At 35.4% G+C, this 67,127-nt stretch overlaps 5 protein-coding genes, 1 long non-coding RNA gene, 1 other non-coding gene and 1 pseudogene across 11 annotated transcripts; 6 read left to right on the top strand and 2 right to left on the bottom strand.

Moving 5' to 3' along the window:
• Nucleotides 1-9,577: 9,577 nt before the first annotated feature.
• Nucleotides 9,578-15,871, top strand: LOC145620644 (uncharacterized). Of its 4 annotated transcripts, none has more exons than XM_081675345.1 (7): nucleotides 9,578-9,611; nucleotides 12,197-12,302; nucleotides 13,986-14,080; nucleotides 14,161-14,256; nucleotides 15,082-15,152; nucleotides 15,242-15,304; nucleotides 15,396-15,871. In XM_081675345.1, exons 3-7 carry the CDS (start codon nucleotides 14,017-14,019, stop codon nucleotides 15,675-15,677), a joined length of 576 nt encoding a protein of 191 aa, XP_081531471.1. In that variant the 5' UTR covers nucleotides 9,578-9,611; nucleotides 12,197-12,302; nucleotides 13,986-14,016; the 3' UTR covers nucleotides 15,678-15,871. The 4 variants fall into 4 exon arrangements, with proteins under 4 accessions (XP_081531471.1, XP_081531472.1, XP_081531470.1 ...); XM_081675346.1 differs by lacking the exon at nucleotides 9,578-9,611 and adding an exon at nucleotides 13,479-13,590 and having other exon boundaries at nucleotides 12,096-12,302; XM_081675344.1 differs by lacking the exon at nucleotides 9,578-9,611 and having other exon boundaries at nucleotides 12,097-12,302.
• A 798-nt stretch (nucleotides 15,872-16,669) lies between these two features.
• On the top strand, nucleotides 16,670-19,768 carry LOC145621120 (uncharacterized). The gene is made up of 3 exons (XM_081675850.1): nucleotides 16,670-16,844; nucleotides 17,225-17,390; nucleotides 19,192-19,768. The coding sequence occupies exons 1-3, from the start codon at nucleotides 16,766-16,768 to the stop codon at nucleotides 19,448-19,450; spliced, it is 504 nt and encodes a 167-aa protein (XP_081531976.1). The 5' UTR covers nucleotides 16,670-16,765; the 3' UTR covers nucleotides 19,451-19,768.
• Nucleotides 19,769-20,742: 974 nt separating this feature from the next.
• LOC145620358 (quinolinate phosphoribosyltransferase [decarboxylating] 1a-like) lies at nucleotides 20,743-26,375 on the top strand. Of its 2 annotated transcripts, none has more exons than XM_081675022.1 (10): nucleotides 20,743-20,892; nucleotides 21,043-21,186; nucleotides 22,085-22,218; nucleotides 22,305-22,368; nucleotides 22,453-22,535; nucleotides 23,744-23,827; nucleotides 23,908-24,060; nucleotides 24,231-24,407; nucleotides 25,081-25,148; nucleotides 25,786-26,375. In XM_081675022.1, exons 2-10 carry the CDS (start codon nucleotides 21,099-21,101, stop codon nucleotides 25,880-25,882), a joined length of 948 nt encoding a protein of 315 aa, XP_081531148.1. In that variant the 5' UTR covers nucleotides 20,743-20,892; nucleotides 21,043-21,098; the 3' UTR covers nucleotides 25,883-26,375. The 2 variants fall into 2 exon arrangements, with proteins under 2 accessions (XP_081531148.1, XP_081531149.1); XM_081675023.1 differs by having other exon boundaries at nucleotides 20,779-20,892; nucleotides 21,052-21,186.
• A 7,382-nt stretch (nucleotides 26,376-33,757) lies between these two features.
• LOC145621119 (uncharacterized) lies at nucleotides 33,758-35,082 on the bottom strand. Its single transcript, XR_014108356.1, has 2 exons — nucleotides 34,698-35,082; nucleotides 33,758-34,114 (listed from the first exon to the last, which is right to left on the bottom strand). It is a non-coding gene; the product is annotated as an uncharacterized LOC145621119 (long non-coding RNA).
• A 3,770-nt stretch (nucleotides 35,083-38,852) lies between these two features.
• LOC145620987 (transcription factor TCP7 pseudogene) lies at nucleotides 38,853-40,858 on the top strand (annotated as a pseudogene).
• A 4,575-nt stretch (nucleotides 40,859-45,433) lies between these two features.
• Nucleotides 45,434-45,505, bottom strand: TRNAT-UGU (transfer RNA threonine (anticodon UGU)). Its single transcript has one exon. It is a non-coding gene; the product is annotated as a tRNA-Thr (tRNA).
• Nucleotides 45,506-45,607: 102 nt separating this feature from the next.
• LOC145620765 (prefoldin subunit 5-like) lies at nucleotides 45,608-49,398 on the top strand. Its single transcript, XM_081675471.1, has 4 exons — nucleotides 45,608-45,861; nucleotides 45,959-46,062; nucleotides 46,661-46,738; nucleotides 49,113-49,398. Exons 1-4 carry the CDS (start codon nucleotides 45,654-45,656, stop codon nucleotides 49,194-49,196), a joined length of 474 nt encoding a protein of 157 aa, XP_081531597.1. The 5' UTR covers nucleotides 45,608-45,653; the 3' UTR covers nucleotides 49,197-49,398.
• An 11,120-nt stretch (nucleotides 49,399-60,518) lies between these two features.
• On the top strand, nucleotides 60,519-64,818 carry LOC145618945 (FBD-associated F-box protein At5g22730-like). Its single transcript, XM_081673554.1, has 3 exons — nucleotides 60,519-61,400; nucleotides 61,518-61,658; nucleotides 64,163-64,818. The coding sequence occupies exons 1-3, from the start codon at nucleotides 60,519-60,521 to the stop codon at nucleotides 64,427-64,429; spliced, it is 1,290 nt and encodes a 429-aa protein (XP_081529680.1). The 3' UTR covers nucleotides 64,430-64,818.
• The last annotated feature ends 2,309 nt before the right edge of the window (nucleotides 64,819-67,127 follow it).

The raw sequence follows: 67,127 nt of genomic DNA, 5'->3' as shown, positions 1-67,127 counted from the left end.
AAATGCGTAGTATTTTAGTTTACGCAATACTATATACGCGGCTAAATGTGTGAAAAAAAAAAAAAAATTATGTATTGAAATAAGTAGAGTTGCAATTGAAACGTAACTAACAAAGTAGGAAAGTAGGATGGCTATAATGACAAACATAACTACTTCGTATTATTTAGAAACGGATGGAGTAGTAATAATTATATTGGGCATGTGATATTGTGATGTATTAAAATACATGACATATCTAGCCCCTGAAATATATGTCATTCTTGATTCTTCTGGAGTGGGTTCAACCCACCTATTTAGGAACTCCGAGTGCGTTCGTGAACATAATTTAATTTTATATCTTAATATAAATCAAATAATACAGTTTGTTTGAAAGTGCTCATGTTTTCCCTATATCTTGAAGGAAAAGAAAGGAAAGAAAGGAAAAGATGGGAGAGTGGAAGGAGGAACATGGAGCTCATTAACTTCACTTCGATTTTCTCCAATTTTACAGAGATGGTGTAGTTTATTAATAAGGGAAGAGAAATAAATACCTCTCCTAATATAATAAACCTTTTTTAATCCAGATAAAAGGACTTGTTTCTATTTATTTTACTAATCTACCTTTTTCTAGCCAATTAGCCAAATCATCACTTCTTTTAGATCATTAACAAAGTGTTAATCTTAAAGAGAATACATGAAAATGGAATTGATCAATCCAAACTAAGTGAAGGAGAATTCAATTCACTTACAAATTAAAGGAGATTTTATAGCAAAATTAATTGGATTATCAGAGTAACTTTTCAGATTTACCTTACAAGATGACAATTCACAAATTGTATACAACGAACGTGGCTTCAACACTCCTCTCACTTGTTGAGTATCATAAGAAATTCAAAGGTTGATCCCTAAGTATTGCCATTAAATTAACAATATTACGTGGTGTTTAACTTCATAATAATTTACTTAAACATGCCAACCATGTTAATTTTGAAAAAATAATATAATAACAAAGATTGACGTTCTTCTTCCACCGGCCAAAAGCTTAATTATAGTCACTAGCTACAAAACTCCACTCATCAGTGGCGTATCCAGGAATTCCGAACTGTGGGTTCGAAATCTTAAAAAAAAAAAACGATGATCATATTTTGATTAAAAATTCAATACATAAATCAAATTTTTATCACAAATGGATGGATTACACAATAAAAAAAAAATAATAAAAAAAAAAACCTACAAAAGCATTCTACGAGTTTTCCTACTTTGAAAGCGTGCTAATACATCATCATCACTAACTCTTGCAAATAAATCTCTCTCAAGATAAGTAACTAAACTATCATTCAATAGTTGATCACCCGTACTATTCCGCAACTTATTTTTTACATAATACACAATTAATTATCAATTAAAATCACAAGTCCCCAATAAACACAAATTTGACAATATAAACTTCTTCTAATTATCAAATTTCAATTAACAGAACAAGTAAAAATTTTATTTCAAAAAAAAAAAAAAAAAACAAGTAAAAATTTATAATTCTAATTTCTAAGTTTCTACAATTCAATTTCTCAACAATTCAAGAATTCAACAATATATCAAAACTATAAACCAATTTAAAAAATAAAACAAGCAAACCAAGATTAAGAATTAATAGGAGTAGAGGAATAAGAGATTAAGAGGACTCACAATTGTAGAAGAACTTTGAACTCTGAATTCAGAACAGTCGCCCACTCACCCCTCGTCCGACGAGTTGACCGAAACCCAATTGCTGGATTACAACATGAAATTCATAAGCCTTGGTTTCCTCATATAATTGGAAACTTCATAATTATACTTTCAAAGGATAAATTAGACCCAGCACAATTGATTCAATCCATCTAAAACCCAATACATCAAACACGCAATTATATAGCATACTGAGATTACCTAGAAATGATCTTACCCAATCATATCAAACTCATTGTGCAACTATGCCTGGTAATAAAGCTGACTTATTTTCGGATACTCAACATGAGTTCACCCGAAACCCAATTACTCGAAAACAACAAGAAATTTATAGTTAAATAACCCCAAATTAGAGGATAATCATTAATCTTAATCACTAATAAATTTACATTACAATTTACAATTGGGTATCGCAAAGCTATGTTATAATCAAGCCAAATAGATAATGCAGTATACTGTATACACTTAAACCCTAAGATCATTCACCACAACTTTAAATAACTCAAAATTCCCCAAATAAACTGAATTAATAACTCAAAATTCCCAAAATAAACTGAATTAAATCACTCAGAATTAATCATAAAATCATCAAAATTAAAAATTTCGAAAAGGGTTGTTCTAAATTCTTAAGCCAATGCAAGAAATAACAACCAGAATAGTCAAGAAAAGAGGAGAAGAGTTGGTGGTACCTAGTCGGCAATTGGTGATGGAAGGTGAGGCGAGGTGTGCGACGGTGCGACGGTGGAGAATTGAGTGTGCCAAAGAGAGAGCGAAGAAGAAGAATTGCGACGCTTTTGGGTATTTATAATTGTTAGTATAAAAAAATAAATAAAAAAATAAAAAAAAACAAGTAAAAATTTATAATTCTAATTTCTAAGTTAGGGCAGTAGGTGTCGAACCTAAGACCTAAGACATTTAAAAAGCGCGCTGCTCTATTTCACAAAGCCTTACCAATGCACCAAACTTACCCACATGATTATTATTCTCACAGAAATTTCTTTTAAGCCTTTTTCTTTTTTTTTTTTTAAAAAAATAAAAATTAAAAATTATAATTTTTTTCCAAAAAATCTGTGGGTTCAATGAACCCCCTTGAACCCCCCCTAGATCCGCCCCTGCCACTCATTCTTTACTCCAATAAAAATTTAACTATTACTACTAATTATTATTATTAAGTACGAAGTATTTATTTAATGATAAAAAGTATCAGAAAATAAAATGTGAAATAATCGATCGTAATGGGAGTAATTATATAAAAAGGCTAATTGGTTGAGTAGTCATGCGTTAGGTCGTACGGAAATGGACCCTTTATGAGTTGGTGTTATCATAATTCATAATAAAAATAAAAATAATAATGGGGAATCTATCTTGCAACTTGATGGGTTTTGGTTGGGCTACAACCTCCCATGTATTCAAGACAACAGTTTTAAATCTGACCATATAAATATAAAATACATTTATTAAACCATGATTTTATGTTATTGTTGGCCAACAATCTGTGCGACATTTTAGTACCTGCCATCTATATTTTACACAAATTCAAGAGATTAATGAAAATTTTAATTAAATCTTAGTAGACCATACTTTTTTTTTTTTTTTGAAAATTATAGACCATACTATTTAATTATCGTACACTTTGGACCTCAATAAAATAAATTAAGATCATCGTACAATTTCTCTCATTGTTTTTATGGAGTATATTATAAGACTTAATTTCAAATTTCAATTCCTCAAGAAATGTAAGGCTATACATATAAAACAAACTTTTATAATTTTATTTATCTCTGTTTGCGTTAGGTACAAGTGTTAGTACATTGTCGTGTACCGAAGGCTATATATGTACTTGTATATGATATTAATAGTCTTTTATGTTTACCTTATTTTCGCTTATTTAAATAAGTTTAGGTAAATTCTAATAAGATAAATAAATTCAATAAAAATAAGCTATGGTGAGGGTAGCTAAGTTCAATTTACATTTAAGATAAGTTTGAAAAAAGATAATATGAGGAGATCAAATAAGTAAAAATCAGTATTACACACCCTAATACTCCATATAAACTATATATGAGTTTATGACTAACATTGATCCATCCTTAGTATATATCTATTAAAGCCTTGACTTTAAGCTAGTTCAGCTAGCAAGAATAGAAAGACTAATCCTAGAAGAATTATATTATGGAAAATGCTGTTTATAGTCCTAAGGGATATGTATAGAAGCTAAAATAGGAAGTATTAACAAAAGGCAAAAGCTAATGAGCGCCCCCGGGGCGTTAGATAAGATAATTAAAAGTGAAAATATTAGAGTAAAACTAACATTAATTACACCGAACGACGCGTGATTTTTTCATGCATTCCTAACTTAATACTCTTTCAACCAATAAAATTATTCTAGTTAACGCCCCGGGGCGCTCGTTAGCATTCCTAAACTAATACTATAAAAGAATGATATTTAATACTTATTTGGAGCCCTAAGGGCTACATTTATCATTATCCTTATATTGTTACCGTCTATCAGAAAATCTAGTTATTACAAAGTTTCACAAATGTGCGAGTGAAAATAGACATCTCCATTCTAAGAACGCCTTATGTTACTATGCAACTGACTTCCCTCACTTATGTAGGGTATTTGATAGTTGAGAACTTTCGATCCATTTTAATTAATGACTAACCATTACAATACATATACAATTAGAGAGTGAGGGATAGCTCAAGTGGTTAGAGCTTCCCTCCCGGTTCCAGAAGATCATGGGATCGATTCTCACCCCCGCCCTTGTGGCTCTCTAAACACCAAAAAAACAATACATATACAATTATACATCTTAAGAAATTGTTGTAGACTATAGAGCCGAGAAAATCTTCAATAATTCTTACTCTGAGCTGAGTTCCTTCTTACAATGTCAAAGTTGATAGATCTTCATCGAGTTAGCCCTCTTTAAATGTCCATCATGACGGTCTAATCTATCGTTAGTAAAACATATATATGAAATTACTGTTCTTATTTAAATAATTTTGCTAATTTTAATTTAAATGGATAAAAATCAGGTGAACGTAACACATCCTAATGTCAAATAAACCTTGAAACTAGAAGGATTATTTTCTTAAATTAACAAGCTAAGGAAAAGTTGAAGAAAGGGACTTCTGCTATATATATGTATAAATTGAATGACATAAATACATAAATGTACATATATAATTATTGTTGAAAGAAAAAATTAAAAAAGAAAAGTGGTCCTTTTATGATTTAGTGTTTATAAAAGAGGACACTCGTCTAATTGAATGTGGATGGTTAAAAATGAGAAATTGTACGACACAATTCTTAGACATACAAACATTATTCAAGTTAATACTAGGTGCATGTATACAACAACAAACTAACCGCAAACTCAGATATTTTTTTTACTATAAATACCTCTTAACCTAAGCCTTACTTCTCTCAATCAATTTGCCTCACTATTACTAACCCTATCTCTCTCTCTTTCTCTTTCTCTTTCTCTCTCCTACTTTTTATTTGTTTTTTCAACCCTCTCTTTTCTCATTTCCTTCCTACTAGGGTTTTTATTTGTGATGAACCAACACCTAAAATTGTTATTGTTGTGCGGCGAGGATTCTTTCCGATTACTAGACCATCTAATTAATTAAAACTCGTATGTTCGATCCATATTCCTCTTCCCGGCCCCCTCTAATCCTCTATCCTAGTTAAATAAATGGACCGACCCGTCCTGTTACAATCGTGGTTTGCTGATGCAGCCTCATCAAGATTCACGATCAGCTAGCAAGTGAGCAGTCGAATTGATCCGATATTGGCGATTCGTGCTTTCGGATACGCGAATCTTGATGATGCTGCATTGGCAATACACGATTAATTATGCAACTGCTAGCTGGCTAAGAGGTTGGAGGTGAGTAATATATTTCTTTGATATTTTCTCAAATAATTGTTTTATTTTATTTTTGGAGGGAACTGTATGTTTATGGTTTTATGCAGGTGAAAAACAAAGATAATATTAACAGAAGATTGATCAGAAAAATGAAGAAATAATATTGGATTAATTTACTGTCAGATCATATATTTCTGACTCTGACTGGGCTTAAGCCACCAACTTTTCCAACTATCTGGTGAGAGAATTTAATTAAGGAATCTACAAATTTCGTTCTCTCACACTTTACTTAGCTTTTTTGGTATGTTTTTATTGGCTGCTTTAGTTACTCCCCTGTCGATAAATGTTTGGTTCATGTAACCGACCTTATCTTTTATCGGAATGCTTGGTGATAGATCTATTTATTGTTAGCTTTTGGACGAGTCTTAACTATGTGTTTTTCACTACCTTAGTTAATTTTGCGCAACAGTTTTTTTAGAGATAGATGTCATAGATCTATCATTTGTCACTTAATCTTTCTTCTCACAAATTTTGTCACATGACATAATATTTGAGAAAACGGCCTTGGTTGGCCGTGTTATGTTGTTGGATTAGACATGTCAATGTTGGTACACGGTCTTGGTTGGCCGTGTTCCGTGGTTGGGCTGAGGTTTTTCATGGACTGCCACTGATAGGCGGCCTACAAGCCAGGACTATCAGATTATAAAGTATAAGTGTTAGGTAAACACTACTTAAGAGGGGTCAGTCTCCGGTAACAAAGGTAACGGCGCGTGGGTCATGCCATGCCATGGTCCTAAGCTAAAAATGCGGCATACTGTCACAACACGTGGGCCGGCTTAGCACGTGGACCGGCTTAGCACGGCCACTGCCAAGGGCAGATAAATTGTTAGTAAAGGAACAAGTAATAAGGTTTAATATGATCATAATAAAAAGACAATGGAGCATTAGTTTACAGTTTACAAGGGTGTTTAATTTACATAGACCAATAGTATATACTGACTGGTTTTGAACACGGATCTCATGATCATTCATCTTATAATAATATACTTAACCTAATAAAATAAAAAAAAATTATTGTTGTAGTACAATTAAAGATAAGTTTATTTATAGATAGAATTTGCCAATGAAATAATACTATTACAAGTTGTTTCATAATGTTGTTCTTTCTGCCAAGTGGGGATCATCACTTAGTAATTGCCAAAAATAAAAATCCTAGGTAGATTTACTCACAACCTTTTCTTTAATTTTTACACAATATTAATAATAATGTCTAGTCATTTTTAGTTGAAATTTTCTAGTTGTCCCCACCAAGAACAAGCTTAAAATGGTGTGGGATAGCTTAAGAAAGAGATGGCCAAAGAGGTTCACACAATTAACTAGCTACCTATATTGGTCCCTCGAATAGTACATACTACTCGTACGTGTTGCCATATCGATCTAAAAACTTGCAAATAAAATTAATTTGGCGTGTGTGTTCCTGTCTATGAAAGTGTGCATATCTACACGTTATATATGTATCATCCGTCTCTAATTGTTGTTTCTACTTTAATGATGATTGTCTCACATAAAAAGTTAAAAAGAACTACATGTAGTGGCAAAATGGTACGCACGTACATAATGTCAACTTGTGCAGATATAGATCATCTCTCGCATAGTCTAGATGACTCGACCTCATCTTCTTAAATTTTGAGTTGAAATGGTATACCAAATTGCAAATAGAGTGGACCATAATGTGCAGGACAATTGGCCAACGTGCTGTGTCTTTTTGCCCTTCTTGGTGCCATACTCCCATATGTCTAGTATGGTGATACTTCACTGCGGCTTGCCTTAGCTTGTGGGTCATTCCTTATGCTATTTGTCCGCCGTATCATGTAAACACATGTGACAAGTTTTTCCGAACATCATAAATTAGTAAGTGTATAAGACTAAAGACCTCAAACCTTCCAAAAGGTATTATTAATTATATAAGTTATAGTTTATAAGTTTTTGTGAATATTTTAAATTATTTATAGTTACACTGACCTTCCATTCCATCCTACATGAAAGCCTAAAGACCTCTTCACATATCAGTGTTATATGAATGGAGTTTATAAGATAAACTGGCTTTCAGATTCATCATAGGTGAAGAGTTGCTGAGATTGAGTGGTCCGAGGAACGTCATTTACGTTCATCATATCTTGTTAACAACACTAGACAATGCATTTTGTTTGAGATTATATAAATTAAAGATTATTAAGGGTTATATATATATATATGATTATTTGTTACTCCCTCCGTCCCTAAATTACATTCCTCTTTCTTTCTATTATGTGAGGAATAAATGCTAGAAAGAGGAATGTAATTTAGGGACGGAGGGAGTAATACGTTAATACTTAGATACTAGCACTAGCATACAGTACATATTTAAGGCAAAAGTTTGAATAAATATATTTGTTGAATGCAACAAGCTTATAAAACACCCCAAGTCACAAGATTTAATAATCTTTGATATGGTTTGATTAGATGTTCGTTAGAGGTACTAATCATGTTGTTTACAATACATTATTTGTTGTATACAAGACTTAAGATTTTGACTGTTAGTTCCTCATGATGAAGTAAACAAAAACTAATATATAGTAGTACAAATATGGCAAATCATCCGATCCGTCACTAGGTATGATCGCGAATGCTAATATAGTAGGGTTTATTCGGTTCAAGCTAAGCTAGGGACATACATCAAATGGATCAGAATTCTTACCACCTTAATCGATCACCTATGTGCGCAGCTATGCTTTATTACACAATCAGCTCAAGTATATCTAATTTGGATCAACTAAATGTTAATTAACTTGTTAAGTTTGTACAAATAAAGTAATATATGATATTTCTATTTGTTCTCTTACTTACTAATTTCTGGATCAATCACTAGGTATTACTATTTCAGGTGATTTTATCAACTTAATAGTTTTGTTTTGTTTTTTTCCTATATTATTAAAGAAGAATACCATGAATTTGATCCATTCGATAGTCAATATATAGTTATTGAACATATTTGAATTATTACATTTGAGACATTAATACAAACCTTCTAGAAAATATCAACAACCGCAAAAGATCAAATAGGGAGGAACACAATACTACTACAAAAATGATACACCACACATCCACACAAATCACTTTAGAAATCAATAAAGGCCTTTAAAGAGTTGTCAAATATTCTTATCAAACACGTGTAAACATTACAATATGATATTTTAAGTAATAAGGAGTCGCACTGTTTAGTAAATGTTGTACTAAGTAACACATTATTTCCAAGTCATTGAGTCACTACAAGAAAACAGCTTAATACCGACGGACTGCTTCCGACGGACCCATTATTCCGTCGGAAAAAACGAAATTTCCGACGGATTTTTTTCCCGTCGGATATTTCCGACGAATTAAATAATTCTGTCGGAAATCCGTCGGAAATTTCCGACGGAAAATAAATCCGTCGGAATATATGACTTTTCCGACGGAAATTCCGTCGGAAAGTACAATTTCCGACGGATTTTTAATCCGTCGGAACTTTCCGACGGAATTTTCCGTCGGAACAAATTAAAAAAAAAGAATTTTTTTTTTAAAACCCTAATAACACCTTCCTCTCCTTCCGCCTCCACTCCTTCTTTTTTCACCCTTCTTCTTCCTCTCTCCTCTTCTCCTCTCCTTCCTCTCTCCTCTTCTCTTTCCTCTTCGTTCTCCCCCTCTTCGCTGTTCGTCTTCTCCTTCCCCCTTCTCTCTCCTGTTCGTCTTCTCCTTCCCCCTTCTCTCTCCTCTTCTTTCCCCTCTTTACCTCCCACGCACAACACCAACAACAACACCACGAACAACATCAACAACGAACAACACCAACATCAACCACGAACAACCATCAACACCAACAAATTTCGCCCTTTCTCTCTCCTCACGAAGAAAATAAAGGTTTTTAGGCCAAATTCGACCACAAAAACTCTAGATCTAGAGTTTTTGTGGTCGAATTTGGCCTTCTAAACCCAATTTCGAGGTTTATTATGTCGAATTAAGGTATGCTTTGAGTTTTTGTGTTGATTTTGTTGTGTAAATTTTCGTTTTTTGGGTGCTTTTCGTTTTTTGTGGGTTAATTTTCGTTTTTTGTGGGTTAATTTACGATTTTGTTGTGTTGATGGTGTCGGTGGTTGTGTATGGTGGTGGGATAAGGTCGGTGGTGGTATGTGGTTGGGTCTGGGATAGGATCGGTGGTGTCGGTGGTCGGATGTGGTGGGTTTTATGGGTTAAATGGGTTAAGGTGGTGGTAGATCTGGTTAATTGGGTTAGGGTCGTGGTGGTGGGTGGTGGTGTGGGGTGGGGTGGGGTGGGTTTTTTTTTTATTTTTTTGGCAGAAGTTTCCGACGGAAAATCCGTCGGAATTTTCCGACGGATTTGTTTTCCGTCGGAAATTTACGACGGACGTTTCCGGCCCCAATTTGTCTTCCGATGCATGATTTCCGTCGGAAATTTCGTCGGAAAATGCCATTTTTCCTACAAAGGGTTTTCCGACGACATATTCCGACGGAATTCCGTCGGAAACCCTATTTCCGACGGAAAATAGGGTGTTTCCAAGGAATATTTTCCGTCGGAAAACGGCACTTTTCTAGTAGTGAGTGATCATGCACGCATATCATAGACAACAAATCAATGATAATTAAGGTGAATAAAAGCGACCCACTTATATATCTAAGGTCACCCTTTCGTTCTTTGTCGACAATTTCAAACATCATCCAAAAAAAAAAAAAAAAAAGAAAAGAAAAGTGAGAGAATGCAAAGTTTTGAGATATTGCAGTAACAATGTGGATTTGACCGAGTCTAAGAAATGGGGAGATGAATTAAAAAAAAAAATACTACCTCCTTTTCAGTTGATAGTTAGAGGAGGAATTAATTACGTAATAGTTTTGTGAGCACATGTTCTAGTTGACAGAAATAACATGCTAGAATACAATTATGTAGAGGTAGAATCCTAGAATATGATACATTATTTGAGCATACCAGTATACCACTAATAGTGTACAACGTAGAAAGTGATAAATTTAAACAAAATATCAGTGAAATTTAGACAAATAAAACCATACAATTTTGAGGGAGTAAAAAACTACTCAGTGTACAATTTCTTTTTCTACCTAATGTGGTTAGGTAAAGCGAAAACTCACTTATAAGTAAAAAGCAAGTAAATTTCTAATAATAATGTTACGAGTAAGGGCCTGTTCATATTTACTGAACTAAGCTGAACTGAACTGAACTAAACTGATTGGAGCTGAACTGAACTGAACTGAATTGAGCTGAAATGAATATTTTATGTGAGAGAGAAATTAAGAGCTGAACTGAACTGAACTGAACTGAACTGAAATTAACTGAACTGAAATTAAGTAAATATCAACAGGCCCTAAATGTCAATTACCAAGTACTTAAGTCGGTAATTTATTGCAATAATGCATATTTCTACATCTTAGGCTCCTGATGTAATTTAACATCCTCTTATATTCTCACACACTCTTCACCATGTATTCATGATGGTAAGGGCTAAAGAGGGTTTAAAATAATTGGTAGCGCAACACTTTAAACTTTTGAAACTTTTGAAACGATGGCAAAGTTGCACTTAATACTCTAGAAGAGTTTCTTTTCTACATCACTCCATACGAAATTAAACTTAATTCATTGAATGAAGGAGATACCATTTACAAGAGAAATTTGGATCCAACATACATATGGAATACAATCAAATCAGCTTTTTTCTCAATCCACTTTCATATGGTTGTTTCAAAAATTCATTATAATGGAGGGTTTGTCAACATATTGCATATTTGCATGTGATTGTGTAGTAGATTTTGATGAAAAATTAACATGTGTTTTGACACCATATGAATTCTCTTCAACAAAACAATTGTACAGTACTACAGTAGTATACAAAACTCTGATCTAACAACCTACAGTAATTAGTAAACACAACTCCACCTTATAGGGATGGAAATATGACAAAAAACAAACACAAGCTCATAACGTATAGATTTATTTACTACATCCTACCTAAGATAACCTACAATACTACTCTCTTCTGGAAATAATTATGAAAGGTAAGATGGTTTGTCATATAAATTAAAGATACCACTAGATAGGGCTCGGTCATACCAATTAATTGTTGGTGTAGTGGTGATTGGACTACACTTGGTGGGGAGGATCATGTGTATGATCTCCTACAATAACAATTGGGAGGGAACTGAAACCTAACCATCCATAACTGAACTCCGAATTCGAATAGCCTAAAGGGTGAAATGGGTGGAACACCAAAAAAAATAGAGCTAAATCATTGCACGACATGACCAAACATAACACGAGTTGTGTTATGGAACAAACTTAGGCCATAGTTTCTCATTGAAAAAGCACAATAGTCAAAACTTAACTTAAATACAATAAAAAATTAAAAACACATTAAAATAAGTAATTCGGCTATATTACCTTCAAAATATGTGACATATACTCATCTAATGAGTCAACAACACCGTGACACGATCCAATGCCATCTTTATACCGTCATACATTAACGGAATTGTTTCGCCCAAAAATTTAAATTCGACACTCAACACTTGACACTTCAACAGAGACTGCTGCTGTGGTGCAACTTCTTGAAGCCCTGAAGAGTTGAAGGAAAGTCGAAGAAATCGCTAAAATCGTCCGAGTTCAATCGCTAGAATTCTCAGCAAACTGGTATACGTTGTTTTATTCGCTTCTACTTTTCTTTTGTCTCCTTTGATTTATGAATTTTCAATTTCTATGAAAATTTCTAAGTTTGTAATTGATGTTTTCAATTCAATTAGTCAATTTTGTTGTTGGGTTTTGTTAGTTACAATTGAAATTCGTTTACTTGGCAGTATGAAGCACTGGATTATAAAACCCTAAATTAGTTAGTATCCTTCAAATTCTGTGGATTTTAGATACCAAATAATGACATTAGGTAAACTACACTTTAAAAATTGAATTTTTTTGCCTCAATTTAACCATGAGAAATTTTATGAGGGTGTGGAATTTTTGGAACTATGCTTAATTGATTGTGGTGGGGATATGTGACAAATTGACAATTGATGTTGGCAATAAAATGGGTGTGGAAATTATCTACTAGTAACTTTGATTGATTGCTGCCGGAATTTTAGTTTCCGATGATGATGAAATAGATTACTCGATCAAACCCGAACTTATGATTCTGATCTTGATACGAACAGACGCTGTGCTCAGCTGTCCTGCTTGTTTAACCACTCTTTGCTTGGAGTGGCAAAGGTATGCTGTTAGATTTCTGAATCATTGTTTTTGTTGCGGCGCGTTTTGGTGGGAAAACAACTTTATGATGAAGTCTTGATTGTGAGAAGTTCTGTGCAAGATTATTACAGCTTAGAATTTTGATGTGAAAAAACTTCTAGATATTTCTGTCAGTCTATTCCATTTAAATACTGGACATTCAGGAGGAAAATTACAGAGTTACTTGATAGTTGATAATGTAGCATTGAAAGTAAGATGCAGAAACCAATATGATGAAAGAAAAGTAGTATAATGATTCTCAAACTTGTAATCATTTTTTTTTTTTTTCCCTTAGCTTGTTTAAAACCTCAATGGACTTATTGTACAAATCCTTGAATGAAGGATATTTTCCATCCAAACATACATTCCAAAGCTTTTTACATGAAATAGTTTTAGGGTAACAAATTATCATCTCGTCATCTTTACTAATTTTTTTTGTATCATTATCAATCTCTCATTAATTACTGTTAGCCTTATGAAAATTCCTTCATTTCATGGTCATCTTGAAAATGTAGATTTTAGGTAACACTATACCCCTTATATTTGAAGTTTGTGAAACCAAGCTACTCTAATCAATTGAGAGTTATGCAGACTACTATGTATGATGCAAAGACATTCAAAAGCTTAATATTTGTCAAGAAGCAAGAAATCATCTAAAATTTCCACATAAGTCGGAAGGGAGAGAGAACTTGCTCCATACAAGGTATACTAGTAGAGAAATCTTCTAGTTGTTCTAGACTTCTAAAGAAGTGTGTTGCCAAATTTTGTTGTAATCAATCTTTATTTACCCTTTAAGAGCTTAAAAAGAGTATAAGTATGCGATGTATTCATCTTACATTACATTATATAAAAAAGTTAAAACATTCTGTTCCCATAGGTATTGTTGAAGAAATCCTCAATTGTATTTTGCTATTCTGTATCCTACTTACTTTTCTATGCTGAGGGAATAATCATTTCACGGGCCAAATCGACCCAATTCCATCTCAATTAAAAGCCCAATGCTTTTATAAGAAAGGTCTAACAATGTATATTTACTCTAACCATAAAATTAAACTCACTGAAAAACTGTAACCCAGCTTCTTCTTCTTTAACCTGCAGAAAAGATAACAAATTGTGGACAGAGAAAGTGATGGAGAAGACAAGCAAAGAGCTGTTGCAATTGGAGCACAAAGACCCATCTTCTTCCTTTAAAGGTCACCTTTCTCTCTCTACCTTTATTTTACTCATTTTTTTAGTATTAACTTTTTTCGTCAAATTATTGGGGGTGAAGCAGAATCAGCGTTGCTTGTTTGTGGGAAGAGCAAGAAATCGGCAGAAGAAAAGCCAACTGAAGGGAAGCCCTTCCCTGCGCCACTTCCCAAAAGCCAAGGTTTTTTTTAGTACTCAGTTAATATGTTAATTTTTGAAATTGCAGTTATATTATAAAGTTCCAGTAATTATTATATGATGATACTCATGTATGATTGAACACCTAATACATTCATATTAAGAAATTTTGTATGAAATTAAAATTTTGTAAAATTTGAACATTGGGTAATTTGGGTTATATTGAAGTTGTAAAAGGGTTATAAATTTGTGGGTTTTTTTGGATGTTGATTGTTGGGGGTGATGCAAAGTAAGGGAGAGATTCTGTGTATCATGTTTGGGAACTTTGAAGTTAGAAACTTGTGAAGAGTATAAAGTAATGTTAATTGCCAAACACATAGAATTGGTATTCACTCTTTGGATGGAGTCATGGAGAGGTGTTGTTGCTGCTGTTTTTGTTGATATCTCCCCATTTCGGTTTTATGCATGGTTATGCTGCTGAGATCAGATGCTAGAGCGTGCTGGAATTTAGCTTGTTGTGGCATTTTGCTGGTATGAGTGTGTATATGACCATAGAAAATTAGAAAGGCATGAGTTTGGAAAAGAAGTAATGTGCTGTTTGGGCTCAAATGAGACGAAAGCTTTCGTTTTTAACTTTTTACTGTATGACAGATGTATCAAAGCCAGGTAACTTGTAAACGATTTGCTTTAGCTTCGTCGTTGTGCTCTTCATTGGTTACTATGGATTAGGAATTTAGGATTGTACTTTAATGATGATATAATATTAATACTTCACAATTTTAGCTTGTCCTCCTAATAATATGAAGTTTGTAACGATTTTTTTTTTTTTTCCTTTCTATCTACTTACAGTTTCTAAACTGATTTGCAGTGCTTGGTAAGGTAAAGGATTTCCTAGGAGTAATTTCTGAAGCTAACAAAACTCTTCAGCTTAATGCAAAGGTAAAAACCAACAAACCTTAGTAAAAGGCGATTCTTGAGCTCTTCAATCTTCCCCTCCTAACTCCTAAAATGAGCACATTTATATGCAGGACAAACCTGAGGAGTTTGATATTGAAGTTTTGCATGGTAATGAATCAGAGTACATTGAAATGGTATTGCTAAATTTTCTCTCATCTAGTATTCAATATTTGGTGAGATTAATAGTAGTACGTCAGAAGCTTACTCAATAGCTTTAAAATGTAGGATTTGATGCTGGGTGTTGCTGATCTTCAAACTCCAGAGGCCATGGAAGCCGCAGAGGCTGCAATGGCTGGAAACCAACCAGTTGTTGATTTATGTACCAATGACAGTTCTTCAGAATCAGAAAGTAGCAGTGATGATGATGAGGATGATAGTGATGAAGATGAAATTTTGAAGGCTGATTCTTCTAAAGGACATTCAGATATGCAGGTAGATAGTTCTTCAAGACAACAGTCAGAAAGTCGTACAAAGAGAAAACAGCCTAAGATTGTTGTGCTCCCATAAATCCGCTATTTCCTTTCAAGATGAGTAGCAAATTGGAGATTCCGCAGGTGAAGATTGTTTCAAATTGAAAAGAAATTAGTGCAGTGTTGTAACTCTTGTAAGAGATTATTTATTTGTGAGCAATCCTGATTTATATGTAGTCTAAATGAAACAATTTCATAATCATCAATCTATAACTCAACTTGGTTACAAAATTTTGTTCGAAATAGAACTGCCAAAAGCTACAACTCTATAAGCCACAACTTAAGAGAGCTGCTGAGGAGTGAGGACATATACAACCTCTTAGACTTCTTAACTTGAAATGGTCTGGTGAAAAAGAAGCAAAAAGCCAGCCATTTACAACAAATGGAAGCAACATATTGCATATTTGCTTGTGATTGTGTATTTGTGTAGTTGATTTTGATGAAAAATCAACCTGTATTTCGACATATAAATTCTCATCAACAAAATAATGGTATGGAATAGTATACAAAACTCTGATTAGTAAACACAACTCCACCTTATAGGGATGGCTATCTGACAAAAACCAACACAAGAAAGCTAAAGGATGTCTTTTGGAGATAATTTAGAAAGGTGAGATGGTTTGTCATACAAAGATACCATTAGATAGGGCAAAGTCATTGCCCGACATGGCCAAACACGAAAAAACATAGCATGATTTGGGCCATGGATCAAACTTGGGTCACGGTGTTTTATTAGAAAAGCACGACATGACACAACACGATAAATCATATATTTTTTTTTTTTTTTTTTGAAAGCCGATAAATCATATATACACGTAACTAAAACTTGACTTAAATAATATAAATTACATTAAAATAAGTATAATTCGGCTGCCAAAATACATGAAATCTTAAATGCACATGAAATATCACATAGCTAGTGGGTTTACCCGTGCTTGGGCGAAACACGACCCGCAACCATTTTTTTTTCCCGTAATATATTCACTGAAACCATTTCTTCCTAAAAGTTGACACATCCAGTCTTACAGAGACTGCTGCTATAGCCTGTAGTGCAGCTTCTTGAAGAGTTGAAGGAAAGTCGAAGAAATCGCTAGAATCATCCGAGTTCAACCGACTGTTGCTGCCATGGCGAGCGAAGAGAGAGAAAGTAAAATGGGGGAACCCATGGAATGTGTGGCATCCCCAACCAATTCTCAGCAAACTGGTATAATTTTTTGTATTACTCGCTTCTACTTTTCTTTGTTTTCTTTGATTTATGAAATTTCAATTCTATGAATATTTGTAATTTGTAATAGAAATTTTGTTTGGATTTTGGTAGTATTAATTGTAATACGTTTACTTGATATTATTGAACCATTAGATTATAGAACCCTAACTTAGTTATTGGCCTTCAAATTCTGTGACTTTTAGATACCAAATGATGATACTTTAAAGTTGAAATTTTGGCTTAAATAACCCTTTATGTAACTGTGATTAATCTGAACTTTGCTTAATAGATTGTGGTGGGATATGTAGCAATTGATGTTGGCAATAAAATGGGTGTGGAAATTATCTAACTATGAGTAATTGTTGCTGGAATTTCAGTTTCTGATGATGATGAAATAGATTACTCCATCAAACCCGAGTTTTATGATTCTGATCTTGATGACAAGGATGAGTCATGGGTGGCTAGGAAAAGGAAAGGTCCACGAACAGACGCCGTGCTCAGCTGTCCTGCTTGTTTTACCACTCTTTGCTTGGAGTGTCAAAGGTATGCTGTTAAATCCCTGAATCATGGTTTTTTGTTCCGGCGTGTTATGCTGGGACAACAACTATATATGAAGTCTATATTGTTAGAAGTTCTGTGCAAGATTATTACAGCTTAGGATTTCGATGTGGAAAAACCTCTAGATCAATGCTGTCAGTCTATTCCAGTTACTCGATAATATAGCATTGTAAGTAAGATGCAGAGATTAATATGATGTGCCTGAAAGAAAAGAAGGATAATAATTCTTAAACTTGTAAGCATCTTTTTTTTTTCCCCCTGGCTTGCTTCATTCCTCAGTCCTCAATGGGCTTACAAAAATGCTTGCAATGAAGGATATCTTCCATCCAAAGCTTTATACATGAAATAGTTGGAGGGTCTCAAATCTATTATCTCGACATCTTTACTAGTCTTTTATGTATCAATATCAATCCCTCGTTATATTGCTGTTAGCCTTATGAAACATCCTACCATGATCATCTTGAAACTGTAGATTTTACAATTTTAGGTAACACTATACTCCGTAGTCCGTATATTAGAAGTTTGTGAAACCAAGCTACTCTAATCAATTGAGATTTATGCTGACTATTACGTATGATACATACACATAAAAAAGCTTGATGTTTGTCAAGAAGCAAGAAATCACTCGAATTTCCACATAAGTCGGAAGGGAGAGAAAGTAAGTGTGTGGTGAATTCATTTCAACTTATATTTATTAGAAAAAAAAAAAGAAACTTGTTCTCATATAAAGTATATTAATGGAGAAATCTTGTAGCTGTTCTATACTTCTAAAGAAGTGTTTTGCCATATTTTATTGTAATCAATCATTTTTTACTATTTAAGAACTAGGAAGAGTATATGTATGCAGTGTATTCATCTTATGTTACATTAAAACATTCTGTTTCCATAGGTATTGTTGAAAATATTCTCTAGTTGTTTTTTAATGCTATCTTATTTACTTTTCTATGCTGAGGGAATACATATTTGTACTGTTGTAAATTATTGTGTTCCCCAGTATTTGCGTCATCCTTTTTTAATTGATAAGTGAATTGGTCTTCATACGGCTATATAAAATCATACATGATAAAGGCATGACTAATGTCTAATGCAAATGGTTGTAAGTAATTTTCAGTCACTTCTTTGTTTACCAGACATCAAGTTAAGAACATTCCCAGGTAGACATGTCCTTCAACATGTTTTGCGTACAGTATTGCGTTTATAGGAGAAAACTCAGAGCTCCCATTGGTTATGAAAATACAAGTTATTTTGAGGATGCACTAGTGGTTGTCAGGAGTGGCATTAAGGACACAAGAATAAGATTTGGACTCGACAATATTTGCCTAGAAAATACAGTGATGGAAGGTCATGGAATACCATTGTTATTTTTAGAAATGGCATAATGTGTTTAGGCATAGACATGATTTTATCTTATTGTCTTTCATTATAATTTATTATAAGAGATAAATCATTTGTCAGGACTTCCACCTTTAGCTTAACTTTAAGCTTTATGACTGAGTAGGTTCTCTTGTATAGCAATAAGGCCAGTGGATCTTTGCATAACTCTGGCAAGAGCTAGTTGCTAACAATAATAGAGTGCAGTTTCTCATTGCAAAGAGCATTTGCATGAGTTGACAAAATTATTGATTACTATCCTTTGGTGTAATTTGATGAATACATTAATTTTGTATGCAAGTGTATTCATTGGAAACTAGGATGTCATGTTTGGTATATGATCTCTTCTTTGCATGAATTTTGCCTAGATGTTCTAGCATTTCATTGAGAAAAGTTGTTTTGGTTTTACTTGCAGGCATGATATCTACCTGACCCAGTACAGGGCTATGTTTGTAACTAACTGTGTAATTACTGCCAAAATGGTTTTTCCACTAGGAAGCAAGAAACGGAGAAAGTATAGGAAGGCTAGAGAGCCTGTGGAAGCTGAAGAAGCAAGTTCAACTAGTGTTGAAGCAGCTAGGCAAGTTTGCTGCTCAGTTTGTTCTACAGAGGTTGGAGTTATTGACAAGGATGAAGTTTATCATTTCTACGACGTTCTTCCAAGCGAGTCTTGAGTACCAAAACATCTCCTCGGTTTATTCCATGGAAAGATCCAGGTCTTAACTGCTTGTAACTCCTTGTGCTGAATCTGCTGAGTTACTTTTTCTGCCTGTTTTAGATCAAATGGCTCTCCGGTTAGATGGCTAGTTAATTTTGCAATATCAGCTTTCATCTTCCGGTTTATTTTGTACATATTCTTCTTTCTCATGTCCTAGAACAGGTGACTTGCTTCCAAAAATCCGCCTGTCCAAAAACCCATTATTACTACGACAGAATATTTTGCTGCTGAGACAGCTTCTAACCTGTTTTATATTATACATTCCTCTCAAGTAGCATGCACTCTATTTTTTGAGCATTTTCTACTGTTTTGGCATGTGGTGTTGTAGAAAAATAGATACGAGGTCAGGGGAAATATGAAAGTGAGAGGTATAACTGTATAAGCTATCAAAAATAAAAGTAATTACAATTTATGCTGCTGGTTTAAAGCAATATGCTTGATTCTTATATTCTTATCTGAATTACAGGCTTTGGTATCATAGATGAAGCAATGAGCCCAAAACCCTATTCAACAATTCAATCAATCAATCAATCAATCAAAGCCTTAATCCCAAAAGTGGACAAAGTAGACAAAGTAGTAGACAAAGTAGACAAAGTAGTATGTATATGTATTATGGACAAATAGCCTCAAGCTTCACGGTTTCTTAGTTTAGTATTGCAGGCCAAATAATTGGAAGTTAAAAGGTGAGGGTAAATTCTCAAATACCTATAGAATATAGATGGGAGGATTTGACCTTGTCAGCTCAAGGTCGCACCAAGTGAATCCCCAAGAAATATTAGCAGTAGATTAACTCATCTAAGGGATGGTCATGGTCATTGCAAAAATCTTCAGTATATCAAACTATACTTATCGAAAGATACATCTGATGCCACACGATATAGCAATCATCGAGTATCAGCTTTTCTCCATCAAAATGTATGTAGTATACAATTCAAATAGGAGATTTTTTTACTGTTTGAGAGATCCAATCAAAAAACATACTTGTATCTTTGAATTTATATGATTGGTTAATGGGTTATTTAGTTGCTTGAAGAATAGTCAAATCGTTTGGATGAGTTTAATCAAACCTAGTCAGGTTGGATTATTGTTCAGGTTTGAGACTTTGAGTCATAACCAACGTGCCCAAGCAAATAAAATTTTAGTTCGAGACATTTCGGTTAATTATAAATAGTCCGGCGGAGTCAGTTTTAACAACTCTGTACTTCATGTTAAACTTAAAACCGTTGCAGCCTGAGCCCAAGGTCAATGCTATAAGGCCCACAAATCTAGAGGTTATTCATTATTGTTCATTCCTGCGTCAGAACCTTTTGCCCCTCTTTCTCTTTCTTTCTTAGGACATTCTCATCCTCTTCACCTTGTTTTCTGCACCACTTCCACTTCCAGATTAAGACTTAAAAGGTAAACCTCTTTTAAAGTTTTATAGGCCTAAAAATGAAAACTTTATGAATTTAGCATCATTTTTTTTGGGTAATTCTATCTTGCAGACCATAATTCTTATTAAATGATCAATAAAAATTACAGCTTTACTATCTGTTCAATTTTTGGTAGTTTTTGCAGTTTCAATTTCACAAGAATTACCTAAAATTGGGGAAGTATTGAATTCTATGGAGTCAAAGGCGCCACCTTGTCACCCTACTTATGATTTGAAGGCTGTCATCAAACTTGCTCTTGCTGAAGATTCTGCTGATAAAGGTCACTTTTTTTATCGCCAATTTCCTTTTTTTTTTTTTTTAAATTTTTATTTTTTAAATTCTGCTATAATGGGTCTTCATGAATTTAGAATAACCCTTGAATTTAAGGGGTGACAGTTTATGGGTTGTATATTGAATTTTGGGAAAGGGTGTTTAAACTGAAGAAGAACAAAAATCATGAACAATGGTTTTTGGTTTTTGTGTGGCACATTGAGATTATTTAGAACATACAATTATATAAAGTTGGTATTACATACAAGAGGTTGGGTTGTTAATTGTTATTAGTCCATTTTTGTATAATGGTTGTTAATTGAGAATGGTTTGATAAGAGGGTGGTCTATGGGTGTTTTTATCAAGGGCATCTTCATCTAGGAAAGGTGCTTCTAATTTAATTGCATCGTGTATTCGTGTTGATGATGAGGTCTATAAATAAGTTTGTGTCGCCGGTCCGATTGCAAGACATGGAATTTAGCACAGGTTGGAATTGACTTGAATTAAGATGGTGCAATTGTATAGTTATGGAAATGAGATGTATATGTCTGAATTGACATTTTAATATGCTACTTTCTAGATGGTTGGTTGGTTGGTGATGCTGTCCTGAATTTTTATAATCTGAATTTTTTCTTTATCGTTCACTCTGCTGACCGTAGTCTAATTGATAGGAAGAGCTCATAGTGTACTTTAGGGCCTTGTCATTGAGTTAAATGTAAATGTCTACCTACTCCATATTACAATAAGTTAGAGGGTATCAACTGAATGAGTTTAGAATTGGTCAAGAGATCAAGTAGTACCTTTAGATGAACGATCTGTAACAAGTGGCGTCAAGCTTATGATCACTCCATTAATAGTGAATCATAGAAGTTTGAGCATTGTCGTGATCCAACAGTTGTTTTTTATAGGGGATGTGACATCTATGGCCACAATACCGGCTCAAATGGAAGTGGAAGCCCATTTTTTGGCAAAAGAGGATGGAATTATTGCAGGTATTGCCCTTGCAGAAATGATATTCCATGAGGTGGATCCTTCCCTAAAGGTTCGGTTGCATCATTACATTTTGTTGACATAGTGTTGCTTGTTCTGCTTTCTTTTGGACCTCTAAACAGTTACATTATCTATCAGGTGGAATGGTGCCAGCAGGATGGGGATCATGTTCATAAAGGACTGAAATTGGGGAAAGTGTATGGTAATGCACTGGTGACATTAGCCATATCATTGAAAGAATATCCATAATTTCTTCCCCAATAACCAAGTCTATGTTTTTGTGCAGGAAGAGCACATAGTATCGTAGTTGCTGAAAGAGTGGTTCTGAATTTTATGCAAAGGATGAGTGGGATCGCAACCCTCACCAAGGTATATGTTAATGTAGTGATATAAGGAGCACAACTGCATACTGACCTTACAGAAAGCTTATTATCACCTTGATGCTCTGCTCAGGTGCATGGACAGTTGGCTTGAATTTGACTTACAATTACCAAATATCTTAAATGATTCATTATGATTGGTTAATAGATTTTTCCGATTAGCTCCAGGCTCCAGTATATATTAGTGTGAAAATAATTATTCTGTTTGGAACATGTACAATTTACTCCCTCAGATAATTCACATGATACTGTCGTATATATTATTAAGCCTTTATACCAGTATTTTGTGATTAAATGTTGGACCGGATGTGTTAGTGTTCTCACTTGTCTAGTTGGTAGTTTTGTTGGTTGAATAGATTGTACTGATGTATTCACTTGCTGCTAGGAAACAGAGTTAAGACAGTATGACTACCAAGAAAAGGAAAATGACCTAAAAGTTGTGGGGTGAAAATCTACAAAATAAAAAGGAACTGTAATTGAGAGACGTAAATTGTTGTTTGGCTTTCTTGTGCTACAAGATTGATTGTGTTAAACGGATCGTGGTGTCTAAAGTATGCTACCCACTGTTATCACTAGGTTTGCATTATGCGCTAAAAGTTTAATGGGTTCTTTGTGGAGTTGTCAAAGACAGATTTCTCACACAATCAATTATACTATTATGACAGCAAATTAAGGGAAAGCTTGTTGATTCTTTGATTAATTGAGTCACGATTACAAGGATAGTTAATGACTTGAGGTCATAAGTCTCATGGTAGCTTGAGGCTACTACTCTCAAAGGTTCTTACTCAATTTCTGGATAACCTACTACAATGCTCACTACTCTTACTAATACTAAGCTTTCCCATGACTAAAAGGATACATGTGACTAATAGACATGAAAATAGCACAACTCAAAATAAGACATAGAAATTACTACTGCTACTTTCCCTAATAAACTCTTAATGATCTTTGTCTCTTCTTTTTTGTTGAGGTTGACTCTCTTAGATGTCCCCATCGTTGACCTCTCCTATCAAACGGCTATTTCCTTCATGCTGAACCTTGTGCACTCTTGGCTTGGGCCTTCTTGAGTAGACTTTGATGGGCTGGGCTAACCCCCCTCCAGCTGAATCCATAACAGGAGTTTGCAATAGTTCTAGGTTATTTGTTTTGTCGCAGCTCATGTATGACAAAATAGCTAAAAGTTTCATTTGTCTTCAGGCAATGGCTGATGCTGCAAGTCCTGCTGTTATTCTAGAAACTAGAAAGACAGCTCCAGGTTTACGCTTGGTGGATAAGTGGGCGGTGTGTATCTTTCTCCTGCTAATCAAATTTTGTTGATGTTGCAAGTAATGTTGTTGACCTTGGTGTTCTTCTGCTGTTAGGTTCTGATTGGTGGAGGGAAGAATCACAGGCTTGGTTTGTTTGACATGGTGTTAATAAAAGATAATCACGTATCAATAGCAGGAGGTATTTCAAAAGCCCTGAAGTCCACAGACCATTATTTACAGCAGAATAATCTCCAGATGGAAGTTGAGGTAGTAATTTGCTCTCCCTTTTTTTAGTTAGCTTAACTTTGACTATGCTTAAAAGATGTGTACTCTACATATAGTAGGTGAGTCAAGTGCTCTGGAGGAATATCGTAATTAAGGCAGTTGTGACTTGTGACCAAATTTGTAGCACTCTGATCTTGCTTTGTTTTAAACAGGTAGAGACCAGAACCCTGGAGGAAGTTAAGGAGGTGTTGGAGTTTGCATCCCAGAATAAGACTTCCTTGACGCGAATCATGTTGGATAACATGGTTATCCCACAATCTAATGGAGATGTTGATGTTTCCATGCTTAAAGAAGCTGTCAGAATGATTGATGGTAGATTTGAAACTGAGGTAGCTCCTAATCTACAGCTATGTATTGCCACTTGGGAATTGAAATGTGACTATATTTTCTCTTATGCAAGAAAAGTTAGCATTGATGTGACATTATATCTGCATTTTAACCTGTACATTTGATTAATGTATAAGTAAATATGGAAACAAGTAAAATATACAAGGATTACAAATGCTACTGCTAACAATCCTCCTCACCTCTTTTTTCATCCCAATCAAAACCTTTCACGATAAATTCTTAAAGAAATGTTAGTTAAAGGGAAGAAGGAAGCTGTATTAGCATAATCAATCTTCAGACATGCAATAATAAAATTATAAAAATACGGCCATCAGATGCCTACTAGAATGAACAAAGAAGGATGGCTTAAATGATGTGTGAATACCATATCTGATGTTGTGTATTAGCACATCTAGTTACCTTTGACGTGCAAAGTAGATTATGTGCTTTCGTCGAATGTTTCTAAAGCTATTTCAATCATGCAATTATTGATCTAAGTTCTATTGTTTCTGTATGTTGTGGACCAGAAATAAAGTGTTCATTTTTACAAAATATTGGTCGATTCTTGACATGTTGGCAGAATTTTACCAGTTTGGGACCAGATACATTATGTAACTCGTGAGGTCCTCTTTTCTTTTGTTTAGTAATATTTTTTTCTTATACATATCATAACAGGCATCTGGAAATGTTACCCTTGACACAGTACACCAAATTGGACAGACGGGTGTAACCTATATTTCTAGGTAAGAGCAAAACCTTCTGGCTTTTCATTATTGCATCATGTATCATCAGGGGTTTAGATATTTTTGTGTTTAAGACTTGTGTTCCTATAAGTTATTTCGGTGAGCATGGTATTGTAGAAAAAAGGATTCAAAAATGAGGCAACCAATCACTCTTTTGTGTAATTAAAGGATGCAGATAACCTAGCTTCTTATCTCTGGGGTCATGGAGTGTTGTGGATGCTCTTCCACCCCTGGTTTTGAACTAATGACTTATGAATTTGGTTGGGAACCAAGAGATAATATGAGTTTGATCTGATTGGCTTGCCGCACTCATTGATTCGTGCAATTGGTCATACATTAACTGACCCTATAGGTACCCGAAAGTAGATTGAAACTTAAGAGCTCCTAGGAAGTTATCTTATCAAATTATAAGTGACCTGTTATAATGGGATGTCTAAATTATGAAATGGGCTTAATATTTACAGTTGATTACTAACTTACTACCGTAGTTGTTACTTGCCACATTCATGGTTTTACCTTCTTATTTTTGTGCTGTCAGCTTTGTTCCTGTTTGCTACAACTCTATACAAGCAATCAATGTATACTCTATTCCTAAAATAACAGTTCATATTTTAAAAATATTCTCTTGATCCTGCAGTGGTGCTTTGACGCATTCAGTGAGAGCACTAGACATCTCCCTTAAGATTGACACAGAGCTTGCGCTTGAAGTTGGGAGGCGTACAAACCGTGCATGATCTGTAGCCTTGCGAATTGTATGTGGTGAAGTTTACCTCCACCCTTCTTTCTGACAACCTTTACTAAACAACTTTCAGTTCCTACTAATAAATGTCATGAACAACTTTCAGTTCCTACCAAAGAGCAAAAGTGCCCTTTGTGTACTCGATACCCTTGATTATACTGCACTATTAACGTGTAGTTCAGTCCTTGTATCCGTTTGTAATAACATTGCTGATGCTCATCATAGATGCGGTCTTCATTATGCTTACCCATTCTCCCTTTTACAGTATGACTGTTTTAACTAGACTCCACCATTTGCAGCCTCATACTAGTTCATAGTGTGTACGACTGTATGCACTTTGGCGGAGCTTGATGGTGCTTAATACTCCGTATACTGCATAAAAATGCTGTAATTTGACATTTTTGTATCTTGTTGGTTTGATTCTGTACGGAATGACTATTGAGCAGTTTTGATTTTACATAATGAATTAATATAGTGATTTTAATTCCCTTCTTTCTAGAATTTATTCTTCCATTTTCATAAGATTATTCATCAAGTTTGTGCTACTATGTTGCATCAAAAGGTGGTAACTCTACCAATAGTTGCAAAAGCTCACCATGGACTTCGAATTTTCGCAATTATGCATTAGCATTTTTCAAACTATTCTTAATGTAACATTTTGTTTCAATTTGCATGTTAAAATATTAATTTGTTAGAGACAGTGTAACAATGTGTCAACTTAATTGAGACGAACGGAATAATACATTATAAACTTTTTAATTCATTGTGAGCTTCGACAATCGACATGATTCAAAGCCATGCTAAATTACTAATAGAAATTTGTTGTAGGGTATTTTAAATAATTTCTAACAAGCATAGACCAGCATATAATTATTACACAGTATTGTTATACGGAGTATTATAATAACCAAAGCAAACTCTAATTAAAAAAAAAAAAAAAAAAAAAAAATTAATAACAAAAGCAAACTCTCAAAAATAGAAAAATAATAACACATTAACACAAGCAAACACACCCGTGTGTCAACCCTAGGATAAGTAAAAAGGGCTTTTGGGTCCTATAAAAAGGACCCATTTGTACTCTCTTATATAGTAAGATCAAGTCCAACTTTGGGTCATAGCTGGGGGCCCATATTATACAAACCAAACGACAAAAACTTAAAATTAAATTAAATTAAATAAATAAATAAATAAAATCAAAACAATTGGATAATCTTCAAAAAAAAAAAAAAAAAAAAAAAAAAAAAAAAAAAAAAAAAGTGTTTATTAATTATTCAACATGCATGACCACCCAAACAAATACAAATAATAATTAGATTGTAATCAAATTGTTTAATGTGATTGCTTGGATGTACTAATCTAAACTTTTGATTATTAAAATTAAATCAATTATAAGCCAAAGGAGTACGTCAAATCCTCTAGCATCATTTTCAATCATAGTTGTAGTTAAATTATTATGATTGCCATATCTGTAGTGGTTAGTGAAAGTAATCATATATTTATTGTTTTTTGTTTTAAAAGAAATAAAATTAGTCCTATTATAATAATCCAAGTATTTGGGGGACAAAGAATGCACCAAATATTGCGCTATTTGATATAATAATGCATATGTAACTAAGTGCGTTTATGTAACGACATTTTTCATCACTCGTTATCTATGATTCTATATTGCTATATGATGTATGTTTGATTTTTCATGTTTTTTGGGAGCAACTCTTGGATTAGATTACCTTAGAGTCTTAGACTAGAGTGCTAGACTAATTTATTGTTTGTTATTACATTTGGCTATTTGCTAATAACAATAATTTTGTAAGTGGGTTTCTTATTATGGGTGCATCATACTCACTTGATACATGATGAGTATGTCTCGCCTTATATAATACTTTATAAGGAAAACACTATATTCATGAAGTATTACCATAATTATCAAATTTAATACATGTGCGTCAAACGGTCAAAATATATATCTAGATTCAAGGTTCACCTAATGGTATTTTGTTCATTTTGGTGATTATTCTCATTTGAAAATGAGCTATACTATCTATTTCTCGCATTCACTATTTATTATATGTGTAAAAATAGTGGCGTAAGTTTGTTTGATTACACTTTTCTTAATCAAATCTTAGTTGCACCTTATTTTAAGTAGATGATGTAGTATGTGATTCAAATAATTTAAGGTTACAAATTTACAATACCCTATATGTTGAGAAAGAATAGAATGATAATCTAATGAGAGAGATTATTTTAGTTAACTGCTACAAAGTTTGTCTATCCAAAGTGGGTCTAATTTGCATAATTTGAAAAGTGATGGAATCAATTCTTATCTAGTTATTTAATATGAATTTATTTTGTCTGAAATGATGTTGTTTGTGTGTAAAATTGTTAAACAAAAATATTTGCTTGATTTTGCCTAAATCATCTTATTTGAGCTTATCTGAAATCATATTGCTTGGTTAAAATAAGTCAAAATAATATAAAAATAAGTTAATTAAACATGACCTTAATTAGTACATGTACATAAATGACTATTCTTCTTTAGTGAATGATACAAGTTAAATAATTGTAAGGTTTTGGATTTGGAAATCAATAGAGTTTTTATAATTTAAAAAACTAATTAATAGAATTTAATTAAGTCCATTTGCGAATTAACTTGTGTTCTATAGTGACGAATTTATCAAGTTCATCCTAATTTTGGCTCAAACTGAAAATATAATATACATTATAGTTTACATTTTTTTTTTTTGGGTGAGATGATACTCTAAGGGCCTGTTCATATTTACTTAATTTCAGTTCAGTTCAGCTCCAATCAGTTCAGTTCAGTTCAGCTCTTAATTTCCCTCTCACATAAAATATTCATTTCAGCTCAGTTCAGTTCAGCTTCAGTTCAGTTCAGCTCCAATCAGTTCAGTTAATATGAACAGGCCCTAAATTTAATAACATAAAAATTTACATTATAAAAAAAAAAAGTTTAAATTATAATCAAATCTGTAGCATAGAATTTTAGGGTATGTCTATCTAAATGTATTTGATAACACTAGTCCCATGCACTCCAAGCAAGCATTTTGATTTGATCATACAAGTTTTAAACTTAATATAATGTTAGTTTTTACATAGTTTCTTTATACCAACTCTCAAAACACATCATGAAATCAATACTTCAATATACTTACTATATACTAAAATAATCACCAAAATTATCCTAGAATTACACGTGTTGCGTTCACTTTAAAAAATTTTCCGTCAAAAACTTTTTTTATTTTTGTTTTTCCATAAAAAATAATAAGGTAATTGGTAAAAAAAAAATAAATAAATAAAAATATAAAAATATACAACCTATATAATAGAGAAATAACAACAACTTTAAACAAATAAAATATTAAATGTATACACAATCCTTAACCAAATACAAACTTATATTTCTTGTGACTATCCGAGCTTTGCTCGGACAAAAAACTAGTTAAACAAATACTTCATACCTAAAACAATATTTAGATAAACATACCCTAAAATTCTCTCAAAACTTAACAAACATTTTAAGTCATTTTTTTTAAATACAATTGTTTCATTAATTGTGTATTTAACAAAACACTAACCACGTATTAGGTTGGAAAAGGTGGGCCACAATGATAGATAACAAGAACACAAAGGTCAAAAGTTGTCACTAATTAAAAAAATTAATTCTTGAGATAAAGCTAATGTTGACTATTATAAGTACGTATTCAGATTACAGAGTATTGATGTCAAAAGCTGACAAATACAGTATTACAAATAACTGACCAATAAATAATGACCAGTACTAATGACAACTAATCCAATTATTATTGTTAATAAACTTTACGGAATGTATAGTACTCAACTGTATATTTCATGCTAAAAGTATAAAATACGAGTAACCAATTAATTAATCTCAAAACCAAGCAAAGTTTATGGTTTGTTTAGTTTCACCTTGATTTCAGTTTAATTCATTTCAATGCAACTTCAATTAGTTTAATTCAGTTTCTAATTTCCTTCTTTTATAAACAATTCATTTCAGCTCTATTCAGTTCAGTTCAGTTCAGCCCTAATCAGTTCAGTAAAGTTGTTTTCAGTAAATCGGAACATACCCTTAATCTAGTGCGTGGAAAAATTTGCATATCAGATCACAATCAAGAGGTTGTGGGATCAAACCCCACTATAGGCACTTTGGGGTGGGGATTTTCTTACCCCCCCCCCCCCTCCACACACACACATATAACTTCTAAAGTATTTAATATGCTAACCTAGGTCGGGAAGATCTGTGACTCTGTGAGGAGAGGTTCCGACCTAATAAGACGACCTTTGATCTCCTTACCAACCCAAAAAAAAAATTAAGTTCATCTCAAATTAAGATTGAAGCCATCTAGTTTTAACTCTTTAGAGTACTTTTTGAGTTTTTGGTGTACAAGTAAGTTTAGTTGGGGTCAAGGTTAGTTTTTCCAATTATATTTATATAGTCCAATCGTCAAATTCATAACTATTGAAAAGATTTAAAGAGTATAGACCTAAACTATTCCCAAATAAATGTCTCTTTTCACCCATAAATCTTATCCTAAAAGTAAAATACTCCGTAATAATTAAAACTATTATTTCACTTTTAATCAAATAAACTTTCTGCAGATGAATATAACATGGCATAATCACAACTACATATTATATTATTATCACGTAAAATATGACCTAAAGCTAACATCGACTCAAAGCAACTCAAATTTTGTTGTTTTGGATAGTAGTTTGGTTAGCTAGCAAATGCAACCCGCGACACGAGTTCCTTCTCAAACATGTTGAATATCAATTTGTGAGCTCGAGTTTGAGAGTATCAAACACAATTATCTAAATTCTAAAGCAGTCACATCTATGCAAGTTCAAACAATTATCTAGTATCTACCTTATATTATTCACACAAAATAAGTAAGTTAATAATTTTACGATGAAAATAGTTTGAACACAAAGAGAGAAAAACACGCACAAAAACCCTGGTAGATTACACCTTTGAGAATTGAGATGCAGGGCCTGTTCATATTTACTGAACTGAGCTGAACTGAACTGATTGGAACTGAACTGAACTGAACTGAACTGATTGGAACTAAACTGAACTGAACTGAATTGAGCTGAAATAAATATTTTATGTGAGAGGGAAATTAAGAGCTGAACTGAACTGAACTGAACTGAACTAATTGGAACTGAACTGAACTGAACTGAACTGATTCAAACTGAACTGAACTGAACTGAAATTAAGTAAATGTGAACAGGCCCGCAATGTCAAAGTGTAAATTGTGCACCCCACTAGAAAGGTAATTGCCAATTTGTATCTTGTATGTTTAATTGAAAATTACTTGTGCATTTAGAAAATGGAACCCCACTTCTTTATCCTAAGCTATTTTTAGAAATTGACTACTATAGTAGTAAGAGAAAGCGTGATCGAGAGTTAAAATGTGAATTTGACCGCATTATCACATGATTATTAATCATGAAGAGTATGTTTGGTTTAATTAATTCCGACTATATCTTTTTATTTAAAATTATATTTCAATAAAATTGTAGCCTATACAAGTTTTTTATAAGAAAAAATATAAACATTTTGAATCTTGCTTAATTCATTTCAAAGTATATTATACGGAGTGTATAAATAACTATAGATAGTCAAAGGCTGGATTTGTAACAAGTAATTTTTTTTTAAAAAAAAAAAAACGGGTTGTTACAAAAATTTGAGACACATGGAGTATAATTTAGCCAACTTTCATTTAAGTACAATTGACCTTAATAAAAATTTAAAAGAAGTGCTTTGATCAACAAATTTAATTAAAACAAATTGATTGAAACTTATTTAATTTCAAACAAGTTTTAAAAAATTAGCCTCACTAGTACAATTTCTAGAATATTAATGCATATAAGGGTCTGTTCATATTTACTGAACTAAGCTGAACTGAACTGATTGGAGCTAAACTGAACTGAACTGAACTGATTGGAGCTGAACTGAACTGAATTGAAATTAAGTAAATATGAACAGGCCCTAAGTCATAGTATTGGACTAAAAAGAACAAATCCTATTTCATATATTATCTATCAATTCAATATTAAGGTGCTTAATCAAGTACATGCCAATGATTGGTAATGGTATAAATAAAAGAATATGAAATAAAATATGCAACATGTATGTTTATCTTTACACTATTCGTCAATTATCTCTAAAGTTTTGAGGGGAAAGAAAAGGTAACAAATGGGATGGCACTAGCTTAGTGTAAAGATAAAATTTAGTTGGTGAAGAGAATCAAGAGATGAAGTGTCACCCTAAACCAACTGGATCTATCAGACAATCACCTATTACTATTTATTTTGAATTTTAAATAGTTTGCTTTTTTTTATTTTTAAGGCTATTGGATGGAAAAGACGTAACTACGCAAGTGTAATATTTAACAACATAATTTCAGCGAAAGGAGCATGCACAAAACGCGTGTAGTAGAGATTGTTTGCTGATAAACTTTCTGCACTTTAGTTATGTTCGTTAACTTCACTTGAAATAAGATGTTATATAAAGAGCGCTTCCTTAATTGTATATTTTGTAATATTTTGATTTGCTAGGTTGGTTTATCTCATAATATTACTCCGTACTTAATAATCTTGATTGTATTGTACACTATTAGTAGTGCTGTCAAATTTCAAACCGAAACCGTTTAACTGTCCGAAACCGACCGACCCAAATGAGAACCGAACCGATTAAAAACCGATTTTTTTGAAACCGAAAACCGATCCGAACCGTATTTTAGTAAACCCGAAACCGAATCGACCCGAATAATGTTAAACCGTATAAGAACCGAACCCGTTAACAAACCGAACCGAATATAAACCGAACTAAAAGAAAACCGAACCAAAAAAGAACCGAACCGTATCTAACCCGAAACCGGTTCCAACCCGAAACCGTTTAAACTGGCAAAAAAACCGCTTACACCGAACCGTTAGCAAACTGCTACCCGTTTGCACCGAACCATTTAAAAACCGAACTGATTGTAAACCGAACTGGTTATAAACCGAACCGTTTATGAACCAAACCGCTTCTAAATCGAACCGTTTACAAACTTTTTTATATAATTAAATGGATTTTATTTTTTTTTAATTTTTTTTTTTTTTTTGACAGGGATATAATTAAATGGATTAAATATTAGAAATTTTAGAATACTTTTTTTTAAATAGCAAGGCAAATCATTCATTAAGGTCTTAAGGATAATCACTGATTACTTGATTAGCAACACTTGTGTACATATGATTATCCTTAAGCAAAAGAAGACAAAACTAATTAAAAGATTACTAAGAGGTGTGAGTGTGTGACAGCATGGAACTGAATGTACAGTAGGTTTGATTGATTATAAAAAGGAAGTAGTATAGCAGTAGAATGGTGATGTTTGTGTTTTAAGAGTTGTGAGCTAAAGTGAGTGTGGAGACTTGCAGCCTAAAGCTGCTAACTTGTAAAAAATCATTTGTTATCAATGAAAGCTTCAACCTTTCCTCTTGGTCTTTCTATTTCGGGTTGAAGCAATTACACACCCTAAAATCATGCTATATGGCCTGAGACTCTTCAATCAACAGAAATAATAATCTTCATCAGTTGCGAGCTAGCTGAATATTACACAAAGACAATAAAGGACGCAAATCAAGCTAGCTGCAACATCGCACATTTCTTGGGACACAAAGAAAACAGGAGATTGACTAATTTGCACAAATTGTTTACTGAACATTCAGATTGCAACTCAACTAATTTTATTCTCAAATTACATATACAAATGCTGCCTCCTCCATTTGCATGTATCTCCATTACAAGAAGTAAAATGCAAATCAGAACAGCAAAAGTAATTTGAAGCAATAGAAGAAACAACACAACACTTCAATATAACAATCCCAAAACCAAGCAAAGTCCATTAGCAATTTTTTTCCACAGGAACATTACAGATGAAATTAAACAAGATGAGATGGCAGAACACAGCAGACAGAACAGCATACATGGCTGAACAGCAGCAGAGAGCAGCAGAATAGAAGAACAGCAGCTAGCAGAGAGCAGCAGAATAGAAGAGCAGAAGCAATCAGGAGCAGTATAGAAGAGCAGCAGTCAGCATACTTCAGAACAACAAAGAACAGTCAGTATAATGGAAGAGCAGTCAGCGGACATCAGAACAACAATAAGCAATCAGCAGACGTTCACCCCAATGTAGCATCGCCTAGGCTTGAGGAAAAAGAAAAGCTATATGTGAGCAGAAGGGAGGCAGGAGGAAAAAAAGCTATTTAACAAAAAAAAAAGATTAAAGGACGTCAATTGTTTAATTTTGTTAATTCAAATTCATACATTTCCATCCCTGAGCCATGTTACAAGGAGAAAAGATCCATTTTCATAGTAATTTCCTTGAACCAATTGTTTGTAAGTTTTTTTGGATTTTTTATTTTTATTTAAAAAATGGCTGAAATCAAATTAATTAAAATGGCTGAAAATGGCTGAATTCAAATTAATTAAAATGGCTCGATTAGGGCCCAAAAAATAATGCAAGTCAATAACAATCAAATTTGACTCAATTACGAATCAAATTAGGCTAAAAAAAATTCACATAAAATACTTCTGGATTAAGTATATCAATCTAAATTAAACACAGTAAAATCCTAGAAACAAAATTATTCATTGTACTATTTCATAGCTTCAGTAATTATAAACAATACTTCACGAACCCCTCCTAATTTGAACCCTAAATTGACAAAACTGAAAATTAAATCAATGATAGTTTGATTAAACCCTAGATTATGAAAAACGATCTTACCTCAGAAGCTGCTTCAATGGAGGATAGAGAGTGGGAGAGACAGAGAGTGCTGAGCAGAGTGGGAGAGAGGCATAATCAGGACAGCTTCAAGGTCCGCCGTGAATGAGGGAGACGGAGAGGCGCTGAGCCCGTGAGAATGAGAGGCGTCGTGAGCCCGTGAGTGGTAAAGTGAGAGTGGTAAAGTGAGAGTGAGAGTGAAAGGGTTTCAAAAGGGTTTCATGTAAATCTAACCATTGATTTTTTAATCTATGGTTCAGAATGATTTGTGTGTGTTGTGGGAGAAAGAATCTAACCATTGATTTTTTTAATCTATGGTTGAGAGTGGTGATCCGTGTGTGTTGTAGGAGAAAGAATCTAACCATTGATTTTTTTAATCTATGGTTGAGAGTGGTGATCCGTGTGTGTTGTAGGAGAAAGAATCTAACCATTGATTTTTTTAATCTATGGTTGAGAGTGGTGATCTGTGTGTGTTGTAGGAGAAAGAATCTAACCATTGATTTTTTAATCTATGGTTGAGAGTGGTGATCCGTGTGTGTTTGTGTGTTGTACATTGATCTACAAAAATATTATTCCCTCAATTCTTTAGTATTTTTTTGCCCCATTTGATCGGGATCAGTGCCCAAGACACGTATTAAAACATCTACTAGACTACTAGTATATCTTTATTTTCATACACGTAAAAATTATAAAAACGTTATATTAATGAAATGTATAAATAGATAAATTTAAAAAGATCACTAATGAAGTAATGAGTCTATAACTTTGTACTAATACATATGAATAACGATGATACGAATATTTAACTATGAGATGGTTAGATGCCATGTGTTAATAATGTGTACATATGATCGATTGAACTAATCAATATTACCTTGTTAATCAATCATTAGTGTTTTCTTTCATTATACAAATCAAAGCACTTTGTAATATCTTCATAATTTCAAGAAAATATATAATGATAAACGAGTCATAATTATTAGTCTTGTTGACTAGTCAAGTATCGAATTACCAAATTGCAAACTTCCATTTCACAAGAACTCATCAAATCATGATTATGATACTATGCGTAGTATAAAAATGATTAAATAAGAAGCATATAATAACCTAATTGTAAAACAATAATACATTAATACACTAACTCTTATAATCTACTTCGTAATAAACTAGTAAGATCAGTATGACTAAACTTGAAATAGAACATAATATGTATTTATAAAATCAATGAGAATTTGTTTATAATATGATGCCTAAATATGAAATGATTCGCGACTTTATATAAAACTTGTGAACACAAAAGGTTAGCAAGTATTATCAAATTTCAAACCAAAACCATTTAACTGCCCGAATCCAAACAACTCGATAAACAATTTATTTTTTGAAACCGAAAACCGACCCGAACCGTAATTTAGTAAACTTGAAATGGAACCGATATGAATAACGTTAAAGTGGTTAAACAATCAAAGAACCGAACCAGTTATAAACTGAACCGAAAAAGAACCGAACCAGTTAAAAACTGAACCGAAAAAGAACCGAACCAGTTATAAACTGAACCAAAAAAGAACCGAACTGTTTCTAACCCGAAACCGTTTCCAACCCGAAACTGTTTGAACCGGGATAAAAACCGTTTACACCGCACCGTTAACAAACCGCAACCCGCCTGCACCGAACCGTTTACTACCCGGACTGTTTACAACTCGAACCGAATTAAAACCGCTTAAGAATAAACCGAAACCGAATCGAACCGATAACTATTTAAACCGAACCAAAACCGACCCGTGAGACAATTAAACCGATTCCAAACCGACCCGATTAAATACCGAACCGATTTCAAACCGAACCGAAACCGAACTGTCAAACCGTTTTGACAGTGCTAACTATTAGTACTATATATATACTATTACATAGTAAGAGGAAAAAAATATATACTTTGTAACAATAGTACTATATATATAACCTTGATTGTATAGTATATACGAGTATATTAGTACTATATATATACTATTGCATAGGAAGAGAAAAAGAAATATAAAGTCTTGTTAGAACTGTAACAATTTTTTTAAAAATAGATTGATGAATATTTAATTTGAAAGCATACAACTTTAATCATTAACAATATATTAAATATCGTTTTATTAAAAACATTACAAAAATTAAAATGTAGAAAATATGCATAAAGAGTTAAAGACATATCCAATAGCATATTACTCTTCACATTCTCCTATTTATACAACTTCTTCATGTTTTAACTTATTTTTGTGAGATAATTATCGTAATATCGTCCAAATGGAAATTAAACAAATTTTAGATAACATATGTTTCTAAAAGTTGATGAAAAATAAAGCAATACAAATGAATTGAAATGTATAATAAATATATTAGAGTGGAAACACAATCACATATTCACAAATGAGACTGTATATGAGAGTATCATATCATACATCAACAGTTCAACACTATATGATTACTCAAAACTTCAACTCTACCTATTTATTTGGCACACTTTGAATTTTGTCACAACTTTAATCAATTTTGTTAGTTAATATATAAAGATAAATGCTGATAACTTAAGATTTTATTTTGACTTAACTTTTTAAATCTTTTGTTAATGTATAATTGAAAATATTGATTTTTCTTTTTTTTTTTTTTATAAAAAATACAATGATAAAGATATTGGAATTGAAAATCAAAATGTGTGCTAAAAGTCACAATATCTCTATTATATAAATGAAGAGAAAGGCTACAATATCCACTTAGAAAAAACCACAACACCTCTCTTCCTTCAAAATTGAAATAGATACAATTGTTATTTTATTTTTTTAAAAAAAGTCAATCAATCAAAATATATAGGAAATAAATGAAAAATTAATCAACTAGCAAAGAATAATTGTTATTTAGAGCACTTTTATTTTGCATTATGCACTTGACCTACTATAACTAGTATTTGTAATTTATATATTAGGAAAATTGTACTTCGTAGTTTTGTGTGTATTTGTTAGAATCGTCTCAATAAAATGATTATTAATTTTCAATTTTTATAATTTATACTTCTTGATAATAAAATATATATTATTGATCAAATATTTACATCGACATATGTGCCTAAGAGAAATGAAACACTTAATAATAATTTATTTTTTTTTAAATAAAAACAAGTTGAGTAACACTGAATAATAGAAACAAAGGGAGTATACATTGATCAAATTTCATACTACCTTCATTTTAAAATAATTGTAATACTTTAACCGACACACATGCTAGCACAACTTTGACATTAATATTTCTAATTATATACTACGTATATATTATTATAAAGTATAAAAGGTTACTATATAATGATAATATACATAAAGAATCCAAAAATAATTTACATGTCAACGTATATAAAGTTTGTTAATATATTACGAGATAGTAAAAAAGTATAGTCAAATTAAGCATATGAATAGTGTAAAAATCAAATCGTTGCGATTATTGCAAAACATATTATGTTCCTGTTCATTCGGACATCTTTGCAGAACTTTTTAGTTTAGTTCAGTTCAGGTCAGGTCAGTTTGATCCAGGCAGCTTAGTTCAAGTCGTTTCAGTTCAGTCAAATTTAGGCCGTTTCAACTTTCAGCCAGTTCACTTCAGGTCATTTTAATTTAGTTCCACTCAATTCAAATCATTTCAGTTTAGTTCGTTTCATTTCAGATTAGTTCAGCAAATTTCAATCCAAAAGAACGAGACCGTAAGTTCGTAGGGCATGTTCACATTTACAGAACTGAACTGAATTGATTGGAGCTGAATTGAACTGAAATAAATATTTTATGGGAAAAGAAAATTAGATACTGAAGTGATTGGAGTAGAGCTGAATTGAACTGAAATCAAGCTAAAGTGAACAGGCCCGTTGCACAATTTTAGAATCAAAATAAGTCGAATAGAACAAAAAAAAAAATAAAAGAAAAATAGAGATAAAGAGAGATGGGCCCAAGAAGACAATGGGGTCCAGCAAGTACCCCACCACCCATGTGCCCTCCTTCCTGTCTCCACCAGCTCCTGCTTCCTTCTCTCTCTCTCTCTCAATCATTTCTTTCTCTCTCTTCATATCTTAATTCTTCACCCAAATATTCCTCCAATTCTTCCTCCCCCACTTCACTCCTCTCCCCTTCGTCGGCGGGCTCCCCCCCCCCCCCCCCCCCCTCCTCCTTTCTCCCCTATTTCTTATTATTTCCCCTCTTTTTTGGGCCCCCTTTCTATTTCCCTTTTATTTTTTTCTTTCTTTTTTTTTAATAAAAATTTCACACTCCATAATCTAATCTTTCCCCATGTCGGCGACAGACGGAGCAACCAACGGCGGCGCTCTAATCGAACACCCTCACTCCCAACAACAGCAGCAACAACCCCAGCAACAACAACAACAACAACAACAACAACGCCAGAATAATAATTCGACAACAACAGCGCTAGCAGTTAAGAAAGCCCCAGCAAAAGATAGGCACAGTAAAGTTGACGGCAGAGGTAGAAGGATTAGGATGCCTATTATTTGCGCCGCACGTGTCTTCCAGCTCACACGTGAGTTGGGTCATAAGTCCGACGGTCAAACCATCGAGTGGCTTCTCCGACAGGCGGAGCCCTCGATTATTGCTGCTACCGGTACAGGCACCACACCCGCCTCGTTCTCGACTTCTTCTCCTCACTCTTTGGCTTCGCACCATCATCTACGCACTGCGGGGCTGGACAATAAAACGTCGCCGTCTCCGTCCCCGACACCGTTTCTACTGGGGAAGCGCCTCAGGACTACTGCCGAGGAAAACGAGGCTCAAAACGGCGTCGTTGATAAGGAAGACGTTGTTACAACGGCCTCCCTTGGGCCGACTGCTGGGTACTGGGCTATCCCGGCCCGGCCCGATTTCTGGAGCTTTGCTGCTGGGCCTGAGATGGTTGTGGGCCCGGGTGGTGCTCTTGGGCAACAAGCGGCGGCTGCGGCTGCTATGGCGGGTAGATTTCTCACTCATACACAGCAGCATCAGCACCAGCAGCAGCATGTTACGCTTGGAGAAGCTTCTAGAGTTGGGAATTACTTGCCGATTGCGCAGGGACATCATCTTAATCTTCTCGCTTCGTTGTCGGGAGCTCCGGCTTCTGGTGCTGGTGGGTCTTCCGGTGGTCGGAGAGACGATGATCCTCGTTGATTCTGGATTAATTTCATGAATTTGGAGATTGTATTGTAAGTAAACAAAAAAAATTGTGCATTTTGCTGTTTAATTTTGTGTGTTGAGAAGAGCAGGGAATTTTAGTGAATTTTGTTTAAAATTAGGGTTTATGTGTGTGAGTGTGTGTTTTCTTTCTCGAAGGGGAGGAAAGAAGAACAAAGTAGGAAGTTTGCTGTTTGATTGATTAAAATTCAATTTTAGGGTTTTGATTTTTAGGGTTTAGGAATCTCTTTCCCTTGTTTAGGGTTCCTTGTTTTTTTGCTCTGCTGCTGCTGCTACTCTGTTCAAATTGGAAGGTGGAGGAGAGAGATTGAGGATGAAGAAAGACTGGGTTAGGTGGTAAATTGAAATTCATTGTAATTTGTCAGCAGAGTTTTTGAATTTGTTCAAATGAAAAACAAAAAAATTATGGGAAAAACCTATGGGAAGGTTTTTTCTGGTTAATGTGAAGTTGCAATCTTTTTGTAATTCTATCTTCTTTGATCAATTGCATAATCCTTTGCAACTCTTTTCGTTTCGCCTTAGTTCAGTGCTCATCGCCATTGGTGTGGCGAATGCCTGAGTTTCTCAGTTGTAGTAGCTCTAGCATGTTTGGGGACTGTTGTGTGGTTATTATGTAAATTTTCTGCTGTTTTGAACTACTACTTAGCGAAGTATTACAGATTGATTAGATGATAGCCTTGTGCTCTGATGTTGTGCATGCATGCATTGAGTTGTGGTGGACTTATGCTGTGGATGTTCGGTCTCAATCTGCGTCGCCGTGGTACTAGGCTGCTGAATTTACCTTGTTCAGTGATTAATCTGTTATGTTCTTGTTAGCCTATTTCATTTTGTGCAATCAAATTAGCTTGTAGCTAAATTATGTATGTATCTACTGTATGTAATTGTTTGTAAATTGTAACTTGATTGCTTAGCTTTAATTTATTTTGGTGTGAAAGTAATAAAAGGAGCCCATCTTTTGTTGTTCCACAAGCATTTTTTCTTAGTTCTAATGTTTTTTTTTTTGTTGTTACACAACACGAACTTCATATGTTACTTAGAGAAATCCGAACTCCTACACAGCATGAACACGAATCAACCTGAACTGTAATTATCTTATTTTCTTTCTTAATATTTGACATATTAGGCGAACAAGTTGAAATTGGCACGAAATCAATCACAAACCCGACCTATGTGACTATGTCTTTGTTTTGCCAGCTTTTACTTTTATGTGAGTTTGTATCATCAGTGTAATGAGCTGTTGAGGAAAATGATTGTCATACTTAGCTCTGGTTTGAGGTAGCTCTGTTCCCCCAGTTCTAGTAAAGATTTGAAGAAAATTGTGCTTGTTTTCTTGGAAGTTTGTTTCGGTTTAATTTGGTGATTGTTATCGTGTTCTCATTTAGGCAGATTCTATATTGATGGAGAGGACAGAATTGTTGGTAAGATATTACGATTTCCTCTTTTAGGTGGAGTGATGATAAATTGATGATAAGGAACGCTTGGATGCTGTAGTTTCAACTTGATAGTGTGTTGATTGAGTCAACACATATTAGCTGTCAGGTTCAGGAATTGAATGACCTTGTTCCTGGTGGGGTTTTTTGTGGTTGCTGTGATTCTGAAAATGACACCCCTTTTCTTGCTTCCTTTGAGTTTTCATTACCTTCACTGTACGGGGTAACCGACTTTTAAACCCGAATGTAACATCGTTCCAGCTCTCCTAGGGCCCTGCTCATGGTGCTGTAATACCTTAAGTAGGCTAAACAATGATATATAACCATTTCAGTCTAAGACAATGTCACTGTACTTTACATTGTCAGACGACATCCACCTCAACCTCAATATTCGTCGATGACCTCCCTATCGTGGGATCGTCGTTTAAAATGGCCAACTTTGATGGATGGCAACATACTCAATACATAAACACACACCCAAATTTCTGTCAGTCTTGCTCTGAAGCTGCTAGGCTTCATGCTCAAGTCTCATACTGGAAAATAAGCTTAATGATATTAGTCTTAGTTTTTTTTATCCATTCATATTTTTTTAATGAGCTTAGAGTTAGTAGGAATAATAATGAAGTTGCATGGAAACTTCTTGTTCTATCAACTTTTGACGACAGTAATGTTGTAGCTTTATTTAGGTAATGTTCATATTATGATGTGACCAAATCCCTAATGAACCCAATAAGTGGCTACTAATTATATGCCAGATTTGCACTAGGTGTGTTTATATGATTATATTAATCATGTCATTAGAACCTTTTGTGTCCTGTCAATTTGTCTGTTTCAATTAATGTTATCTTGCAGTTTTAAGAGATTAGTGCTGTACTTAGCCTAATTTATACTAGTATACTATTACCCACATTCCACTGTAATTGATATTTGCCAGTTTATAAAACCATATAGCAGCAACATCTACGAAAGTGATCGTTTGGTTGGCAAAAAAAGTGAAGTTAACACATTTTTCCGTTCTAAATGTATTAGCGCTTGATGTAGAGACATCAGCACTAATCAAGGCCAAAACGAGGGAAGTTATTTACCTAACACCCGACCCTTTACATTTACCATCAAACAAACTTTTATGCCTTAATTTCCACAAAGCGGAACTCAGCTTGTTACAAGAAATTCCTATAAAACGCAACTTCTTACATTTAATCAAACGATCACTTAAAGCGACAACGGTAGGGTATCGATGGGCGTAAGTGTATAGTCAGTGAATGAATGGTAAGTTTGATTCAAAAACACGAGGCATGCTAAGAATGAGCAGGCAGAAAGTAAGTTGAAGACTAAACTCTGCAATGTAAGTGGCAATACATAGTGGTGAAAACTGAAAAAGAGAAGGATGGGAGAAGAGAAAAGACATACATGCAAAGTTACAGTACAAGTACTCCATTCTCTGGCCTTTTTTTTTATTTTTATTTTTATTTTTAACTTAGTTTATTTATTCTGGGCTCCTCATAATCAATGCCAATGATTTTTCACCAGCTCATATTACTTAAGTTGTTGGTTCCCCTTTTTTCCTACTTTTGGATCGATTTTGTATTCATTTATTTTCCCACTCTTTAAAGTTTATGCTAAACTTGGGAATAAAATATGAGTACTTGAATAAATTTGACTAGATTTTGTGTTTATAAGTTCTATCCAAAATTCGTTTAAAAAAAAAAAAAAAAAAAAGTTTCTATTTAAACAAAAAATGAAATTTTTGTTAGAAAATAATGTGCTTGCTTTTTAAACTTGAGGTTTTGAATAATAAATAAATTCTAAGCTTCTTTGATGCAAAATATTAGATTATATTTTGGAATTTTGTAGTTTAAACATGTTAATATTAATACATCAATAAAAAATAAAATTTTAAAAAGTAAGGTGCTATATGACGTAGGTGTCATTATGACGTTGCTTGACAATCGTTGGTTGAATGGTTGTTGCTCTTCTTATCGGTTTATTTTAACCAATCAACCTCAGCGACTCGATTGCCATCTCTATTAATGAGTAACACACAACACTAATGAATAATATACTCAACTATGAAACCAAATTGGAGTTAGATTGGACTAATGGAGCTTAGCAATAGAAGAATTAAACTGTATGGCACGAAAGCACACTCACAGTGAGTGGGGTAGTAGTAAAGAGCAGAAAAACGTCAGTTCTCTCTATCTATCCCAATACAAGTTGGCAGTTGGCAAGCACTTTACTGTGTACATTTAGTGAGTACTTGTAACTAACATGTGTTGTGTACTGGATCTTATGTCTTCATGTTTGTCCTACTTTTCACATCTTTCTTGGCTGCTATCATGCATCACCACCACAAACCCAGCACTAATGCGTACCATCGGGATTCAAGAGACGTTGGTTCATGGTTTAATTGGCGAAATTGATTCGTTTCCGATAATTAAACTCAAATTCAAATGAGTAGTTATCCCGGGAGTTACATGGTCTGAGACTATGAGCCCAAGAATTAAAGTGACTTATATTGTTCATTAGTAATGGACCATACAACCTAGATAACTTAAAATCAAACTATAAATGACTCATCCATCAAATATAACTAGAGCACATGATGAACCAAGGATCTTTAGGGTAATACTAATTTTGTTTCATATTATTTGCAGCTAAGGGTATTATTTGTGAGATATAAATTATACCTTTGTTACAAGTAATACGCAACAGAGGTAGTATATATGAAATGAGGAGTACGGGCTTGGGTTTCTTTTGTCATGGTTTATGGACTGTTACCTTTCTTTTACCGCAAATTTTTAGTGGTCCCGAGACTAGCCATATCTAGCTGGTCCCTCATTTTAAAAATGGACCTTCAATATAAAAAGAATGAACATTTTCTTGCTATAGGATATAATTTCTTACAAAATTAAATGCTCATTTTCATACTATCATATGTTCATTCTTACAATATTAATGTTCATTTTCATACTATTAGATGTTCATTATTCTTATAGTATTAATGTTTACAATTTAATATAATAAAAAAATGAACATTTTCTTGCTATAGGATATTTATTCTAACAAATTAAATGAACTCTTTTCTTACTATCATATGTTCATTCTTGCAATATTAATGTTCATTTTCATACTATTAGATGTTCATTATTCTTATAATATTAATGTTCACAATTTAATATAATAAAAGTGAACATTTTAACTGACAAGAGTAATGTTGTTACTGAGATCCTTCTTTCGTCTTCTTAGTCAGGTTGATTTCGTCAAATTGCTCAATTGGTTAGATTATGGTACTAATAACGTGTTATAAAATTAAAGAAAAAGAGGAGAAAGTGTTTAAGAGAGAGAGAGAGAGAGAGAAAGAGTAATAAATGCTAACTTTATTAATGAAGCTTAACCTGCTATTTATAATATTTTTCATGACAGGTGGCTACATGACATGCAGAGTTTTTCTTGCCAAGTGTCAAGCTGCTGCTGCCACGTGCCGAGTACCAACAAGCCGACATGTCTGCTTTATGGAACATGTCAGCCCATTTGATAATTATGTTGAGTCCACATCCGTATTTACCAAGATGTCGGCCCATTTCGCATATCTCTCCATACAACTAACCAGAAAACAAAGTTTTTCACTCCCAGTTATTTTGTCAAGTAGACCTTGTCTGCTATCGGCAAACTAGGTCACTGGGGGGGGGGGGGGACGGAGTTTTTTTGCTCCCAGTTATTTTGTCAAGTAGACCTTGTCTGCTATCGGCAAACGAGGTGATCACTTGGGGGGAAAACGGAGTTAACATTACCTTGTCATTTTTAATATTAGTGTTGTGTTGTCGGTTTAACTCAAAGTGTCAAAAACCTTTGACATTCAGTATACACGCCAAGTGTCACCCTTATGTCAAGAATTGAACTTGGGTCCATTAGAAAATAAATAAAAAGTCATACCATTTTTGCTATCTAATACAAGTACTTTTGCTTATTTATTCTTGTTAAATAGTTAATCTAGTGCATGAGTTTTGTTTATTTATTTAAGTGAGAGTGAGGGATAGCTCAAATGGTTAGAGCTTCCCTCCTGATTTCAGGAGATTAATTCCCAAGAATTAAGATCGCTTATTTTAAAAAGTGTTGCCCCCATGCAGGATCGAACTACAGACCTTCAGTTTACAAGACTGACGCTCTACCACTGAGCTATAGGGGCATTTTGATTCTGATCCTTGAACAAACTCTAAATAAAGCAATAATTTTTTATTTTTATTTTTAGTTTTTCCAAATAAATAATATATTTTGGGAGAAATTGAGCACATAAGAAAGGGAGGGAGAGTGAAGAATCAGGAGAGAGAAAAACAATGGCGAACAAGGGCGGAGGAGGAGGAGGATCGGTGGTTCGTGCGGCGGAGATGGAGAAGATGAGCATTGAACAGCTTAAAATGGTGAAAGAACAATCAGATCTTGAACTCAATCTTCTTCAAGACAGTTTAACTAACATTCGTACTGCTACTTCTCGTCTTGAACTCGCTTCTACTGCACTTCACGACCTCTCTTCCCGCCCTCAAGGTTACCCATCTCTTCTACTTCTCTGATTTTTATTCTAACATAAAAAAGATTCGATTTTTTTTTATGAGAATTGATTTTGATTATTGTTGTTGAGCAGGGAAGAAGATGTTGGTGCCTTTAACGGCGTCGCTTTATGTTCCTGGTACTCTTGATGATGCTGATAAGGTTCTGGTTGATGTTGGCACTGGTTACTTTGTTGAGGTTTGTTTCATTTTTTTTATTTTGATTGATTGTTGTTATTGGGGTTTAATGGCTTGAATTAGGGTTTTTGATTGAAATTCGATGGTTATGCAATGTTGGGTTTTAATTTATACGAGCATTTTTAGTTGATGAACTTAAATTATTTGCTATGATTTGATGTGCTGGTTTAGTGAGCATTGGCTGTAATGTAATGTGTAGTTTAGTTAGTGATGATGTTTTTACTTACTCTTCTGGTAAGAATGTATATTTGTACTTGCTCCTAGTTTCCGTCGTTCCAAAGAATGGTAAGAAGCATGTCGTTTGTCTACTCGTTAGTTCTACATTTGTTGTTCCCAGCAATTGTTAATCCCATGCCTTTCCATTTTGGGTAATTTGGAGTTTTCAATGTTTTGATGTAATTACATTTTTGAGGGGACGGCGTGGGGAGTGTGGGAATTTGGGGTATGCTGTTTCTTTCTATTTAGTGTACTTAATTGTCGTGGAAAAGACGGTGTGATTCTGTCCATTTGTATATTATTGTTGAGCATTCGATGTGCGTTGCATATCCAGTTCAAGATACAACATTGTTTGACTTTCTTATGTTTTGCTTATGAATCAGAAAACAATGGTTGAAGGCAAGGACTATTGTCAGCGCAAAATCAGTCTGCTTAAATCTAATCACGAGCAACTTGTTGAGGTATTCCTAACCATCCCTGTTTGAGTTTGTTTTTGGTTGATATGCGAAATCGCTTGTTTTGGCAGATGGAATCATGACAATAATGCTATAATTTGATGTTATATCTTCTTATTATCTTCTTTCACATTATGTATTAATATACACGTTGTCGGTAATTGAGTTAGAACACTTAGAAGTCCAGAAATAACTCATGGTATGCCTGACTGGTGTTTATAAATGATTTGTTGACTATCTATTTGGTTTTTGTACTTTTACGTTTTTTTTTATTGACATTCCTGATAACATTCCTTAAGAGGTTTTACTTACATTGAAATACAGACACATTCAAGCTGCTTGAATAAAGACATTACATTTTTTTTCTGGCTAACCTGAGTATGAAATGTTTTGGCTTTGTAATATGTGTTACTTTATCCTTTCTGTTGATGTTTTAGAAAACAAGGGTATTATGTGAGGGGTCCAAGATTAACCTTTGTTTATCTATCTAGAAATATGCTGCTTTTACTAGAAGTTTTGTTTAAGGGATTAGCTAGTCAATAGCAAAACTCCAATTGATCTTTTTGAGGTTTTCAATGTATATATGAATTATGAAGTACTTCGTATATTTCAGCAGTTTTCTCTAGCAAATTAAGGTTCTAAAATGCAGACACTTTTTAGGTTATTCTTTTACTTCGTTTACTGACCACAAAACAGAAGAATCTTTCTGGGTTATGGCATGCCTATTATGCTGAAGAGAGGTTATTAGATGTTTAAGAGCTTGTGCTTTTGGTTGCAATTTGATGCTTTTCTTGGATGGAAGGAATATTGATGAATATTATGAAACAGAAGGTAGATGGCTAATAAGTGCACCCAAAATGGTATTGTAGAAAGAATTCTGAACTTTCTTAGACATCTTTTTACCTATGCTCTTTCGGCTTGTTTTTGGTACAAACATACCATGAGCTTAAGTCCCTGGGGATAACAATGTAAAGGCTCTTGCTTAGATTTTAGTATACGATGACAAAAATTTCTGAAGGTTGATACGTTGGAATTTTCATCAGACTAGGCCACTAGGGCATTGTCAAACCTCAAATGCTTGTGGGAATTTGGTCAATCTCAGTGTTTTGCTAATCTTCTTTTATATTTAAGTCAAACAAAATAGTGTATCGTTTGATTACTGTAGGAACTCTGAGGCCTCAGCTAAGGTTAATGATCTGTGAGGTCAATTACCACCATAGGTTTTTCTAACTAATTAAATCAAGATGTTAGTATCAATTGATACGGTGTTTTCACCTTCTTTATTGTGTCCAAAATCCTTTGCTGGCTCATTCTACAGTCCCTTGGCCACGGTGCTTTGCCACAGATATTACCTCTCCATAGTGAGGAACTTCAAGCAACAATAGATAATGCTTAAACTGTGCAGTGGGAAAATTTTCTCAGATCAGGAGGGTAGTTGTTTGAGCTATTTTAAAGCACTTGTTGTCGACCTATATATCTTAAATATTGGGTTTGAAATTTTTCTTAAAGATTAGGATTTATTTTTGGCCATTTGGGTAGATGATGTGTATTCCCTTGATCCCTCCTCAATTTGCTGATTAAAGAGTTAATTGGGCTGTCCTTCAACTTAATGTGGTCAAATTGAAATATTATATACCTATCAACGAGATAATAGCAAATGGAGGAAGAGGATCTTTGTGGATGACCACTGACACTATTTTTATGGTTGTTGTACCCTTTATTAAGGGTTTTGTAAAATAAACTGCTTTTAGGCCTTTTTGATGAAATGAACTTCATTGTAGCGGTAGTATAGTGGAAAATGATTCTTTGTACAATCATACTTCCCTCATTTCACTAAAATTGCCACACTTGGAATGTTTCAAAATGAGTGTAACTCTTTCTCTCTTTTCTCCTCTCTGTCTTTCATGATATAGAAGTACCTTTAACTTTAACCTTTTTGCACCCTCTCTTGCATAAAATGACATGGCAACCCCAAGTGTTGAATTATAGTGAAGCAGTGCAATTAAGGAAAAAACATATTAACAGCTGCAGATGCTAGTCAAGCATTACAGCTTGAATTGGTGCTGGTGTTCTCCTGTAAGAGTAATGTTACATTAGCAGGATCTTGACAATTATGTTGCCTCCCTTCTTTTGGTCTCTGTTTTGGCTGCTCGTGACTTCCTATATGTCTTGATTATCCTCAATGTAACAAATTGACTTGATTTGTGTCATTCTATGTCAAAGATTGCTGTCTTCATCTTCGTTGTACTGCCTGCTGGCTAAACCCTCATAAGTTTAACCGTGTCATGCTTTTAAAATTTAAGGAAACTTGGGGAGTGGGGTGGGGTGGGTGAGCAAGCCAGTGTAGCTAATCAAACTTATGTTGTATGGGAAAATTCAGGTTGCATCAAAGAAGAAAATTATAGCTGATGAAGCCGGAGCTGTACTACAGGCCAAGTTAAAGCAGATGGCACCAAGTTCATGAGAATCTACGTGTAACTCAGTTTTGTAATTCAGCATTATGGATTCTTAGAAATTGTAATGGTATTTGAATTGTCTTTACCAATTACCATCATATTTATAGGCTTGATAAAAAGTACTTATTTTTGGAAGATAATGTGCCTCTATTTAAAACATCTTTAAAAAATATAAAATTGATAATGATAAATTTGAATTGACTAAGAGCCTATTCTGATTTACCGAGGTGAATTTAACTTAACTTATTGGCGTTGAGCTGAACTGAATGTTTTAAGAGAGAAGGAAAATAAGAACTGAACTTATTGGAATTGAACTGAATAGGCCCTAAGTTAGGAAATATGATCCTAAATTTAAATTCCTAATTGAATCCAATAAAATCATTTAATAGTATCTTTGAAGGTTATTTACTTTTGGGAAATTCTTTTTGATACTCGTGTGTGTGTTTTTTTTTTCTTTTTGGTGAAATGCAAAAAAAAAAAAAAAAAAAAAAAAAAAAAAAAAAATTATTGTTTTGGGTGTTTTTGTCCCTCGGGAGAGTTACAACACGAAGACTGATCCTGGGTGAGTTGTACCTGCAAAACAAACGGAGACACCAGTTGGGTGGTGCTCCGCCTCCGACGCACAAGTTAGAAATTTGAAGGGAGAAAAAAGGTGCGGAAATTTAGGTGGGGATCTGCTCGGATTCCAAGCTCAGGATGTCTTTATCAAAGAGTAAAATGTGTAATAAATGGTAAAACGTGTCCTCAAAATGAGGGACATCTCCCTATTTATAGGGTCTTTGGGAATTGTGCCCCTGATTAGGTTACTGAACCCTAATCATTGGTGGGCTGCGCCGTTTGGCAGCATTCTCGGGATTTGGGCCTGAAGGCCGCCTTTTCCCTTGATTTCGGGAATGACACGTGTTGAGCAGGGATTGGTCCATTTTAGACCAATCTGGGGCTGACACGTGTCACCTTCTGATTGGGCCACGTGGCAGGGTAAAATTACCCTAAACATTTGCCCCTCACAGATGTGACGTGGCACGCCACATGGCATCTGTGACACATGTCACGCTTCGGCTGGCGGTAATTTTACCGTTACAGAGTAACCATTCATCTTCCGGGTAAATTACGGAAATGCCCCCAAATTTACCCTCTATATATAGCCGTTTTACCCTCATAATTTTGTACGTTTACAAAAATTTTCTAGAGAGAAAAACTTTGAGAGCAGAAGACATCCGTTTGAGTCAGGCGCGAGCAAGAAACTTTGTTCTTCCGCAACCCAGCCGGACCTGCCTTCCTTCAGATATCAAATCCAAAGGTACCGTCTCTGTCTCTCTTAGCTCTTTTTTTTTCACCATTTGTACATATTTCTTGCAATAAATGGATGCATCACCAACACACACGACACAGCTTAGGTTAGAGTCCAGCCGGTCACCAGGGACGGCTGAGTCTAGGACTGGGAGTGCCGGCTCGGGGTGTTGGGACCACCCTTTGCCATGGATTCCGACCAGTTATGTGTCTGTGCAGGACACCATGGCTCGGACAATGTAGACGACCACTGATCCGAATTATAGAAGCGAAGGCTCAGGCGGCCAAACGCCTGAGGGAGAATCGTTTGGTCAGGGAGACTAGACGGCTCTGGAGAGATCCCCTCCGCGCGCCCCTTCAACCCCTGCTGACTCTTTCTTGGAAGAGTGTGACCAAGGCGGCGACGAGGCCGCCTCTGCCCCCATGGACCAAAGCGAGGGGGAGACGGAGAGCGACAGCTCCGCCTCTACCTCCGAGAGCAGCGATGACTTGCCCCCTCTTCCGGATAGCGAGGAGGAAGAAAGGAAAAAGTGGAATGAGAAGAACGATCCCTTCAGCATCCACGTCTCCTCCAAGGACCGAATCCAGATGGGAGAGAACTTAGAGAACTTTAAGAAAATGCACCCGCTTGGAGACGGGTATAAGATCCGGGTGCTGCATGAGCTGGGCACCATCGCTTGGGGGGATGATCAAGAGAACGCCAACAGCTATTTTGGCTGTTATGAGGCGGCGTTCAAAGCCGGCCTTCGCTTCCCCCTTCACCAGGCGGTGAAGGCAATTTTGAGAGGCTACGACCTTGGGGTTTGGCAACTTACCCCCAACTCCTGGACCAACATTCTGGGGTATTTTGCCGCCTGCGAGTTCCAAGGGCTTAACCCCGGCTGGGAGGCCTTTGCAAGCATGCATTATCTCAGCAGAAGCCCAGGCGGCTGGAGGGCGTGGTGTACTCTAACCACACAGCCGCAATACATGATGACCTTGGACAAGGTCTCCAAGTTAGATGGCTGGAAGCACAGGTTCTACCTGATGTCAGCCCCAACCAGATGGGAAAATTATGAATTCCGTCTGTATAATAAGAAGCCCGACTTGTTGGGCAGGAAGTGCGCTCTTCCCCGGATCCCAGAGGAAGACTTTGACAAAATAATCGAGGCAGACTTTTTCGGCCTCACAGACGCAACTCTGTCAACCGGGGAAACAATAAAAGTCCCTAAGAATTGGATTCCCAAGAGCGCCTGGTTCAGGAATGAATGTTTCCTAGCCGCCTGCGGGTTAGGGCACATGTTTAATAAACGTATGCACTTGGGTTCACACCGTCTGTAGTATTTTTCTATCGGAATTGATTTATGATTCTGATCAATTTCTTTCTTTTTTGCAGAAGAAGCGCTAAACATATTGCAGTCGGAGAAAACTCCCAAGCGGTCTTCTGCGACCATCCGCAAAGATCTTGCGGAGAAGGCTGCGGCCGAGTTTAGGGCCAAGGTATTGAGCGCCTGACCCTTTCTTAAGTTTATTTTATAAACTGTCTTGCCCGGATACTAACCTTTACTTGTGTATTTTCACAGGGGGGAGAAGTTGGGAAATCGTTTGAGAAGAATCTCAAACGGGCTAGAGAGGAGGCCCCAACCGTTCTCAATAAAATAAAAAAGTCCGCCTCTGCGTCAACTCCTGGCGCCTCAGCCGGGGCTAAAACGATGCGGGTTGCGGGGCGACTCGAGAAGATAGGCGGCATCGTGGGCCTTGATCTTGTCAACCCCTTATCAGCAGCCGCGGGGTTCACCACGCCTGCAAGCATTTCCTGCTTGGCCGGCTCTGAAGGTAAGAACCCTTTTGAATCCCCGCTTGAGCTGGGGTGGCCTTTACGGGTGAAATCCCACTCCCAACAGACGTCATCCTCAGACGGTCGGCAACAAATAGGTGCTGCCTTAGTTTCGCACTCATCACGTGTTGATTGTGGTGCAGATCAATCTCCCCGCTGGCCAGACGTCCAGAAGCACGCCAAGGCCATGCTGGATGCCGTCCGGAAGAGGGATAAGGACAATATCCCTGGGATAGAGACGTTTAATCTTGAACGCATTCTATCCCTTCTGGCTGAGGTAAGAAACTTGTCAATTCAATGTTATTTTTTCCAAGTAATTATCCCGCCTGTAATTCTTATACCGCCTGCTTTTGCAGGCCATGCTGCGAGTGGACGGGCTCAAACGTCCTTATTCCCGCAAACGGGAAGAGGTAAAAAGGGCCAAGAAGTCCGCCATAGACGCTGATAATATTGCTTTACACTCGACTATCGTAAATGAACTTGAAACTAAAGCAATAATTATGACACAGGCGTCTAAAATCCAGCAGCTGGAGCTAGATCTGAAGGCGGCCGACTAGCGGGCAACGGATGCTGAGACGACCAAGAAGGGGGCGGAGGAGGCCCAGAAGAAGGCAGACGAGAGCGCCAAGCAGGCTGATGAGGCGCTCAAGAAGGCCCAGGCAGACCTTGGCAAACTGAAAGCCAAGGTTGAGAGGCTGGAGAAGGATGCTGCTCAAGCTCAGAAAAACTTTGCAACAACCCTGGAGGCGGAGCAAAACCGCCTTGTTGCTGAGAGTGATGCTGACAACGACGCCCATATGAAGATTGCTTGGGCTGCCTTGTACCCAGAAGCTGATTATAGCATCTGGGCAATGGCACACAGCTATGCCGAGTACGTGGTGTACTTGAGAGAGCAAGGTGAGCCAGAGCCTGCCTCCTTTGAAGCCTGGCTCAGCAACAGTGAGCCAACCGCGCCTGAGCTTCCTGGTCCCGGCGAAGCGCACCAAATTCCCTCAGATGATGAGGAGAAGGGGGAGAACCAGGAGGCTGTATGCCAAAACTTGCTTTTCCGGCCTGCGTGCCGAGTATTTGTGTTTTTACCGGCTATGGAGCCGGGTTAATTAACAATTTCTTTCTCCCGAACGGGGTCCGGTTAACATTTGATCCATTACAACCGTTTGGTTGGATGGACTTTTATGAATTGCACCGACTAGGTCGGTTTTGATCATTTAGCATTTGAATTTTTGTTTTTTGCAAATTTTAATTTTTGCCTAACTTATCGAAAGCATGCAGCGATTCCTTGCGTAACTTATCAAAAGCATGCGGCGAATTCTTGGCTAACTAATCAGTAGTCCGGCTGTCCTTGCCCTGAACGGCTGTGTGATTGGTTTCAATTGGAGCTGGTTGATTGACTTGAAAACGTCTGATGCTGCAAAGAGCATGATATGTTTGTAAGTCAATCAATCACAGTAGTGATTGCCCCAAACCAAGTGCACAGCCGTACACCAACAGGCGTTTCAGTCACTACACAGACGGCTTATGCCCGTCTTGGTAGAGATCTCATAGCCATTGAACTCTTGCCCCAATTGGGGTGAGGTGCAATTTTTAAAATAAATAACCTGTGAGAACTTCAGCCGGTTACCGACTGATACCTGTGGGCATCCGGTATTTAGGAACTTATTCGTTCTTCGTAGGTTATTTTAGTCAGACGGCTATGAGTTGACCAATTTGGTCGTTCAATTTTTGCCGTTTGCATGGATACGTAGAACCGACAGATAATCTGTTCTCTGCGACGATTGCACCCGGAGGGGTGTTGCCGGACGCCTTTGTCCATGTTGGGACAGACGATTTTATAAAAATAGCAACCATCCGGCCATTTTAGCCTCTGATCCTTTTTGAGATCGGTTGTGTAGCCACTAAACGTTTTTGTGCTTAGTTTCTTAATCAGTGTTGAATTTACACTAAGTATCGAACTTAGTTTTTTAAGCATACGAGTCTGTCTGGGTAATATCTAGACGGACAGACAAATATTTGATCATACTAAGTATCAAACTTAGTTAGATAAATGGAGAATCCGTCTGAGTATTACCCAGGCGAATAGTATCATACTAAGTATCAAACTTAGTTAGATAAATGGAGAATCCGTCTGAGTATTACCTAGGCGGATAGTCAAGCAGTTGAATAAACAAAATCAAACTTAAATAAACAAGAGATCCGAGTATTACCCAGGCGGACTAACAAATGAAACCTTCACTAAGTATCGAACTTAGTTAGGTAAATGAGGAATCCGCCTGGATATTACCCGGATGGATAATCAAACGATAATTTTGCAAACAAAGTCTGAATCTTCATTAACTGACACTGTTTACAAAAAGTTTACATTCTCAGAAGTAGTACTTTTTTAGATTGTCTACATTCCAAGTTCTCGGTAGGCGCCTTCCGTCTGGAGTTTCCAGGCGGTAGGTGCCGTCCCTTACTTCTTCATAGATCCGGTAGGGGCCTTCCCAATTTGGGGTTAGCTTTCCCAACTCATTGGCCCTACCGGTTGCCTCCATTTTTCGTAACACTAAGTCGTCAACTTTCAAGGGACGCTTGTGTACTTTTTTGTTGTAGGCTCTCGTCATTCTCAGACGGTAAATCTCATGACGCAAGGCGGCATTGCCCCTGCGTTCTGGGAGTGAATCCAATGCCAGGCGCATTGCTTCCCAGTTTGCCTCTTCATCATACAGCATGACTCTGAGATTCGGCTCGTAATGTTCGATGGGCAAGACGGCTTCAGCACCGTAAACCATGAGAAATGGGGTTTCACCGGTTGCCCCTTTCGCTGTTGTCCGGATGGCCCACAGGACATGGATTAATTCTTCTGCCCATAAGCCACCAGCTCTTTCTATTTTCTTTTTAATGCCGTCTGAGATGAGTTTGTTGAAAGCTTCAACTTGGCCGTTTGCTTGGGGCCGGCCAACAGATGCGAAATAGCTTGAGATCCCCTGATCTCCCAACCAAGTTTTTAGCTGAGGCGTCTCAAACTGAGGACCATTATCAAAAACCATAGACATGGGTACCCCGTACCGGGTGATAATGTTCTTCCAGATGAAGGAAATTACGTCTGAGGTCTTGATGTTTTTAACCGCCTCATCCTCAACCCACTTGGTGAAATAATCCACAGCCACTAAGATATAGCGCTTTCCGCCTGGAGCAGGCGTGTAAGGACCTAGAATGTCCATGCCCCATTTTGCAAACGGGATTGGGCTGTGGATGGCCGTCAGATCAGTAGCCGGACGGTGAATGAGTTTGCCAAATTTTTGGCACTTGTCACATTTCTTCACCAACTCCTTGGCGTTCGCCTCAAGAGTGGGCCAAAAGTAATGTCGTCTGGCTCTGACGGCTAGGGATCTGTCGCCTATGTGAGAGGCGCTGAATCCCGAGTGCAAGTCTTCGAGAACTTCTTTCCCCTTTTCTGGGGTGACACACTTCAATAAAGGCTTCAGAAACCCCGCCTTGAAGAGTTCTCCATTTTTCAACTCGAATCTTGCAGCTCGCTTTTTCATGACGGCTGCTTCCTGTGGCGAATCATGAAGTGTTGAGAGATAGGCCCGGATGCCATCCATCCAGGTAGAGCTTCGGTCCAGAATTCCAACGGGATCCTCATAGATGCTTCTTTTTTCAAGAACTTTCCAGAAGACTGACCGAGGCGTATCATGGCAGGCGGAAGATGCCAGCTTTGACAATGCATCCGCCTGGTTGTTTTCCGACCTAGGCACCTGATTCAGCCGAAATTCCTCAAGTGCCTTGGTCTCTTCTTTGACTGCCTGAACATATTTAATCATAGCCGGATGAGTAGCCTCGTAGCTTCCCTCATACTAGCTAACAACCAATTGAGAATCAGAGTAGGCGTCAATTTTCATGGCCCCTGCCGCCTTACACATGCGAATGCCGGCTAGCAGGGCTTCATATTCCGCCTCATTGTTAGAGGCCTGAAATTTGAAGCGTAGTGCATACTCAAATCTGTCTCCTTCAGGAGACTCATAAGGCCTTTCGGCCCAGGCCTCTCGGCCCAATTCGCCCGATCAATCAGGCTAAAAATACCCTGAAGATATCGGACGAATCAGTTAAGGCTCTTAGCCCAATTATAAAGCCATTCGGCCAAAACTTGTCCGACTGATGATACGGCTGATGTTCGCCTAGCACAATAAAGCATCAGGACATTCGGACGAGGCGCCTAGCCCAATAAAGCAGTCGGACGATCCTGTCCGAACTGCCAGCAATACAGAAACGCTCCAAATAAGCCCAGGCTGCTCGATTGAGTGAAGATCAGAGGAGGCGGCCCAGTTGGGACGAGCCACCCCCTCTGAGGGGCAAATGTTTATGGTAAAAATTACCCCTAATACGTGGTCTAATCCCGTGATGACACGTGGCCCAATTAATGGGCGACACGTGCCACCACAGGAAGATGACACGTAGAAGGAGCAAGAGAGCACCTGAAAATGTGTTTTATGTCATAAAGGCCTCCTTACATCAGGAGGCCCAAACTCCTAGGAAAGCTGTAAAACGGCGCCCCCTAAGGACACCTGTCCTAATCTGATTGCGCAGCCAATCAGAGCCCAAATTCCTAGGTCACTTACCCTAAGAGGCACAAATTCCAACCCCTATAAATACCCCAATCATTGATGATGGGAAGGGGAATAGAAACATATCATTACACAAGAGCACTAAAAGCTCCAACTTCTCTCTACTTTCTCTCTCTAAATTTATTCCGTTTCTGGTCACTAACTTGATCGTCGGAGGCGAATCTCCGATCACCGGAGATTTGTTGTTTTGCAGGTGTCCGAGTCTCGTTGCCAGGTAGAGCGTGACCAGTATCTCGTGGGATTCCAAAAAACCCCGAAACAGGTATGTCCAACGTTTAGAGTGGCATCACGGAGAATGCTAAAGTCTTAGTTGAAGGCTTGAAAACGGCAATTGGTAATGGCATGACGACGTTGTTTTGGGATCACAAATGGGCCACCGACACTCCTCTAAGCAAACTTGCTACTCAACCAATTCCTAGTGAGCTAGAAGAGGAAACAGTGGAGGAGATGTGGGAATAAGGGGAAGGTTGGCGTTGGAATATTTTTGCGCCCTTCCTTGATCAACACACGCTAAAAAAATCCAAAGCTATGAGGTTCGGTCTGACCCGAGTATTAGAGACTTGGTGTATTGGATTGGAAAGATGGAGATAGTGGAAATTTACAATTAAACCTGCTTTGAGCGTAATGAAGCACAAAACAGATTTTATTGATGATGATGGTTGAGATGTAATGTGGAGTCCCGGTTCAACAACGAAACTTGGCAATAAAAATCGTTTCAAACGTAAGATGACAGATGATTCTAGGTGCTTCATTTGTGGGTTTCCTGAAGAAACAACACTCCATATCCTTTGTGATTGCCCAGCTGGAAGGGTTGTGTGGCGTAAGACAGTGGATGACAATACCATGGCTGCATTTTATCAAGGAGGCTTAAAAGAATGGTTGACTGCAAATGTGCGTGATTGGATCCAGTAAATGAATAATCCTGGGCTACATTCTTTTGCATTTGAGTTTGGTGGATTTGGAGGTGGAGAAACTGCTTTGCCTTCAATAGACGTGATGAAATGCCCATTGACTTTGTTGCTTCCTCCAAGTGCGATATGAAGAAGTCCGTAGAGCTATATGGAATAAGTTGGGGGAAGAAACAGCGAAGAAATGTTATCGCATTCCAGCCAATATTACTTGGCATGCTCCACCCTATGGGTGGTATGTTCTCAATTGCGACGGTGCAGCCAAAAACAACCAGGTCCAGCAGGTAGGGGTGCTATAATTCGAGAATATGCAGGCAATATGGTTTCGGCATTTGCGGCCAGTTTTGGCTATTGCTTTGCCTTGAGGGCAGAGGTACTTTCGCTTACTCGAGGCCTTGAGATAGCTAAGAACCGGCAAATTGACAAACTTGAAATTCAAATGGATAATGCAGCATGTGTCCAAGCTCTCCAAAAGCAAGAAGCAGTGTATGGTGAATGCATCCAATTTTGCTTAAAGCTAATCAATGACAAATGTTGGGAAGTAAAGGTCGTCCACAACTCCACATTTATAGAGAAGGTGACCGAGCGGCGGATTGGTTGGCCAACCGCAGAGTCGTCCAGGACTCTCAGTTAGAACTTTACAATAATGCTCTAGAAGGTTTTGGTCGTATTTTAGAGGAGGACATAAGAGGGGTGTCTATACCTCGCTTTATTCCTCCATAATTACGTGTTTTGCTATGTTTTTTTCTTTGGTTTTTTAGTTGTTCTGTTTTTCATTGTTTTTTCCTTTCTTCTAGGTACGTTGTAACCTCATTTGGATTAAAAAAAACATATTAATATATTATGCTATTTATAGCCATTAAATGTAGTTCGGTATGTAGAACCTGCCTTTCTGGTAAAATATCTTCAGTAAAATTTGACGGTCCTAATTTTCTCTTTTTTCAATTTTTTTTTCCAAATTTAAATAGTATTCGCGTAGTTGCGCACTCCACGTAACCGAAATAATTTTTTTTTTGTTTTTGTTTTTTGTTTTTTTTTTTGAGGGAACACCTGCTTGTTGGTGTATCGTTAATAAATAAAGCGGTTTTTTTTTATATATGAACGCTGTTATTTTCACTTTTTTACGTTGTGCCTCAATATAGATCACTTTCCATACTGTAACCCCAATATACATTTTGTTTCCATACGTAACATTGTCGTTATCTTGCCGTTTTAAAAATGCGTTAGTGGGGCTCACTCTCTATTTATAATTTTTTTATCGATTTGCGCTTTGAAAAATGTTTCGTTTAAGGTTTTTGGGGCTAATAGGGCTTTAGGGGCCAAATTGAAATCAGATCTGGCAAAAAAAAAACTTAAATGTCTTATTATACTTATTAAGAAATGTCTCGATTTACGTGTTTACGTTCTAATACGCAAAACGAGACATTTATATTATTTTTTTTGTGAAATCCGAGTTTAATATGGTTCCTTAAGGCCCATAATAGCCCTCAATACCTTTAACGAACATTTTTTCAATGCACAAATCGATAAAAAATCATTAATAATCTGATAATGGGCCCCACTAACGGAATTTTAAACGGTTGGATAACAGCAAGGTTACCATATGGAAACAAAATGTATTTGTGGTTATAGGGTAGAAAGTGATATACGTCATTGTGTTGGCCACAGCGTAGAAAAGTGAAATTAAGGGTTACTAATCTTAGTATATAAAAAACTTATATCCCCTCAAAAAAAAAAAATATATAAAAAACTTATAATTTTTTGCTATTTATTTTTTTAAATTTTTTTTTTTGAGGGATAAAAAACTTTTAAATAATCTTTTTTTTTTTAAAAAAAAAAAAAAAAAAACTTTCCAAATTATAAAATTTGAATTTGAATAGAATAAAGCACACTCCGACCACGACCAAAATAAATCTCTTTTTGTTTCTAAAAAAAATAAATAAATAAATAAATAAATACTAGTAAATCTCTTATGTTTGTTTTAAAAATCTCATTATCAGTTTTCCATAGTGTAGCGCTCCTCCTCATCCATCGAGAGGCGAATTCTGAATTTCGATCTTCCTTTGAAGAAACTTCTGAGGTAAGTGTTGGTTTTTTTTAAAAAATAATCGAGTTTCTATTTCACAATTTTGGGCTGTTGATTTAATTCTCAGCATACTCAATTTAGGGTTCGATTATCCCGTTACAAAACAAAAATATATTTAGGGTTTATGATAAAATCATGAAATTGGAGGCGTTTGATTGTTGAATCAAATTTGGTTTTTAATTTGATTTCTAAGGTATTGCAGAATCGTCTAATGATGTATTAGAACAATGAATTGACAATTAAATTGTTGTTGTTATCATGAAATTGGAGGCGTTCGATTGTTGAATCAAATTTGGTTTTTAATTTGATTTCTAAGGTGTTGCAGAATCGTCTAATGATATATTAGAACAATGAATTGACAATTAAACTGTTGTTGTTATCATGAAATTGGAGGCGTTCGATTGTTTGAATCAAATTTGGTTTTTAATTTGATTTCTAAGGTGTTGCAGAATCGTCTAATGATATATTAGATCAATGAATTGACAATTAAATTGTTGTTGTTGCTGCTGTTGTTGTTGTTGCTGTTGTTGGTGTTTTCGTTGTTGTCGGTGTTGTGGTTTTTGTTAACAAAACCTAACAAGTTTAAAGTCTTTTATTGGATTGAAGGTAACAAGATCGATCAAATGGAGGATTACATAAGCAAATTACCAGATGATATACTCCTTTCTTTCTTGCCTATAACAGATGCTGTTAGAACAAGGTCATTGTCACCTAGGTGGAAAGACCTTCCCGATTTCCGTTCCACCCTTGACCTTGAGTTTAATTCTTTAAGTGTGTTAGGAATAAATGATAGTAATGAAGTTGAGTTTGTCAAAGTTGTTAATCAGTTTCTAGAGATATGGAAAGCACAAAAAATAAGTAATTTCAAGCTCAACTTTAACTTTGCAAAAGAATATGATTCACATATTAATGGGTGGATTGCTAGTGTTACCGAAAAGAGAGTTGAGGAATTGGACCTCAACTTACTTTATTCGCGCACTCCTGCTCCAAAGTATGTTTTATCTTGTCATCTTTTCCACTCTGAGGCATCCTGTTTGAAGCATTTACGTCTAAAACTTTGCCAGCTACCTCTTTGTTCAGGGTGTAAAAGTGGATGTAAAAGTTGGCTCACTCGATTAACGACACTCGAGTTGAGGAATGTTACTTTGCTTAAGAGTGATATGGATCATATCTTGTCTGTTGCTTTGAATCTCACATCACTAACCATCGATTCAATATCTCCAACCGACCAATACCATGTCTGTTTAAATGTTAAACTTCCCTATTTGAAGAAATTGGTTTTTGATTTACACTCAGCCCTTTACCTCGATTGTCCTTATCTTGAGATCTTTGATTATACTAATAAATGCTGTAATAAAATCACATTTTCCCAACTCCCTTGTTTGAGGGAAGTGTATTTACGGATTTTTTGTGAAAGAGACGGCTGCTGCTCATCTAAGTTTGTTCATTACCTCACCAGAAACGCTCCTGAGCTTCAGCACTTATTTCTTGGGTTAGACAATGAGGTTGGTGAAAAAGTTTTGAGTTTTTGTAGGATATATTCCATATCACTTTAAGTACGTATTCCATATCTTTTTTCTGGCAAGTACTAACATGTCTGTCGTATACTCGTATATCTTCAGGTATCACCAACGCTTGCTTGCATTGTTCCGCATAGTCTGAAGAAGCTGCATTTACGTTTACGCGTTCCTGTAGTTTTTGATCTTTTCACTATAACTGATTTCTTACATGCTTCTCCCATCCTTGAGGAATTACATATAGAGGTTAGTCATTATTGACTTTGTCTATAATCTCAGATTCCATGCTGATTATAAATCTCTTTTTTCTTGGCTATTTAAGAATTGTATGATACCTTGATTAAAAAAAAAAAAGTGACACCACTCCCCAAAGCACATAAAAAACTAGTGATGAAATGAGAAAATGCAGGGAGGATGAGAAGTAGGAATCAAACGACCACTAAAAAAAATTAGGGAAATTCTCAATGGTACTCTCCAATTTTATAAAATTCTCAATGGTACTCTCCAATTTTATAAAATTCTCAATGGTAAACACTAAAATATCAAATTATCATTGGTAATCTATAAGTTGTAAAACTAATTTAATGGTAACATTAGTTAAGTATTTTAAGAATATCTTAACCATGGTTAAAGTTTTAAAAGGGAGATAAAACAAAAATGTCTAAAATACCCCTATTGAACAAAAACCCACCACCCCTTCTCCCCCATGCCAACCCCTTCCTCCATAAAATCCAGCCACCTCCTTTTCCGGCCACCATTTCTGGCCACCTTCCCCCCCCCCTTTCCACTGCATTTTCCGACCAACCCCCTCACCATGAAACCCCATACGCGAAACCAACAACCCTAAAGGCCCAAACCGCGTCGAAATCGGTCAACTCAACGATTCCACCGGCGAAATCACAGTTGACTATTCACTCTCCTTTGACCAATCTTACCCAACCACCAAAGCCATCTTCATACCCGACAAAGATTGTTCCAAAACTGATTATCTTGCTACTTCCTCCGATGGTTTCGATGAAGATTGAACCGGCTTCAACGAATCGGGTCAATTTTGCAGCCGCCTTGAATTAATGCGGATTTCAGTTCCTAGGCGGTGATAAAGTTTGGTTCAGAGCGGCTTCGACGCATGTGTCGAGGGATGGCTAGGTTGGGATGGAAATTGAGGGAAGAGGGAATGGGAATCGGGAAGGAGAGAGAATCGGGGAAGGAGATATGAGGGAATTGGGGAAGGAGAAGGTCGTCGGCGTCAGGGGAAGGGAGGGAGAGGATCGTCGGCGCCAAGGGAAGGGGGGTGACGATCGCCGGCCGCCGCTTGCAGGGGAGGGCTTGGCAGTGGGTTTGGGTTAGGGTGGCTGGGTTTTTATTTTTATTTTTATTTTATTTCTTTAATAGGGTTATACTAGTCATTATGCCTTTAGTTAACTAGGGTTAGCTTATAATTGCATATTTATATCATTAATGTTACCATTGAATAAGAAATGGTAATTAGTGAGTACCAAAGATAATTTCATAAAACATTGTTTACCATTGAGAATTTTATAAATTGGAGAGTACCATTGAGAATTTCCCAAAAAATTAAACTAGGGTTATTTATAAAGAGGTATATATGTACTGGGTCAACCAAGTTTTTAAAAATTAATATAAAAAACTGAATTTATTGGAGTTGAATATTTTACTTCCTCTGTCCAAAATTACTCGCAACGTTTTGACTTTTTGCACTATTTATACATTTCACTTTGACATCTTTTTTAGTTATTGTAGGAAAGCCAATATAGTCATGTAAGATGTTGCTGGATGTATTTTTATGTAAATTTTTAATATAAACTTTTTATAGCTTATATAAATATATAATTAAAGATATTGATGATCAATCTTGTGCATCGACAAGCGTGTCTAGTTGCAAGTAATGTAATGTGGGACAAAATGTTGCAAGTAATGTAATGTGGGACAAAATGTTGCAAGTAATGTAATGTATGTGGGACAGAGGGAATTTGGGAGAAGGAAATTAAGAACTGAATTTAACTTATTAGGATTGAACTGAATTGAAAATAAGGTGCCCAGAGATCAGATTAAAAACCCAAAATTGCCAAAAATCTTGGACCGGGTCAATTCTTGATCATCCCTACTTGTCAATGTACTATTTCCCTCTGTATTTTTTATTTGTATAAGATTGATCGGCATATTTGGCGAGACACAATTTTGACTTTTAATATCTTTTATTGTTAAGTGAAAATTATAGTAAAAATATATTATAGGACTAATCTAATGAGTATTATTCTCCCAGTGTTTTAATAAGTGTTACACTTACCAAATTCGACCGTGTTTTAATAATTGTTACATTTTTTTTTTTTTTTTTATTTTTATTTTTTGTAAAAAACTGCCTTTAAATACTCCTCCTCTAATGGTCTCACCCAAATCCAATACTACTTTTTTATTATATATTTCCTCTTACATTCATTACTTTTCAATAAACTAGTAACCCCATTATTTTTCTTTTACAATTTTTTAATACTCCAACTATCTCACTTATCTCTTATTTAATTTAATTCAATAAAATTGCCTAAAACTATATGCCGGAGAGTATATAATAACATTTATTTATTTTAAAGAGGTGAATAGTGCAAAAATCAAAGTGATGCATTATAAAAAAACGGATGAAGTATGTTGCTAAAGATGGTGTTTATATCTATTACAAACTTGTTACTCTCTTTGTTCACATTTTAATTTTTTTTTTTTTTTACGGATTTTAGATGAAGTATTACTTGGTAATGAAACGGAGCCCCATAAGACAGTATCCGGACCGCCGACTTTTCCAGTTGAAAAAAGTTACTATCGAAAGCTATAGTGAAATGTGGAAAGAAATGAAGTTTGCGATATATTTGCTCAGAAATTCCATTGCACTTGAGCAACTAGTCATCGTGCCGAAAGGGAGAGCTATGTTGTCGAACAAGTTAAATTTCAACTTGCTTCAAGGAGTACATCCAACCGCCAAAGTCGTAATATCCCATGAAAAGTAATTCTCGTCTATTCTGGAGTCAGAGGGATGGTTAGTCCCTCCACCCCCAAATGGTTGGCGGTTAGATCCTTGTTTCCTCAATCATGTGATAGGGTGGGGGGATCCCCCGTATTTTACCGTATAAAAAAACTATTTTAAGTTGCAAATGTGTTGTGTAGTGTCGTGGTGGAAGGAATTCCCAAGTGAATAAGGGAGCCAATTTCAGCTTGTTAAGAAAGTACGTTCGATTGCGGGAGTCTTATTAATCCATCAAAAGTAATCCCCCATTTTCATTGAGTTGCAAACATATGCATTATTATATTTTTCATATTGTCGTGGTACATGAAAAACTCTTGCCTCATTCAATATATTTATATAAGTGCTTAATATTTCACGTGCTTAATAATAGAGGGTGGATGAGATTTGAATATGTGATTTTTGTGTCATGCTGGCTCTTAAATCATGTTATTGGACCAATCCAAATATGTCTTATACTCAACGTTTTATACTTTATGTATTGTTAAGTCGTGATAGTTTTGTATTGAGAATTTTAACACTAATTTGATGCGTTAATCACCTCGTCGTGTTTTATTTACCGTATACTTAATTGTGTTGTAAAATTTTAACAATAACATTATTTTTTGTATTTGATTCATGTCGTGTCACTTTTGTCGTCTCCACTTTTTAAATAATGTTGGTTTGATTTTTAGGTGTTTGAATTCTTTTTTTTTTTTTTCCATTTGTTCATTGATCCCTTATATTTTGTTTTGACTAATTTAAAAAGTAAAAAATAATAACAATAATAATTTCTACTTTTGTTGATATTCCAATATTAAGTCTATATTTAATCTTTAATATAAATGGGAGTAAAATACTGGTGTCCTAATTTGAACTACCCATATGCCTTTTCAAGGCAATTAATGCAATTTTGATATTTCAACTAAAGGTTCCAATTAATGATGAACTTGTTTGTAACGAATTCATAGTATTTTAGCTTTGGTGTAACTTTTGCAATAATTATACACGGTTTTTTTTTTTAAAAAAAAAAAGTAGTTGGAGAAAAGATCAAATACTATTCTAACTCAATTATTAATAAAAAAAAATAATAATAAAGGAAATTGATTAATTAGTAACCAATGCTTTAAATTTGAAGAAAAAGAAATTTTATACATGATAAACATTATTTTAATAGTTACTCCCTCTGTCCCAGTTTATTTGCAACATTTTGACTGGACATGCTTGTCGATGTACATGTTTGATCGACAATATCTTTTGTTATATATTAATAAAAGCTATTAAAATTTTATATTAAGAAACTACACATTAAAATAGACCCAACAATATCTTATATGATTACATTGACTTTTATATAATAGCTAAAAAAAGATGGTCAAAGTGAAATATGTTAATAGTGCAAAAAGTCCAAATATTGCGAGTAATTTAGAACGTAGGGAGTACAAAAATTAGAAAACATGTACATTACCATTTAAACAATCTTTGACAAGTGTGGTAATGCACATATTTGTACTTTGGTCAAATATTGTTATAAATGGTAATGCACATATTTGTACTTTGGTGTCAACTTCAGGGTTAATTCACCTTATGTGTGTAACACCCCAAAATTCGAGTCTTTTTAAAATAATAAGAGTAACCTTTTAAACTTTCAAAACCTAGCCATCGAACCCTAGGATTGTTATTGCTACCCTTATTTTCCGTAGAAAATAAATGCAAAGCAAAATGAAATGCAATTTAATGAACTAAGTGGTCTAAGTGGTGGAAAAATAAAATAGTCAGTACATCAAAACTGCAAATCATTTAAAAAAAAATAGTGAAAAGGAAAATAAATAAGTTCATAATGAAACTAAATTGTCTTAGCTACGTGTTTATTCTAACGTCTCCTCACATGTAACCGAGTACCTGTAACACCCCAATAATTCTCCCTTTCCCAAACCACTTGCTTTAAATAAAATAGTGGAGAACCATTGACGTGCTACCGCCACGTGTTAAAACGTTAAGGCTTTATCAAAGTATCGCAGCGGAAAAAATTAAACTTAAGTATTTAAAATAACACAATTTAGAAAACGAATAAGTCAAAGCTTACAAATTGGAACCATATAAGGCCCTTATTTAAAACCAAACCAATATTAAAAATCCAAAACATAAACGAAATAGCAAAGCATAAATAAGTTCAACACAAGAATCGAATACTCTCAATCACACCAATCCCTTGACAATGCGTTTGTCAAATCCCTTAACTTCACATCATCAAGCTAACCTGTGCATACTGCTCCCCAATAATACAAGTGTAATAATTGGATCATCACAGGGTCATTGAAAGGCGAAGGCCATGACCAAAAGAAAACACACACAAAAGCACGCAATCAGCAAAGCTGAGTACATACAAGCTACAACGTACCAAACCTAGCATGCTCAATTAATTAAAGTAAATAAACATACAACACGAATTCATTAATCAAGTCTCCACACTTAGACAATTCAATTGACTCAACATACTTACTAACCAATTCCAAACACTTGACTCATCATATTCAATTTAATTAATTTAATTTAGTTTGGAGTAAGCAATAGACCAGGTTGTCCAATCCAGGTCCCAAATGACCATTTGAAATAAAAGTTTAGCGCGATGCAAGAATGGGCGCGACTCCATTCTCACAAAGTTAGTCTAGGATCCCATCTAACTTTCATTATAAAATAAAATG

This window comes from Chenopodium album, chromosome 27 (genome assembly GCF_948465745.1).
Source record: "Chenopodium album chromosome 27, dcCheAlbu1.1, whole genome shotgun sequence".
NCBI lineage: Eukaryota > Viridiplantae > Streptophyta > Magnoliopsida > Caryophyllales > Amaranthaceae > Chenopodium > Chenopodium album.
The sequence above is the reverse complement of the archived record's forward strand: the minus strand, read 5'-3'. Positions and strand labels throughout refer to the sequence as shown.

Excerpts from the sequence above, each read along its gene's own strand:
- LOC145620644 (XM_081675345.1), top strand. The coding sequence starts at position 14,017 with ATGGAGAAGACAAGCAAAGAGCTGTTGCAATTGGAGCACAAAGACCCA. Across the intron at positions 14,081-14,160 it reads CCCATCTTCTTCCTTTAAAG|AATCAGCGTTGCTTGTTTGT; the intron begins GTCACCTTTCTC and ends GGGGTGAAGCAG. Across the intron at positions 15,305-15,395 it reads AATCAGAGTACATTGAAATG|GATTTGATGCTGGGTGTTGC; the intron begins GTATTGCTAAAT and ends TTTAAAATGTAG.
- LOC145621120 (XM_081675850.1), top strand. The coding sequence starts at position 16,766 with ATGGCGAGCGAAGAGAGAGAAAGTAAAATGGGGGAACCCATGGAATGT. Across the intron at positions 16,845-17,224 it reads AACCAATTCTCAGCAAACTG|TTTCTGATGATGATGAAATA; the intron begins GTATAATTTTTT and ends CTGGAATTTCAG. Across the intron at positions 17,391-19,191 it reads CTTTGCTTGGAGTGTCAAAG|GCATGATATCTACCTGACCC; the intron begins GTATGCTGTTAA and ends TTTTACTTGCAG.
- LOC145620358 (XM_081675022.1), top strand. The coding sequence starts at position 21,099 with ATGGAGTCAAAGGCGCCACCTTGTCACCCTACTTATGATTTGAAGGCT. Across the intron at positions 21,187-22,084 it reads TGAAGATTCTGCTGATAAAG|GGGATGTGACATCTATGGCC; the intron begins GTCACTTTTTTT and ends TGTTTTTTATAG. Across the intron at positions 22,536-23,743 it reads GGATCGCAACCCTCACCAAG|GCAATGGCTGATGCTGCAAG; the intron begins GTATATGTTAAT and ends ATTTGTCTTCAG.
- LOC145620765 (XM_081675471.1), top strand. The coding sequence starts at position 45,654 with ATGGCGAACAAGGGCGGAGGAGGAGGAGGATCGGTGGTTCGTGCGGCG. Across the intron at positions 45,862-45,958 it reads CCTCTCTTCCCGCCCTCAAG|GGAAGAAGATGTTGGTGCCT; the intron begins GTTACCCATCTC and ends GTTGTTGAGCAG. Across the intron at positions 46,063-46,660 it reads GCACTGGTTACTTTGTTGAG|AAAACAATGGTTGAAGGCAA; the intron begins GTTTGTTTCATT and ends CTTATGAATCAG.
- LOC145618945 (XM_081673554.1), top strand. The coding sequence starts at position 60,519 with ATGGAGGATTACATAAGCAAATTACCAGATGATATACTCCTTTCTTTC. Across the intron at positions 61,401-61,517 it reads TTCTTGGGTTAGACAATGAG|GTATCACCAACGCTTGCTTG; the intron begins GTTGGTGAAAAA and ends GTATATCTTCAG. Across the intron at positions 61,659-64,162 it reads TTGAGGAATTACATATAGAG|ATGAAGTATTACTTGGTAAT; the intron begins GTTAGTCATTAT and ends TACGGATTTTAG.